The 72089-nt window shown below is 43.9% G+C and overlaps 2 protein-coding genes and 1 pseudogene across 3 annotated transcripts; 2 read left to right on the top strand and 1 right to left on the bottom strand.

The window, feature by feature from the left end:
* Positions 1-14770: 14770 nt before the first annotated feature.
* Positions 14771-19827, top strand: LOC139378688 (transmembrane protein 229A-like). Its single transcript, XM_071121101.1, has one exon. The coding sequence runs from the start codon at positions 14897-14899 to the stop codon at positions 15917-15919; it is 1023 nt and encodes a 340-aa protein (XP_070977202.1). The 5' UTR covers positions 14771-14896; the 3' UTR covers positions 15920-19827.
* Positions 19828-21292: 1465 nt separating this feature from the next.
* Positions 21293-36614, bottom strand: LOC139379159 (hyaluronidase PH-20-like; annotated as a pseudogene).
* Positions 36615-44215: 7601 nt separating this feature from the next.
* On the top strand, positions 44216-69546 carry LOC139378687 (actin nucleation-promoting factor WASL-like). Of its 2 annotated transcripts, XM_071121099.1 has the most exons (11): positions 44216-44610; positions 53730-53864; positions 53993-54079; positions 54244-54340; positions 59623-59818; positions 62056-62098; positions 64419-64572; positions 64748-64771; positions 65606-66108; positions 68219-68324; positions 68418-69546. In XM_071121099.1, the coding sequence occupies exons 1-11, from the start codon at positions 44506-44508 to the stop codon at positions 68477-68479; spliced, it is 1512 nt and encodes a 503-aa protein (XP_070977200.1). In that variant the 5' UTR covers positions 44216-44505; the 3' UTR covers positions 68480-69546. The 2 variants fall into 2 exon arrangements, with proteins under 2 accessions (XP_070977200.1, XP_070977201.1); XM_071121100.1 differs by lacking the exon at positions 64748-64771 and having other exon boundaries at positions 44232-44610.
* The last annotated feature ends 2543 nt before the right edge of the window (positions 69547-72089 follow it).

Raw genomic sequence — 72089 nt, 5'->3', positions numbered from 1 at the left:
TACTCATCTCATACATATACACTGTACTCTATACCATCTACTGCATCTTACCTATGCCGTTCGGCCATCACTCATCCATATATTTTTATGTGCATATTCTTATTCATTCATTTACATTTGTGTGTACAAGGTATTTGTTGTGAAATTGTTAGATTACTTGTTAGATATTACTGCATGGTCGGAACTAGACGCACAAGCATTTCGCTACACTCGCATTAACATCTGCTAACCATGTGTATGTGACAAATACAATTTGATTTGATTTGCGGGTAAGCGGTTATGCATCATAGGGGGTCGAAATTGTTTTAGGTTGAGGCACTCCAGGTAGTGTGAATCATTACGCACATAGGGACCAGTAAAGGTAGGTATCAAACATGTCTACACTGACACCCTGTCTAGGGAATAGGGTACCAATAGGGTACCATTTGGAATGCAGCCCTATCATTGAAAGAAGATAAACTATTGTTCCTCCTGTGCAGGGTGTTGGCCTACACTGAAGACAGGTGAGGAGAAGGGTCGTGTGAGAGGTCTGGTTGTCAAACAGACTAAGATCCTGGGGAAGGCATCCTACAAGCAGATGGGTTAGTATGTCCAAACACAATATTAAAAGTATACTCCATATGGATGTTGAATAGAATACCCTTATGAAACCAGATTGACCACTGTGCTAACACTGGTTCCACTTCACTTCACCGTAAACGGGTCAGAGTCAGGTAGGTACAGAACGGCAGGCAGGCTCAGGTTCAGGGCATGCAAAATGGTCAGAATCGGGGAAACTAGGAAACAATACTTGAGCAAGCAGGGAGATGGGAAAACACGCTGGTAAGACCTGACAAGACAAGAACTGGCAACAGACAAACAGAGAACACAGGTATAAATACACTGGGGATAATGAGTAAGATCGGCGACACCTGGAGGGGGGTTGAGACAAGCACAAAGGGTGTGACTCCTACCAACACCTGACCCAAACCCAAGCCTACCAACACCTGACCCAAACCGCCTCCATACTCGTCTTCTTTCTCCCATCCTCATCTCCTTCTGGTCCCCCAGCTTACTCCCCCACCACTGGCCCTGCCTCCTACTCCTGTCGGCCAACCAGCCACCGGCTGCACACCCACATCCAGGTCCACCGCAGCTACTCCGAGTTAGCCGACTCTGCCCACCAGAGGCTCCCACCTCAGGTCCTCCAGGACCCTATCCTGCATGTTCCTCATCCTTGTATGTTTTCATTTCCTTATTCCATACATTTAGCATGCCAGCCTGCCTGCATTTTTGATTGACTCCCATGTCCTTGGAGATGTAACGAACTTGTAAAGACTATAAAATAATGATGGGCTTTGAAAATTGGTCCTGTTATGACTCTGCACGTGATAAGCTATAGATCTAGTGTAATTGATGTACAGATACAATTTGAGTTATGAAAGCCAATTATTGTTATTATATGCCTTATTCTTATGTTATGTAATTCCGGATACATTTTGATGACATTATCCCTCAGATTAATATTGTATATAATGTTATGGCTCTATGATGGTGATAACTTGCACTTTTTTTACAGGTTTGAATGACACAATGTATTCCACTAACCTCATTCTTTCAATAAAGTTATTGTTTTATTAATATTATATGATTTGTTTTTCACAAAAATGCTGGTTTAAAACCATCCTAATTTGGGCAAATATTGGATAGAACACACGTTGGGTTATTTTTACTCAGCCAGTTGGGTCCCAAACAACCCATTGTTTCCTTTAAGGTGGGTTGTTGATGCTGGATTTTAAACCCGTTTCAAATAGCTGAAAATACAATATTTTGGGTCATGGAAAACATATTCCACATTGGTTTAGATGCTACAATGATTCTCTACACTATACATTGCTTTTTTTTTGTCACATAAAGTGAAATCAGGTGAACTATTACAATTTTAGCAACCAGGAAATGGTGGAGCTATTTCTGCAAATTGCACCGTAGTGGACAGAACAGGTTTGTTTATTTTCACCCAGCCAGTTGGGTTGCGTGATTACCCAAATATGGGTTAATTTAACCATCAGTTTGGATATTTCTTACTCTGATGCTGGGTTGAGCTAGCATCTGGGTCTTTTTTAAAGTAATTCTTAGGTTACACTCAGGAGGCGTGGCTTATTACAGGCGTGGCTTTTCGCTAAATGTTATTGGCCATCCGTAAGAGTAAATGTCATTCCTGTTCATCATTTTAAGTTTATGTACTGATAATTCAAATTTCAATAATAATTGCTTTACCACATTCTTTGAAAGTAAGATGATTTATGACTTAATATACCACCTTACTGTATCCCAACAATGGGATTTACATAGGCATTTAGGAAACTCAGACACTTCTGTAAGTGTCATTGAAGCTAAACATTTTGTTCATGTTCCAGCTTAATTTGCAATAACTATGCAAAAGAACAGATGACCAAGAATGACATTTACTCTCATGGGTGGCTAAAAATAATTACCTCAAAGCCACGCCCCTACTAAACTACGCCTCCAGTCTTCTGATCTGATCCATTGCGTCATAGCTCAATAGCAAAGCATCAATAACCCAGCACCTAGCATCAATAACACAGCAGTTTTTAAAGAAAACAACACAACTAAGTGACCCTACGCCAGCAACCCAGCAGTTGGGTCAACCAAACAACCCAGCATTTTTCAGAGAGTGTGTGTACTAAGACTGAATTGTTCACAAATGAGCTCTGGCAGAGTGGGTAAACATTAAACCGGCTGAGAGATATCCTCACACACACACACACACACACACACACAGTCACACATACACACACGGTTATGTATGATTCCCTGTTTGTAGTGTGTTTGGGGAGACTGCAGCTCTGGTTTAGTCCTCCTCTGGGTCTCAGAGACAGATGGAGGGAGAAGTGTGTCACTGGGTCAAACCTCGGCAGCCATTTTAGAGAGACACCACTGTCACCTTCTCTAACCCAGACTGCACAGGGAAATGGATGACTTGGATGACTTAATTTATTCAGATGTGTTTGTGTTCCTTCCCAAAGTGCTGCTACTCGGGAGGTTTTAGCCATAAAATATGAATATTGTTTCTTCTTTTCATCCTGTTTCTGTCATGGTGGCTGCGTTTTGTTAGTTCTGCTCTGTTTCATTTCGTTGTAGTGTAGATGTACTGTCTTTAACATGGAGGAATATTCTCCAAACTCTATTCACCTGTGGAGACCAAGCACCCTGTGGAAATCAAAGACGGGATTATGCAAATCAAAATAGAACCCTGTGTGGACGCCTCGGCCCAGTGACCCCACCCACACACCCATACACACAATCCAGTACACGCACCCACGCACACACATATTCACAAACACCCACACATGCATACACACAATCCAGCACACGCACCCACACACACACATATTCACAAACACCCACCCACACACACACAAACACACAGGTGAAATTACCCAGCACCCCCTGCTCACCATATCGACCTCAATGCTGTCATGGTATCTGCTCTCTGGGCGTGTGTGTGTGTGTTGCATATCTGTGTGTCCCTCCCAGTCTGCTCTGTGTACTCGGGTGTGAGCTGCATGGCAATCCAGTCATTAGAACGGCACCGCTGATTATCATAGACACACACACACACACTCCCAGACAGACTGCAGGCTGGGACTGGGGCTGCAGGGCTGGGGCAAGGTCAGTAGATTCCACAGCTGTGCTAAAAATACATTTTACTCTCTTTGTTAGAATCATTCTGAATAATTGAGTGGTTGTGGTTGAAAAAGGGGTGTGAGGGTTTTGTGTCTTTGTGTCTTAGAGGCTGGGGCTGTGTTTGAACCAGGCCTGATCGATGGTTATGGATGAGACAGAGGAGGAAGAGTAGTCCAGAGGCTGCAGCGCCGGATTACAGAAACATCTCTCACACTCTCTGCTGACACACACACACACACACACACACACACACACACACACACACACACACACACACACACACACACACACACACACACACACATGAATGAAGGCACACACACACACAACACATGCATTCCTGCATGCTCACACATGTGCTCACACATCCATCTCATTTATTGTTTATTAATGGATTTCATCCAATTTTCATCCAATTTTTCATCCAGTTTTTATGTTGAACATCGTTGTGGTCATTTACTGCATTCAGAGAGAGGAGAGCAAGCAGGGCAGTGTCAGAGGAGAGACATCCTGTTTTATCTTCTGTTTTGTCATTTCATCCCTGTATACCAGCTGATGTCCTTCACTGGTCCTTTTCTCCTCTTTGACAGACAGACATCTGATGCTTGTCTGATGTTGGATGGGATCTAAGTGTGTGTGTGTGTGTGTGTGTGTGTGTGTGTGTGTGTGTGTGTGTGTGTGTGTGTGTGTGTGTGTGTGTGTGTGTGTGTGTGTGTGTGTGTGTGTGTGTGTGTGTGTGCGTGTGTGCGCGTGTGTGTCTGTGTGTGCGGGCGTGATAGGTCCATGAGTTTGTGTGTGTGATGCGGGGTCTCAAGGAGAAAGCCTTCAAAAGCAAGAGTTCAGTTTTCATAAACAAACATGTGGGGGTTTATAGAATAGATGGTTACACACAGAGGCTGCAACTCTCTGCAGCTCTACCTACTTCGCCCAGTAGCAGGCTGGCACACTACGACCTTCAATATCAGATGAGGAAAACCTCAGCCTCTAATGGTGGGCTACTCTATTACTCGTGTTGTTAATGTGTTATTATTGCCTGCTGTATTCGTTAAGGCACACATAGCAAACATATCAAATACAAGCATTTCTTATGGGACAATTTCTGGTAGTGCCTCACATTTTCAGTCTGTTTGATGCCTAATGAATACAACCCCGGTTACTGTATCATCTCTTCCACCTGACCGGGGAACAGTGACGTGAAGGAGCACCACTGGGCTATCAGCCCCACTGTTGCATATTCACAGATGTAATGAAACTCTCCCTGCTCTTCTCTCTCTCTCTCTCTCTCTCTCTCTCTCTGCTCCAGTCTCTAGTGTCTCTAGTGTGCTGAGATGTCAGTATTATGATGTGTTCTCCATAGTAATGAGCTCCATCCAACTACTCCTGTGTGCTTGAGAGCTCTTGATGCAATCCCACAGTATATTCATTCAATAACATACCCCTTGGTCCTATATTTTCAGACAGTAAGCTGTGATTCAAAGTGGACCGTATGTAGTTCACTTTCAAAGGTGCAATTAATGAACCCTTGATGCCATATCATCGTATCATGAATCAAAGTAAGTAACACGTTGACTGAATATGGAAATTGGCTGTAGCTCCATCTGGTGAAGTATGAGTTCTACATATAATCTCTCCAGCTGCTCAGCTTGTCTGTCTTTCCTTTTCTCTCTCTAAGTGTATGTACAGCCGATGGATCGTTCGATGACTAATGGGGGTATCACATCCCAGTCCCAGTGGGGGTGTGACTCAATACCAGTTACTAATAGTCCTCCTACCCACCCACAAACATCAGTTAGCCTGTTAGTCAACCCCAAAAATTGTATTTTGGTATTCATTTCATTAGTCCATAGTTCACATAGTCCCAAAATGTTTTGCTTGTCAGCAATCAAGTTTTCAAGGTATACAACTCCACCGCGAGATATGCATTTTGCATCATATGACGCTAAATGCATCGTACGGGGATGATTTCTGTATTTTGAAAGTTACATATGTTGATGACTTGATTGCTGACAAGCAAAACACTTTGGGGCTATGTGAACGATGGACTAATGAAACAAATACCAAGATAGTGGGTGGAGTTATCCTTTAACACAGTGACTGACCTCCCTGTTATCCTCTATAACGTCTGACAGGAAGACTATACCTGATGATAGAGAATAATAGAGATATCCTCTGGCTTAGTTGGAATACAAAGGCAATACATATGAAATATACACTGATTGAACAAAACATTAGGAACACCTTCCTAATATTGAGTTGCAACCCCTTTTGCCTTCTGAACAGCCTCAGTTCGTAGGGACATGGGACATGGATTCTACAAGGAAAGAATTCCACAGGGATGCTGGCCCATGTTGACTCCAATGCCTCCTACAGTTGTGTCAAGTCGGCTGGATGGTGGACAATTCTTGATACACACGGGAAACTGTTGAGCGTGAAAAACCCAGCAGCGTTCCAGTTCTTGACACACTCAAACCAGTGTGCCTGGCACCTACTGTCATACCCTGTTCAAGGGCACTTAAATCTTGTCTTGCCCATTCACCCTCTGAATGGCACACATATACAATCCATGTCTCAATTGTCTCAAGGCTTAAAAATAATTATTTAACCCGTCTCCTCCCCTCCATCTAAACTGACTGAAGTGGATTTAACAAGTGACGCCAATAAGGGATCATAGCTTTCACCTGAATTCACCTGGTCAATCTATGTAATGGAAAGAGCCAGTGCTCCTAATGTTTTGTACACTCAGTGTACTACATGCTTTCAACATGAACAGAGACATGTAAACATAAACAGAGACATTTAAACATGAACAGAGACATGTAAACATGAACAGAGACATTTAAACATGAACAGAGACATTTAAACATGAACAGAGACATTTAAACATGAACAGAGACATGTAAACATGAACAGAGACATTTAAACATGAACAGAGACATGTAAACATGAACAGAGACATTTAAACATGAACAGAGACATGTAAACATGAACAGAGACATTTAAACATGAACAGAGACATGTAAACATGAACAGAGACATTTAAACATAAACAGAGACATTTAAACATGAACAGAGACATGTAAACATGAACAGAGACATTTAAACATGAACAGAGACATTTAAACATGAACAGAGACATGTAAACATGAACAGATACATTTAAACATGAACAGACACATTTAAACATGAACAGAGATATTTAAACATGAACAGAGACATGTAAACATGAACAGAGATATTTAAACATGAACAGAGATATTTAAACATGAACAGAGACATGTAAACATGAACAGAGACATTTAAACATGAACAGAGACATTTAAACATGAACAGAGACATGTAAACATGAACAGAGACATGTAAACATGAACAGATACATTTAAACATGAACAGAGACATTTAAACATGAACAGAGACATGTAAACATGAACAGAGACATTTAAACATGAACAGAGACATGTAAACATGAACAGAGACATTTAAACATGAACAGAGACATGTAAACATGAACAGAGACATTTAAACATGAACAGAGACATGCACAGTGGCCCTGCTAGGGAAATGTACTGTAGCTCCACTAACAACATATACTGTACCGTAGCTCCATAAGAGCGTTGTATACATTAGCTAGTGTATTCTACTTTTCACAGAGTGGAAGTTCATCTTCAGATTGGAAACTAACAACCGGCTGAATTTGAGTGTAGCCTTTCCGGAACTTCTTAGCTACCCACACCACACAGAAGATGAAATACACACACACGCACGCATACACACACTCACACGAGCAGTCACTCTGCTTTTGTAGTCTGAACACCCAGGGAGCTCATTAGAAGGAGTGTGTATTCTCTTTTCTTATCTGTTGACAGCAGAGACACATCTCTATCTACATCTATATTATAAGAAAGAGCATCTTCGCTAGACATCTCTATTCTCTATCGTCAGACCGCTGCATCTCTACACTGACTGAATACTGGGTGGTCGTTTGTTTCACATCACAGTAACTCAACACAAAGACAATAAGTAAAGCAACAGCAAAGTAGCACAAGTGTTAGTTTGCTAGCAGCCATGGAGTGAGCCGTAAAGCCTCAGCGCCAAGAGGAGAGCAGCGCTCACTAATAAGGGTTAAAGATTAAAGGTCATTTTGAGGGTAAACATCACCACCAGCATCATCTGCTCTCCCTGTTCCTAGCGTCACACATATTAGCATGGAGCCACTTCCTTCACTACACCCCCCATCAGCTGCCAGACCGGACATGATCTCCTTTGTGGTGTGTGTGTGTGTATGTGTGTGTGTGTGTGTGTGTGTGTGTGTGTGTGTGTGTGTGTGTGTGTGTGTGTGTGTGTGTGTGTGTGTGTGTGCGTGCGTGTGTGCGTGCGTGCGTAAATGCTTGCTAATGCTTGGTTGATGATCCAGAACCATATCACTACAGGACTAATAGTACTCCCCTGCCCACGGCCAGAGCCAATCAGAGGATGACACACACTCGTAAAGAAACTGTATCCCATAGTAATGCACCTGACCAGCATCACCTGTCAATGATGCCCAGAATGCACTATGAATAAACAAAAATAAAGGATGTTCCATTAATCTACCTCGCCTCCCTTTCTTCCTTACTGACACGCCTTCAACGATCTGAGAGGACTGGATAAGTGTCAACAAGATGGTGGACACACCCTCTGACCTATCAAGAGGCTAGGCTAGTAGCATACCTCCTACTCTTCAGGGGGAGTGACACAGTGCAGTGCACAGGAATATAGGGGATGTTAGGGTGGTAGGGAATCAGAATGCAGAGACAGACTCAGCCCACAATAAGTCTGTCTCAGTGTCTTTGACCTCTGGGGTGACCTCTGGGGTAAGCATCTAACAGTCCTGTCCTCCAGTCATGCTCTGCCTGACTAGACAAAGGGAAAAAGAGAGAGACTGCGAACAGAGAAAGGAGAGAGGGCAGAGGGCTAGCTAACTGGAGGGAGATAGGGGGAGATGGAGAGGGCACAAGGCTAATTAGTGGTAGACAGATAGAGAGCAGAGGCATAGTGCTAATTGCCTGACAAGGACCATTCTGGCATGATCAAGTATTCAGTGGGAGAGAGAGAGGGTGAGGAGGGGGGAGGAGAAGAAGGGAGGAAGGTAAAGTGAGAAGGGGGTGAAGCAGTGTGTTGTTTTTCTGAGAGGAGGGGGAGGATGGAGAAGTTGAAGGATGAGGCAGTGTAAGAGTTGTGTTTCAGTGAGGAGGGGGTAAAGTGAGGAGTGGGTGAGGAGAGGTGAGGCAGTGTAAGAGCTGTGTTTCAGTTAGGAAGGGGTAAAGTAAGGAGTGGGTGAAGAGGGGTGAGGCAGTGTAAGAGCTGTGTTTCAGTTAGGAGGGGGTAAAGTGAGGAGTGGGTGAAGAGGGGTGAGGCAGTGTAAGAGTTGTGTTTCAGTTAGGAGGGGGTGAGGTGAGGAGGGGTGAGGCAGTGTAAGAGCTGTGTTTCAGTTAGGAGTGGGTAAAGTGAGAAGTGGGTGAGGAGAGGTGAGGCAGTGTAAGAGCTGTGTTTCAGTTAGGAGGGGGTAAAGTGAGGAGTGGGTGAGGAGGGGTGAGGCAGTGTAAGAGTTGTGTTTCAGTTAAGAGGGGGTAAAGTGAGGAGTGGGTGAGGAGGGGTGAGGCAGTGTAAGAGTTGTGTTTCAGTTAGGAGTGGGTAAAGTGAGGAGTGGGTGAAGAGGGGTGGTGGGAAAAGTACCCAATTTTCATACTTCAGTAAAAGTAAAGATACCTTAATAGAAAATGACTCAAGTAAAAGTGAAAGTCACCCAGTAATATCTACTTTGAGTAAAAGTCTAAAAGCATTTGGTTTAAAATATACTTAAGTATCAAAAGTAAAAGTATAAATAATTTAGAATTCCTTATATTAAGCAAACCAGATAGCACCATTTTCTTTGTCTTTTTTTTATCTACAGTATGGGTTAGCCAGGGGCACACTCCAACATTCAGACATGATTTACAAACGAAGCCTGTGTGTTTAGTGAGTCCGCCAGATCAGAGGCAGTAGGGATGACCAGGGATGTTCTGTTGATAAGTGCGTAGATTGGACCCTTTTCCTGTCCTGCTCGGCATTCAAAATGTAACTAGTACTTTCATGTGTCAAGGTAAATGTAAAAAGTACTATATTTTCTTAAAGAAGGTATTGAAGCAAAAGTAAAAGTAGTCCAAAATATAAATAGTAAAGTAAATACCCCCAAAAATTACTTAAGTAGTACGTTAAAGTATTTTCACTGGTTAGGAGGGGTGAGGCAGGGTTACTGCAGAGTGTTGTGTTACTGTGACCTGGCCCTCTAAGCCCCCAGAAGGTGAGCAGAATTCCTAACGAGGGCCTCCCGGGTGGCGCAGTGGTCTAAGGCACTGCATCGCAGTGCTAGCTGTGCCACCAGAGACTCTGGGTTCGAGCCCAGGCGCTGTCGCAGCCGGCCGCGACCGGGAGGTCCATGGGGCGACGCACAATTGGCCTAGCGTCGTCCGGTTTAGGGAGGGTTTGGCCGGTAGGGATATCCTTGTCTCATCACGCACTAGCGACTCCTGTGGCGGGCCGGGCGCAGTGCATGCTGACCAGGTCGCTAGGTGCACGGTGTTTCCTCCGACACATTGGTGCAACTGGCTTCCGGGTTGGATGCGCGCTGTGTTAAGAAGCAGTGAGGCTTGGTTGGGTTGTGTTTCGGAGGACGCATGGCTCTCGACCTTCGTCTCTCCCGAGCCCGTACGGGAGTTGTAGCAACAGTAACTACTAACAATTGGATACCACAAAATTGGGGAGAAAAACGGGGTAAAAAAAGAAAAAAAGAAAGAAAGAATTCCTAATGAGCTCTGAACTGTAAACAAGACTTGAGATCCACACCCTGGGATTCTGTTGCTTCCTATCAGGAGTTATATTCTCTAATAGGAAGCGCCCACCCCCCTTGCTCACTACACACACATACCTCCCTCAACCTTTCCCCTCTGTGCCTGAGGGACAAATCTAGGCGCTCGGCTAGACCAACGAATAACAGCTCAAATTGGAGGAAATGGGATCTAAAATTACATTTCAGAGAGTCTCATTGACAGTGCATGCCTGAGACCTGATTAGATTCATATTAAGACTCAATAGCCTGTAGGGACATCAGAAATATTAGTCAAGCATCACGTAGCAATATAACATCTGCCCTTTTATCCGGTTATAGAGACAGAGAGGCAGAGAAAATGTAATGGGAATGTGGTTACAATATTAAGCACCTAATATGTATATACATCCTAATATGTCTGCAGTCAAAAAGATTCACTGTCGTGAAAAAATGGAAGAAGGCAGGTGGAATTAGCCTTTTTTCCCCAGCACACACTGACTCATTTTTTATGACAGAGCTGTAGAGAAGACAGGGCCCTGCCCAGGCCACAATATGTTACACTGACGCCACCTACTGGTCACAGTAGATAAGGCAGATTCCCCATTGATACAATAATAGTGACAGTGTGTGTGTGTGTGTGTGTGTGTGTGTGTGTGTGTGTGTGTGTGTGTGTGTGTGTGTGTGTGTGTGTGTGTGTGTAATCTCTGAGTGTCCACACTGTTTAATCCCAGCTACCTCTTTCATAAACCAACCATTTTGTGTCTGTCTGTTTCCTATCAGGCAGTGCCAACTAAACCCACAGAGGCCAACTAGCCCCCTCGTCTGCACTCCAGCCACTGAACCACTCACTCTCAACTACATGATGACACTCCAGCAAGTCAACCCAACCAGAACATCCTCACCTTATTAGGGGGCAGAAGGTATTTAACACTAACTCGTCAGCACCATATGGTGGTCAAACAGACACATTGCAGTTAACTGGACTTATTTGCCCACTTTCGACAAGCCAGACTTCAGCCCTATTCCGATTCCACCCCCTTCTCCCTGAAGTGTGCACTCATTCACCCCAGTGATGGGCAGTACTTTTGTTATGCGTATTTGAAATATGCATTTCAATTACTTCTGAGTATTTAGTCATGTGTATTACACTGGGCTGAACTACACTCCAATGTATTTTGTAACAAGACATCTTCCAGAGCTGTAATTTCTATTTTCAAACTACAAAATACTTTTCAATACCATTTTATAATTGTGGTTCACATTTTGTGCCCCCCTTTCACCCTGCATTGGTATCAGAAGTCTGATGGCACGATGGTGGGATAAGAGTGTCTGCTAAATGAACTAAATATACACTGAACATAAATTCATATTACTGAGTTACAGTTCATAATAAGGAAATCTGTCACTTGAAATACATTTATTAGGCCCTAATTTATGGATTTCACATGACTGGGAATACAGATACATTTTTTAAAAAGGCAGGGGCGAGGGTCAGAAAACCAGTCAGTATCTGGTGTGACCACCATTTGCCTCATATAGTGCGACACATCTCTTTCGCATAGAGTTGATCATGCTGTTGATTGTGGCCTGTGGAATGTTGTCCCACTCCTCTTCAATGGCTGTGTGAAGTTGCTGGATATTGGCGGGAACTGGAACACGCTGTCATTTAAGTCGATCCAGAGCATACCAAACATGCTCAATGGGTGACATGTCTGGTGAGTTTGCAGGCCATGGAAGAACTGAGGCCTTTTCAACTTCCAGGAATTGTGTACATATCCTTGCAACATGGGGCAGTGTATTATCATGCTGAAACATGAGGTGATGGCGGGGGATGAATGGCACGACAATGGGCCTCAGGATCTCAGGATCTCTGGATGGATTATCTTGGCAAAGGAGAAATGCAAAAAGAGGGATGTAAACAATTGTGTGCACAAAATTTGAGAGAAATAAGCTTTTTGTGCATATGGAACATTTCTGGGATCTTTTTTGGGGGAGGGATTTTCGTGTTTATATTTTTGTTCAGTGTAAATGTATTGTATATGTAAAACTTTACATTTGCAAAGCATTTGGAGTATTATTCTAATGAGTTCCGGGCCAAAACAAGGCCAATAATAATACACAGTGTGCTTTTGCAGGTCATTTTAGTTCATTTTCACATATACGTTTACATTTTGGCAATTTAGCAGACGCTCTTATACAGAGTGACTTACAGTCAGTGCATTCAACTAAGGGAAATAAACAAGTCATAGCATGTAAAACATTTCTGTAGTCATTACTGAGAAGGTTGTTGCTGTTCAGACTGGCTACTTACAAATATATTTCTGCATTTTAAAATACAAAACACGTATATAACTAAATACATTTAAAAATACAAGTATTTTGTGGTTCCATTTGATATGTTGATCTTTATGGTATTTTGTCATTGTATTTTGTCATTTTTGCCCATTCCCGATTCACCCCAGGCATAAGCCTAAATACCCAATTGCTCTCCCGGAAGAGGGTTGGCCAATGTGCAGTCGCAAAGTCTGCCATATGTCTTACAACAATCTGATACTTTTAAATCCCTGAGGGGGAGTGAGTGAGTACAGGTTTCCGGGCGAAAGGGGAGAATGTGAATTGGGCTACAAGTCTGGACTGTTGAGATGTAAACTAGGTAGACAGGCTGTGCAGTTGAAGGACATGTTTGTCACGCTAGTCTATACAAAAGGATACGTTTGACAAATAACATTGCCGCTGCAGATGAGAGTCTGCATTTTATACTGTTCAAAGCATCCTTAACATCTGATCCAAGACACCTGTGTGTCCTTTGTGCCAGTGGGTGTTTATATCACAGTAATATCACATTATAAGCAGTACCCAGTATGCTGTTTATACCTCAGTAATAGCAGGCTATAGGTCCCAGAGAGAGACATTGGAACACACTGAGTGAGTTAACATAACTCATGGAGCAGAGGATTGTGGGAAACATAGTTACCTAGGAAACTGAGAGATCCTACACATGCCACTGTCCCAAAATACTGTCTGGGACCAAACTGCAGTAGCCTAGGTTATTCTATCTTTCTAGGTCAGGATTTGTATAGTGGTATATTAGGCTACAGACAGATTTACAGTAGGGTATATTAATTAGGGCATTATGCAGGGCCTACAGACATACAGGCTTAGGGCTTGACCACATTGCTCAATTATGTTTATCAAAAGTATTCAAATGATCAATTCATAATAAGGCCTATGGGCTAGCAGGCCATTATAAATCGATGACAGATGTTTGTTCGACATTTCAGATGGCCACATGACCGTTAAACGAGTGGGATGTTACGTCACTACTCACTACTGTATAGTTTAGTAGCGTCATATGTGGACCTTACGTTTTTCTGTGCTATCACGCCCCCTCCGACGCGCTCAATTATTCTCTTCTGGTTGCCCACAGAGAGGAAGAGGCGAAGCGAGAGGGTTTACTCCGCCCAAAATCAGTCCATGAAAGTAAGTGAGAAATGTTTGAATAGCTGTCAATGAGTGTGAAATTTGGTCAACAGAAAATTGAATTGGTAATTTGCTACATGAGGCTTATTTGGTCTAATATACGTTTTTCTAATGGTTAGGTTGTTGTTACAAATGCACTGATATAAGTGGACACGTGGCATTTCGGCAACTTTTAAAATAAAAAACACTTTATCACAGAGGTTCAAAACCCAGACGCGGAATGCGTGCGAAACAGATCAAGAAGACCAGGCTGGGGTTTGAGAAGTCAATGACAGAAGTGAAAATGTTTCTTTAGTTGTTCATTTTCTAAAGAAATCTAAAGGTGCAACCTAGAATCAAGCCAATGTCTTAAGTAACTGAACATGTTATTACTCCAACCTTGTGAAAGTGGCAAACTGACACATTTGAATTTTCATCAAAAACTCTATATCGAAGGAGTGCCTTTGATTTGCACATGCCCAGTTCAGCGCGAAACGATCAATTGACCAGATTACATATTTCTGAGTTTAGCTAGCCAACGTCTCCACGACATTACCTGCAAGCATGATCTGAAATTTCTATTGGAGATCAGTTTCTTCCGATCTTCATACTTGCAGGCTTACTGTCTTTTACTTTTGTCTAAACCCCCTCTCGTTGGCTAGAATGGTCCCACCTGATCTTGCCTCCTCCCACCTGCCTTCCATCTTTGAGGACATGTATTTCCATTGTTAAAGCGGTCACTCGACTATCTTATCAATATAATAGAAAATCTTTGCTGTGGATCAGGCGCTGTCAGGTGCAAAGCTGCTAATGACACTGCCGCAGCTCCGTTAAAAGTACAGAATGTGCCACGAACGAAGAACAAGAGCTGCTTTCTGATTCTCTCCGAGGAGAGAGAGATCAACCATGGCCAGCTGGCGGAGAGAGAGCCCGCGGATCCGGGCAGGACAGGGTGGTAGCAGCCTGAGAGCAGCGAGGAAGCCCCGGCAGAAAGATCCATCCAGCGAGGTAGGGGACGCGGGCGAATCAATGACAGAGCTGCCACAATTGTTACGGCTTTATTTCTATGGAATGCACGGTGTCACTTTGGATATCCTCCTGTCGTCCGCACAGGGGCTTTTGGCTGACAGCGACCCCAAACTGTTCGGCTTTTCCTCCCCGTACCTCTGCATCATGCACTCGCTGACCCATTTCTTGCTGGAAAAAATATATTCGCAAAAGAAGTGCTTTCAAGGACGCCCAGTAGTTTTTCACCTTGTTTTCTATCCCTCTGTGTACATCGGGTTGCAGATCCTGATTGGGAATATTAACACGCTGACCGAGCACGTTAGAATAGTCTCTGCCACTCATCTCGTAGTTCACTACCTACTGGCCCTGTACTTCACCCAAGTTTTCCACAAGGGGCTTGCGCGGCTGCGCTACCACTGCCCCGGGAAACGGACCATGTCTACCCCGGCAGAGCGCACCCTGGAGTCGCTGCCTAATAACGGTCTACCCGATTTTGTGCGATTCCTCTTCTTTGGAATGCATGGCTTTCTGGACGAGATAATTTTTACCTCGATATTCAACCTTGTGGAGAATTTGGACCGGACCATGAGCGGCCACACGTCCCTGTGGTCCTTCCTGATGTACGGGAGCTGCAGCTTCGTGGTAGAGAAACTCTACCTTCATTTACGCTTCAGACGGGGTTGGAGCACCTGGAGGCGGCTCCCCATCTATATCTGCTTCATCTACACCTGGGAGTTCTGTTGGGGGCTGGCGCTGCGGCAGTACGGCGCATGCTCATGGGATTATTCCCACTATCCATTCAACTTCATGGGCCTGATCACGCTCCTCTACCTGCCCGGATGGGTCTGCATCAGTCTCTACCAGGATATTCTGTCCAACGTTCTGCTGCGCGTGGTGGTGTGTGCCAAAGACGAGGAGTGAGGGCACTTAGGGCAGGGCGCTGGCATCAACGTCTGTCCTGTGTCCAGGAAAGACAACTGTATTATAGGCCTAGGCCACAATTGATTTAGGGACTATTGATACTAATACAAATAAAGAAGATGACATTTAAGCTGATCAATTGTGTACCCGCACTTTGTAAAAAAGAATGTGTATTTCCCCATTGGAAATGTGGTATTGATGTAGCTGTTTAGACAGCCTCTTTTTATCAGTGATTCTAACGAATAGCCTATCAATTTGTTACAGGTAGCCTAAACACACAGGCATGCCTTGCCTGCCATGTGATGACACATAGACATGCCTTCTGCTGTGTTGACAACTACTATTTCTTACTTTGATGCAGATGAAACAATAATATTTTACATTTTACACTTCATTTGCTTGCTCATGATTTAAGAGCTGTGAATTATTTCAACTATATTGACGAAATCAGCCATATGTATGGCAGGCACCATTTGACTTGTTTGGTCTCTTCAATCCCAGAGCATGCTTTGAGCTAATTTCTGCATGGCTGCATATGGACATTCATGATCACTTAATTGCGTAACTCTTATTTTCTTTAAAAAATGCATGACATTTGGAAATAAAATGGGTTCTAAAAAAGTTCAAAATGTATGTAGCAGGAGATAGAACGAACGGGTCGTGGACCGAATTAATTTCACTGTGAATAGTTTTCTGAACCAAACCTTAACCTTACTGTGTTGGAGTGCCTTTCTGAGCAAACCTACAGACAGCTGGACTAAAGACAAACTGAACTACACTGTGGGCCAGTTTCCCCCTAGTCATGGCTGACCTAAAAAAGGAAGCTCAATGCGGAATTGAAAGTGCTTTTTAGTCTACAACTATAGGCTTAATCTGGGTCATGTAAACAGACAATGTGTGCCAGTCAGACAGACCCTGAGGATCAGATTTAACCTTCTCCCTTCTTTACATAGGGACATCTCCCAAACATGAACTACACTGTGGGCCAGTTTCCCCCTAATCCTGGCTGAACTAAAAAAACAAAGCTCAACGGGGAATCTCCAGCCCCAGGCTTGTTTACCTAACGTTTAGAAAGCAGCGGCGAACGCGTCAGCGTTTTATGGTTTACACTCGACAGGTTGATCTGGATCGGGCAATATCAGGAGTCAGCAGACCTGGGTTCAAATACTACTTGAAATCTTTCAAGCACTTTCACTGTTTGTTTTCACCCGCCTGGAGTGCCAGATGGATGGGTTTTGGGGTTTGAATGTTTGTGACTATTGAATTGGTTCCACACCAGGAAAGCTCAAGCAAGCCTAGCAAAAAAAGGTATTTGAAATTATTTCAAAATAGTATTTGAATCCAGGTCTGGGAGCCAGGTGTGGAGCATGTATAGTATAAGTACTTGGGATCAACCTCCATCTATCCTTTGTCCTTTGGCATTGATCTTTCTGCCTGTTTTATTTCCTTGTTTGCACTTGTACCACACGGTAAAGTCTCATGTTCTCTCTGAGGGACCAAACACATACAGTATGTGTGAATACCTGGCACTGTGACTTCACTAGCATTCTGTTCCAACATTATACTCTTTCCGTTTTATACTCTCTCCGTTTGGAAACGTATAGTTTTAGCTCTACTGATTTTATGATTCTCTAGCATGTTTTTAATGCATTTTACTGGCTGCTGTCGTCAGTCCTGGGGATTCCGTGAAACTAAGGTTGGAGGTAACTGAAAGCTGGTACTGATGAGTAATACTAGTGCAGGGAAAAATATCTTATAACATGATGTTATTGAAATATTTCAACTTTTACACATGTTGATTTTTGTCAGATGATTATGAATATGTCATGCCGTGAGAGTTTCCCTTGCCTCCGCAAACAAACAATACCATCCACTCTTCTGGAGACTGACACTGGACTGATTGAAATAACAAGATTATTTTCCTTGTGGTTTGTCATTTCAAAATGGTGGGCTTTTGTTGTGGACAATGCAAAATAAGGATACACATGGGCCAACAGTTACTGCCTCAGTGATGATGAATAGGACCAGGATTTTCTTTCCTGGTTACAGTGCCTTGCAAAAGTATTCACCCCCTTGGCATTTTTCCTATTTTGTTGCATTACAACCTGTTATTTAAATTTTTATTTGGATTCCATGTAATGGACATACACAAAATAGTCCAAATTGGTGAAGTGAAATGAAAAAAATTACTTGTTTCAAAAAAACAGAAAGGTGGTGTGTGCATATGTATTCACCCCCTTTGCTATGAAGCCCCTAAATAAGATCTGGTGCAACCAATTACCTTCAGAAGTCACATAATTAGTTAAATAAAGTCCACCTGTGTGCAATCTGTCACATGATCTGTTACATGATCTGTTATATGATTTCAGTATATATACACCTGTTCTGAAAGGCCCCAGAGTCTGAAACACCACCAAGCAAGCGGCACCATGAAGACCAAGGAGCTGTCCAAACAGGTCAGGGAAAATGTGGAGAAGTACAGATCAGTGTTGGGTTTTAAATAAATATCTGAAACTTTGAACATCCCAGGGAGCACTATTAAATATATTATTAATAAAATGGAAAGAATATGGCACCACAACAAACCTGCCAAGAGAGGGCTGCCCACCAAAGCTCACAGATCAGACAAGAAGGGCATTAATCAGAGAGGCAACAAAGAGATCAAAGATAACCCTGAAGGAGCAGCAAAGCTCCACAGTGGAGATTGAAGTATCTGTCCATAGGATCACTTTAAGCCGTACACTTCACAGAGCTGGGCTTTACGGAAGAGTGGCCAGAAAAAAAGCCATTGCTTGAAGACAAAAATAAGCAAATAAGCAAACACAAGCCCAACACCTCTCATCACCCCGAGAACACTATCCCCACAGTGAAGCATGGTGGTGGCAGCATTATGCTGTGGGGGTGTTTTTCATCGGCAGGGACTGGGAAACTGGTCAGAATTGAAGGAATGATGGATGGCGCTAAATACAGGGAAATTCTTGAGGGGAACCTGTTTCAGTCTTCCAGAGATTTGAGACTGGGACAGAGGTTCACCTTCCAGCAGGACAACGACCCTAAGCATAATGCTAAAGCAATACTCAAGTGGTTTAAGGGGAAACGACCCTAAGCATAATGCTAAAGCAACACTCAAATTGTTTTAAGGGGAAACATTTAAATGTATTGGAATGGCCTAGTCAAAGCCCAGACCTCAATCCAATTGAGAAATGTGTGGTATGACTTAAAGATTGCTGTACACCAGCGGAACCCATCCAACTTGAAGGAGCTGGAGCAGTTTTGCCTTGAAGAACGGGCAGAAATCCCAGTGGCTAAATGTGCCACGCTTATAGAGACATACCCCAAGAGACTTGCAGCTGTAATTGCTGCAAATGGTGCCTCTACCAAATATTGACTCTGTGGGGGTGAATAGTTATGCACGCTCAAGTTTTCAGTTTTTTTGTCTTATTTCTTGTCTGTTTCACAATAAAAAATATTTTGCATCTTCAAAGTAGTAGGCATGTTGTATAAATCAAATGATACAACCTCTCCAAAAATCGATTCCAGGTTGTAAGGCAACAGAAAAGGAAAAATGCCTAGGGGGTGAATACTTTCACAAGCCACTGTATGTGGTTGGGGAGAACCTTCTGTCCCTGGTAAAGTTGTGATCTTAATCATCATTTTTCTTTTAAAAATTGATGTTTGGAAATCATTGACCAACTGTATTTAATAATACAGAACAATCATGTACTATATAGCTCACAATGAGTAAGTAAAATCATGTTTATTTTAGGTTATAAATGAGGAAAGACTCAAATATTCTTGCTACAGTATGTCCATGGTGGAATTTAATTGAATCAATCACTGTATGGATATTGTGTAGCCTGCATACTGTACATTACTTATAACTACATTAAATCTCCATGTTGAACCACTAAGGTTGTCCCAGTTCATGTTGTCTTGATTGACATCGTGCTCTCACTAAATTGCTTGTATTTACAGGTTGTCTGTGCTTCTCTCAGATCAGCTTCCTAGGAAAGTTGAACAATGTCGTAAACCAACTGAAAATATCTGACCTTTACAGGAAACTGCACCTCAAATACATAAAGTCAACACTGCTCTGCGATTGGATCAAGAGATACTAAATGACTCTTATCTGTGCCTGGTGTCAGATTGATTCGGTATGAGAGGCAGAGATGATTCTGCACTGTTTGTTTGTGTGTGTGTGTGTGTGTTTAGGCTAGGTTACCCGTGGAAAGTTGTCAAGGAGACCATTCAGCGAGGTTGGAGGGGGTTAGAGGGGTAAGAAGAGCTGGATTGTTACTGTAGGGACCTGTTATTTATGTTCCCATATATCTGATACCCAGGGACACAGCACCACCAGCCAATCTGATTGGCCATAAACATCTAGGGACAACACTGGCTTATCTAATTGGCCAGATGACTCCCATCATTCACTTCTCCTTCTGGACTCATTATCTCCCCACTGACTTCCTCTATTTGTTACAACAGTAGAACACTGATACTAACACAGCATTTAGTGTTGATGTTAACTGCTTCACTCCTGGCTCTCTGAGGTATCACTTCTCTATTTCCAGTTATAACACCCGCACACGCTCAAACTCTTAATAGGGTTGTGGGCCTAACTTCAGAAGTCTGGCTAAAATTCAAGGTAATTCTCTACAGAGTAAAGCAGGCTAGCGCTTAAATGCCAAATGTCTACAGTAATCTACTTGAATGCTTAATAAGGCTTTGGGCTCTACCGTGGTCCTCCCCCCCTTCCCCTCGAGTTTCAAGAAGGGGTGAAGACGGTCTCCGAAAGCAAGACAGGAGTCATCCACACACACAAGGTTTATTATTGTTAGGGCAGGGTAAGGAAAACTTCATATTACACTTTTGCCCATTTACTTTCATTACAGTCATTCACAATGAGTGGAGAATAAACTATTAGCACTTCTGGTCAATGTCAATTAATAAAATATTTATAATAACAGGTCTAATAGGTGCCTGTCTTCACAACATCAACACCGTGAGGATCAGTAGTGCAATAGACAACCATATACACTCCAATGATATACAAATAACTACAGGAAAACTTGTCACAGGTAAACCATCTCTACTTGCAATCAACTCTTCTTTGTTCCTGTCACAGCATGTCAATGTCTTTAGGCTATTTCCTGCTGAATGGAATCAGTAGACGTATGGAGCTTCATCATTACTGCCGTGTGAACCTTATTAAGGCACAGAGAAAACAGTGACCTGAAACACCCAGGCTGTACAGTACTGCATGGCATACACTGTAGTTTGTCCTTATGTGCCATCAACATATCACCCGAAACCATCATCTGCATGAGCCGTTCAAGTACTTACCTGATTATTATTACAGTATTATTATGAAGGTCAAACCAGAGACTTGTGCCACCTTGTGTATGTCACACAGGACAGTCCAGTTGATCCATCCATCAGTGTTTGTGTTTTTTGTTTTTCAAGTTCTCTTTTAATGGTCGATTGTTCCATATCAGCGATCACTTTATTCAGTGTCTTAGTTTTGTCAGACAGACCCTGATGCTTCAGTCTAAACGCCAGTGCTTTAGACAGGTGTATGGGCAGCTTGGGGGAACATGTCCGTCCTGCATAGCATTGACAGGTGAACCTCCTGGAGAAGAGAGTCAGGTCAGCCAGACTGGGAGTCCCAGGGACCATGTACGTGCCCCTGGCCCGCAGGATACGGACGTTCCCTGAGGACAGGTGGAGGTAGTGGTCCGACTCGTAGTGCTTCCGTACGCAGCGCCCGTTCCCCTGGCACAGGAAGTTGCCGGTCGGCGGCCGTCTCGTTGTTGACGTAGGGGTTGAGCGTGGTGGTGAGGTACAAGGAAAGAGCTTCACAAGACGCCCGTGGAGAGGGAGAGGGAGAGAGAGAGAGAGAAAGTAGGAGGAAATGATAACACTTCATGTTTGTGTGTAGGGCTGAGATACGCCTGGTGAGCCTCACAGGATGCCTGGGGGAAGGGAGGGTGGAGGGAGGGAACAATACATCAAAGAAAGTTTGAGTGGATTCATATGTGCTGGAGTAGTATTCTATTTATGGTAATATTCTATTTATGGTAATATTCTATTCATGGTGAGAATACTTTTTTTTCTGCTTTTGAATAGTTTTGTTTCTTAAAACAATAATATGTGTCTCAAATGGCACCCTAAAAATGTCAGTGGTATTTTGCGTTCAGTGTGATTGGGGAGTATCACCTTGAGTGTGTATGTGTGTCAGAAGCCTTGTTTATACCTGGCTCTAGCATGCGGCCTTTGTTCTGATCTTGTCTACATTCTGATTTTGCCCACATTTTCAGAACTATGTGAGGCTTTGGTATTAACATGTATTAACATGTGACTCATATCCGTCCATTGTGTCCGCACTGTGAACAGATTTCCTGGTCCCTCCTGGTTTCCTGGTCCCTCCCTGTATGCATATTTATTTATTTTATTTTATTGATGCCATAAGTTAATGGTGCCACCTGTCAATGATTTTAGAAGGTAGGGTAAGGATGATTTAAACGGCTTCACTGTCCAGATCCATGTGCACTTGTAAGGAGGAGGTGAGAGCATTCGGAGTGTGGTGTCAGGAAAACAACCTCTCACACAACGTCAACAAAACACAAGAGATGATCGTGGACTTCAGGAAACAGCAGAGGGAGCACTCCCCCCTATCCACATCGATGGAACAGCAGTGGAGAAGCTGGACAGTTTTGAGTTCCTCGGCATACACATCACAGACAAACTGAAATGGTCCACCCACACAGACAGTGTGGTAAAGAAGGTGCAACTGCGCCTCTTCAACCTCAGGAGGATGAAGAAATTTGGCTTGTCCCCTAAAACCCTCACAAACTTTTAGAGATGCACAATTGAGAGCATCTTGTCAGGCTGTATCACTGCCTGGTACGGCAACTGAACCGTCCACAACCGCAAGGCTCTCCAGAGGGTGGTGCGGTCTGCACAACGCATCACAGGGGCAAACTACCTGCCCTCCAGGACACCTACAGCACCCGATGTCACCGGAAGGCCAATAAGATCATCAAGGACAACAACCACACGAGCCACTGCGTGTTCACCCCGCTACAATCAAGAAGGCGAGGTCAGTACATCAAAGCTGGGATCGAGAGACTGAAAAACAGCTTCTATCTCAAGGCCATCAGACTGTTAAACAGCCATCACTAACACAGAGGCTGCTGCCTACATACAGACTCAAAATCATTGGCCACTGTAATAAATGGATCACTAATCACATTAATAATGCCACTTTAAAAATGTTTACATATCTTGCATTACTCCTCATATGTATATACTGTATTCTATACCATCTATTGCATTTTGTCTATGCCGCTCGGTCATCACTCATCCATATGTACATATTCTCATTCCATCCCTTTACTTAGATTTGGGTGTATTAGGTAGTTGTTGTGGAATTGTTAGATATTACTGCACTGTTGGAACTAGAAGCCCAAGCATTTTGCTACACTCGCATTAACATCTGCTAACCATGTGTATGTGAATGGCTCCTGAGGCCTCCACAGCAGCACTCTCCCCGATGGTCCCAGATCGCCCTGGAGACCATCACACAGTTAACGCAGAGAAGGGTTATTATTATAGTGGTAGGGAGTGTGACAAAGGTAACTGAACCTCAGGACAACATTTCTCTAATCTCGGATCCCCACCATCACCCTGCTTCGTGTGTCTAGCGGGTAGGGGCTAGCTAGAGACTCATTTAGGATTGGTCAAAGGCCTTTGTAAGAAGCATATTTCTCACCTGGCTGAGGAAGCGTCTGTTCTGGTCGATGAAGACAGGTCGTGTTTCCACGTAGGGTGCGGTGAGGGGCATGGCGGGCAGGGCAGACACCCTCAGTGCCTCCTGGACTCAGTTCCTTACCATCAGGGTTGCGCTATGCCTGTCCCCTAGAGACACCTAAAAGAAGCACAACAACCCCATGGGAGTTAGTCTCTCTCACCTTACCTACAAACTAGGAAGCACTAGACTTTTAGTATAGCCTGCCAGGCTACACAGGAGATGGCAAAACCAAAACACATCTGGCTACCAGACTAGGGGTAGATGTTAGATTATGAATTAGTCATATCCTGCCCCACCCCACCCCCCAAAAAAACATCCTTTACCTGCAGGTATATAGATGGGTATAGTGCAGAACTAGCCTCCCACAGCCAGAGCAGCTCATCATTCTGCCCCATCACCTCCTTGGTACATCTCCCTGTGTATCCTGGCTCCATCCATCCATGGTTATAACAGTTGGGGAACAGGTAGAATCCACACTGGTAGTTGGGCCTGAGCCGGCTACCCAAGGACAGAGTCTCTGCCATGTAACTGCGGGTTTCTGCCTGGAACTGCTTCTTGGCTGTAGCCATGGCCCGCCATGCTGTGAGGGAGCGGTCCCTCTGGCGGGCATGGGTCACTAAAAGGGTTCTGTAGATCCACTTGGAGCCCCAGTTCCTGGCCCACAGGGGGCGCCAGTCCTCCCAATCGATCACAGCCAGGACACCGGCTGTCCTGGAGGGAGGTGGAGCAGTAAAGTTATACCCTTATTATGCACTGATCTAAGGTCAGTTATGTGTCCCCAAGTCTCCCTTAATGGTTAAGGTTAATGTTTGAACATGGTGGACTAAACATTGATTTGCAGTAGAGTAGCAGTTGTAGTTGCCCCATAGAGTTGACCTGATGGTTAATCATTAAGGTTAGGATTTTGGTGCTGATTTTAGATCAGTACTTGGAGGGGATATAGTAGTCAATGTCAGCGCGGGCTTTGGCCAAGCTGGCCCTAAGGTTTCCTCTCTGGGGGATGCCTCCGTAGAACTGCTGCCTGGAAGGCAGGTCCACGTGGGGGTAGAGGCCCAGTCGGTCAGTATAGAACAGAGACAGGAACTGACCTGGCACTTAAAAGCAGGGAGGAAGGAAACATAGTAACGTTCTCGCAATAAATCCCTGTTAGAACATTGAAGTATATGATTATTTTAGGGTCATTCATTTTCTAACATGTTACCATTTATCCAAGAGGAATATAGGTATTGTTTCTTACCTTGGCAGGTGTGGCCACACCTCTGTAGGGGGAGGTGTACAGGGAGATATTGTACCTGTTACACACTAGGTCTGGGATGTTCTGGGTCACTATGAAGGGCTCACAGTCAAACAGAGGGGAGCAGTGTGGTGGAGAGGATGGGGAGAGGTTTGGGGTGGACGAGGAGTGGAGGTTTTGGGTAAGGGAGGGTTGGTAGTTTTGGGGAGATGAGGGAGGGCGGTTTTGGGGAGACGAGGGTTGGAGTGTTTTGGAAGGGGACTGGTTGTGTCGTGGAGAAGGGAAGGGGATGTTTTGGGGAGACGAGCGCGGTAGGTTTTGGGTAGGGGAGGCGAGGTATTGGGGACAGGAGGAGGGAAGGTTTTGGGGAATGGAGGGGCAGTTGTGGAGAGGGGAAGGGTGGAGGTGATGTAAGAGAGAGGAGCAGGCGAGGAATGAGAGACAGGAGGGACAATGGTTTTGGGGAGACGCGGACGGGAAATTTGGGTGAAGGGACTGGTCATATAGAGAGGAGGAGGAAGGGAAGTTTTGGGGAGATGAGGGCGGGAGGGGTTTTGGGGGAGGCGTGTGGCATGGGGAAGTTGAAGGCGCAAAGTTTTGTATATGGTACAGTAGCATGGGAGGTTTTTGGAAGAGGAGGAACAGTGGTTTTGGAGAGGAGTGGGATGTTGATGTAGGGGAGAGGAGTGGAAAGGACTGAGAGAGAGGAAGGGTTAAGGTGGTAAAGGAAATTTGATTTTGGGGCTGGGAGAATGTGGATGTTTTGGGGAAGAGGGTGGGAGAGGAAGTGTGGCTTAGAGGAGAGGTGTTGATAAGTGTAAGAGAAGGGCTGGAGGTTGTTGGAGGTAGGAGGGTAGTGGAGCTGATGACACCCAGGAGAGAGAGGGTGAGGGCGGACAGCAACAGTACAATGCCCCTGCTTTTCTGGATGTACCAACCCATCCTTTCTCCTGGGGAGGAAAAACATTCAGCAAAGAGACAGACAACAAACTGTCAGTATGAAGTGTACTGCGTATAGAACATACAGTTTAAGTCGGAAGTTTACATACAACTTAGCCAAAGTTTTTCACAATTCCTGACATTCAATCCTAGTAAAAATTCCCCGTCTTAGGTCAGTTAGGATCACCACTTTATTTTCAGAATATGAAATGTCAGAATAATAGTAGAGAGAATGATTTATTTCAGCTTTTATTTATTTCATCACATTTTCAGTGGGTCAGAGGTTTACATACACTCAATAAGTATTTGGTAGCATTGCCTTTAAATTGTTTAACTTGGGTCAAACATTTCAGGTAGCCTTCCACAACTTTCCCACAATAAGTTGGGTGAATTTTGGCCCATTTCTCCTGACAGAGCTGGTGTAACTGAGTCAGGTTTGTAGGCCTCCTTGCTCACATACGCTTTTTCAGGTCAGCCCACTAATGTTCTATAGGATTCAGGTCAGGGCTTTGTGATGGCCGCTCCAATACCTTGACTTTGTTGTCCTTAAGCCATTTTGCCACAACTTTGGAAGTATTCTTTGGGGTCATTGTTCATTTGGAAGACCCGTTTGCGACCAAGCTTTAACTTCCTGACTGATGTCTTGAGATGTTGCTTCAATATATCCACGTAATTCTCTTTCCTCATGATGCCATCTATTTTGTGAAGTGCACCAGTCCCTCCTGCAGCAAAACACCCCCACAGCATGATGCTGCCACCCCCGTGCTTCATGGTTGGGATGGTGTTCTTCAGCTTGCAATCCTCCCCCTTTTTCCTCCAAACATAACAATGGTCATTATGGCCAAACAGTTCTATTTTTGTTTCAGCAGACCAGAGGACATTTCTCCAAAAAGTATGATCTTTGTCCCCATGTGCAGTTACAAACCATACAGTGCCTTGCGAAAGTATTCGGCCCCCTTGAACTTTGCGACCTTTTGCCACATTTCAGGCTTCAAACATAAAGATATAAAACTGTATTTTTTGTGAAGAATCAACAACAAGTGGGACACAATCATGAAGTGGAACGACATTTATTGGATATTTCAAACTTTTTTAACAAATCAAAAACTGAAAAATTGGGCGTGCAAAATTATTCAGCCCCCTTAAGTTAATACTTTGTAGCGCCACCTTTTGCTGCGATTACAGCTGTAAGTCGCTTGGGGTATGTCTCTATCAGTTTTGCACATCGAGAGACTGACATTTTTTTCCATTCCTCCTTGCAAAACAGCTCGAGCTCAGTGAGGTTGGATGGAGAGCATTTGTGAACAGCAGTTTTCAGTTCTTTCCACAGATTCTCGATTGGATTCAGGTCTGGACTTTGACTTGGCCATTCTAACACCTGGATATGTTTATTTTTTAACCATTCCATTGTAGATTTTGCTTTATGTTTTGGATCATTGTCTTGTTGGAAGACAAATCTCCGTCCCAGTCTCAGGTCTTTTGCAGACTCCATCAGGTTTTCTTCCAGAATGGTCCTGTATTTGGCTCCATCCATCTTCCCATCAATTTTAACCATCTTCCCTGTCCCTGCTGAAGAAAATCAGGCCCAAACCATGATGCTGCCACCACCATGTTTGACAGTGGGCATGGTGTGTTCAGGGTGATGAGCTGTGTTGCTTTTACGCCAAACATAACGTTTTGCATTGTTGCCAAAAAGTTCAATTTTGGTTTCATCTGACCAGAGCACCTTCTTCCACATGTTTGGTGTGTCTCCCAGGTGGCTTGTGGCAAACTTTAAACGACACTTTTTATGGATATCTTTAAGAAATGGCTTTCTTCTTGCCACTCTTCCATAAAGGTCAGATTTGTGCAATATACAACTGATTGTTGTCCTATGGACAGAGTCTCCCACCTCAGCTGTAGATCTCTGCAGTTCATCCAGAGTGATCATGGGCCTCTTGGCTGCATCTCTGATCAGTCTTCTCCTTGTATGAGCTGAAAGTTTAGAGGGACGGCCAGGTCTTGGTAGATTTGCAGTGGTCTGATACTCATCCCATTTCAATATTATCGCTTGCACAGTGCTCCTTGGGATGTTTAAAGCTTGGGAAATCTTTTTGTTTCCAAATCCGGCTTTAAACTTCTTCACAACAGTATCTCGGACCTGCCTGGTGTGTTCCTTGTTCTTCATGATGCTCTCTGCGCTTTTAACGGACCTCTGAGACTATCACAGTGCAGGTGCATTTATACGGAGACTTGATTACACACAGGTGGATTGTATTTATCATCATTAGTCATTTAGGTCAACATTGGATCATTCAGAGATCCTCACTGAACTTCTGGAGAGAGTTTGCTGCACTGAAAGTAAAGGGGCTGAATAATTTTGCACGCCCAATTTTTCAGTTTTTGATTTGTTAAAAAAGTTTGAAATATCCAATAAATGTCATTCCACTTCATGATTGTGTCCCACTTGTTGTTGATTCTTCACAAAAAAATACAGTTTTATATCTTTATGTTTGAAGCCTGAAATGTGGCAAAAGGTCGCAAAGTTCAAGGGGGCCGAATACTTTCGCAAGGCACTGTATTTCCTACACAGACCAACCAGAGAGAGGAGAAAGCTGGGCCGAGCTGTGCATAAGGAAGCACCCACCACTGCATGTTTGTCTATCGAGAATAACTTGTTATGGTCTGCACCAGCCAAGTTGGTCTTGGAGCAAGAGAGGATGAGACACCTGGGTGTGAGGTTGTGGAGCGTGTACTGTTTTTTCCTCTGTAATGTAGCAAGCAGACTGGGACCGGGGGCAGGCTCTTGGCCCGGAGTAAGTACGGATCAGTTAAAGGATGGGCTGGGGCAGCATATGGGGCTAGGGCTAGGTTAGGCTGGGGTATGGGGGTTCGGCAGGGGATGGGGATTGTGATCGATGAAGAGATTGGTAAGGGGAATCTGATTTGATTGCCTTTACACTGCGCTGAATCAAAGCCACCGTAACATAGAGGTGTCACATGTCACAGTCAACCACACAGGGGTTCCGGTTATGAAACTGGGCTGGTTATCCAAGCAGTGTAGCTGTGTAGGACTCTAAATCAATGAGACTTCCTGAACCTGACAGTCTGAGGAAGAGCTTAAAACAATTGTAATATTCTATTATCTGGTTCAGAGCACATTGTTTCGGTCATCTCCAGTATGCAGCTCGATGGGAACACTGGTTGTCTGTGCAGCGCTCCGCTCTGGCCAGACTAGTTGTCTATGCAGACCATCTCTCACCTCCGTGACAGGAGAGAGGACTATTACGTAATAGATCCTACACTGAATGTTGCTTAGAGACTCACAAGCAGCAACACCACTGTAGTCCGGGGTGTCAAACGTGTTTGTGGAAACAGACATGTTTTTCCTCCTAGGCCTCCAACACAACAATGGGATTCAGACACTGATGAATACATACTTCTTTCAGGCATGGAAAGGGCAAGCTAGGAGAGGGTGGGAGGAATTGTAAGGTCTCTCTGCAGTTTACGGTACATTATTGTGAGGTTAAATATAAGGCAGACATACAGGCTGGAGAGTTCACATAGAGCTGAGAAACCATAATAAACCATAAATCATCAGACCAAATAGCCAGGGCTTGAATGCAGAGTCTTGAATGTAGTGTAAGTATTTAATTTAGTTAGTACAATATGAAATTATAGTAAAACAACATTTTGAAGGGCTGTTATTTATGAATCGTGATAGACTAAATTCCTATGAATCCATTGAGGACATAGCACTGGCAGCACACCTCATGTTCTCTCTTTTCACAAGATGAACTATGTGACCTCTGACCTGGTAATACTGGCTTAAATGGGATTACAGTCATGGTGCTGGGGTGTGGACGGTGGTGATGGTGATGGGGGAGGACACAGGCCAGGACCACAGGCACAGGGTGCTGATGGGGTAGGGGAGGTGGGGAGGTCAGAAATACAATTACATTGTATGATGTTAAAGAGCACATGTGCCGAACCCATTCCACGGAGGGCTGAGTATCTGCAGGTTTTCACTCCTCCCTTGTGCTTGATTGATGAATTAAGGTCAGTAATTAGTAAAGAACTCACCTCACCTGGTTGTCTGGGTCTTAATTGACAAGACAAAATCAAAAACCCACAGACACTAGGACTTCCATGGAATGATTGTTGCACATGTAGTACATTGTTGAGATTGTCTTTTGAGAAGACAAAGTCTGAGAGAATTTGCACAAGTGACATTCCAGTACATTTTCAAATCCAACCACAAGATGGTGCTACTGATATTAAATATGAATAGGGTTTTTTAATAACTAGGCAAGTCAGTTGAGAACAAATTCTTCTTATTTACAATGACAGCATAGAAACAGTGGGTAAACTGCCTTGTTCAGGGGCAGAACAACAGATTTTTGCCTTGTCAGTTAAGGGATTCAATCTAGCAACCTTTCGGTTACTGGCCCAACTCTCTAACCACTAGGTTATCTGCCGCCTATTGGCTAAATTGTCCAATATCGTTGTCCCAAGACAATTTCCATCTTAATCCTTCCGCCGTAATGGAGAGAGGTGAAATGTTAGTCTTGATTCAAACAAATCCAGAGTCCAGAGTTTGATTCAAGTTGAAAAATAAGAATCCATTTATTTGTCGTTTTTCTTGTTACGAAAATGTTATGAAAAATCGAACAAAACTAATTTGTTAAATTCAAACCAAACAAACAAACAAGCAACATGCATGGTTTGGTATGGTCAAAAGACTGTGTGCTGCCAATCCAGTCACTCCGAAGACGTGGATGTCGATTTAAGGCAGCCCTCCGCACCTCTCTGATTCAGAGGGGCTGGGCTAAATGTGGAAGACACGTTTCAGTTGAATGCATTCAGTTGTACAACTGACTCCTAGGCCTTGGAGCCTGTAGACATTTTAACGGTGTTCCCCTTCAGTAGAGGGGGGGGGGGGGTGTGCACACACTTGAAGATTAGTGCCAATCACACATAAAAATATACAATATAAACCAAGGATGAGAACCTGTCAGCTCGCCCCTTTGGTAGGCCCTCAGATCCATTTCCAAAACGTACTGTTTCGAGTTAGAATAGTAGAATACACAAGGTGCCATTTTGAAATGTGTTTGTGCATCGGCAGTTTTTCTCTTGTTATGTCAGTCACTGTCAGTCATTCAATTAGCCCATGTCAGCTAACATTTTTTAGACTGGTAGTCTAGCCAGCTATATAAACTTGTAGTAATCATGGTCTAATTAAAGACTGGGGGACTCCATTGATTTTGTTAGTCACTCTCACTCAGATATCATATTAAAAACGGCAAACATTTCTCTCCACCCAATGGCAGAATGTGTAGAATTGCAGGAAAATAGTTATAAAATTGTAAAATGGAACCAAATCATTCTTGTGCCCCCAATAAGGCTCGTGCTGGCTCTGACTGCATGTAGAACCGTGAGCCACTGCAGCCCCTCAGGGTGAGTTCAGATTTTTTTTGTGTGGACCCCACCTCCATCAGAGTTGCCCAAGCTCTAACAAGCCCTGGCAAGCTCTGACAAGCTCTGACAAGGGTGGAATCTTGTTCTTGTTTTATTCTTTCCATTGCAATGATATTTTCACAGGTTCATCTTTCAGCCTTTTCCTGTAGATGTCCCTTTTATACCTGTTAGTATTACTTTTTTTTTGGGGGGGGGGAGTTTTATGACCCCTTTTTCCAATTGGTAGTTAGCCTTCTCCTATTGCTGCGACTCCCGTACCCACTCAGGAGGGACAAAGGTCGAGAGCCATGCGTCTTCCCGAAACACGACCCTGCCACACTGGTGCCAGCCGCACCAATGTATCCTGAGGACAAAACCATACAACTGGCAAGCGTGTCAGCGTGTGTGTGCCCGGCCCGCCACAGGAGTCGCTAGAGAGAGATGGGACAAGGACATCCCAGGCCTGCCAAACCCTCCCTTAACCCAGACGACGCTGGGCCAATTGTGCGTCGCCTCATGGAATCGAACCCAGATCTGTAGTGACGCCTGAAGCTCTGCAGTGCCTTAGACCACTACGCCACTCTGGAGTCCTTTTAGTGTTACCTTGTGCTGTTGAATGAGTGAATGAGTGGAAAAGGGAAAAAATAAGGGATATATTGCATGATCTTTACTTCTGTCTAGTATATACTGCCCTCTTGTGGTACAGTTATATTTCCTATCTCTGATCGCTCTGCATCTCTCTATCTCCCCGTCCCTCTGATCTCCCCCCCCCCCTCCCCGCCTCTTTATTCATTAAGTTACATAATCTATTATTTATGTTCTGTGAGCATTTGAGGAACTGACCGGGTTACTGCATTTACTTCCCATCTCTCTTTTTGTGAGGAGAGCACTGGTACGGCAAGGGGAGTGTGTGTTTCAAGTTTTTTCACTAGTCCTATATATGGGATACACATGGAAAACACCGCCCAACACAATGCTTACTTGCAGGTTCCTTATTGACAATGCAACGACAATAACAAATAATAAAATAAAGATTACGAACTAAGTAAATGATGCCGTAGAATATAATAAACATTTTATCATACATATAATACAGGAAGGCACAATTTATAGTACAATATGTGTTTTGCGGATGGGGACATTGGCGGGCAAGTGTTTAAATTGTACAGCGTTTAGCAAATATTATGAAAGAGTCTGGTAGCAGCAGTTATGGTGTGTGTGTGTGTGTGTGTGTGTGTGTGTGTGTGTGTGCGTGCGTGTAAGGGTTGAGTAGTGGGAACCGGGTTACAGAGATTTCCCAAACCCTTTTCCCAGGTCATTCCTCCCGTGCTGCAGACAGCTGTATAGGTCCCCTAATACAGGAGTAGTAAAGACCCAGTGCACTACTCTTATTAAAATATATTTGTTTTATTTTTTGGGGGGGGGGGGGGTGCTGCAGCAGCACCCTCATTACCCCTCCTGTCCACAAATCCTCCCCTCCTCCTGTCCCCAAAAGCTTCTAACTTATAGCTTCTGTCTTTTGCACAATTTTCACCTGCACTCCCCTGAACTCTCTTCCTAAAAAAACGCTCTTTAGCTCTTGGAGTCACTTTTTTAGCTCTTGGAGTCAATTTTGCATGACAAACCAGGTGTTATATGTTTTCCTGTTCTTAAACTGAGTCTCCATCCAAATTGCACCTGCTTCGAGCACTTCGTCGTGGATGCACTGCCCCCCCCCCCCCCGTCTCCCCGTCTCCCCGTCCCCCTCTCCCGCCGAGTCTGACTCGCTAGTAGGCCTACTAGCTAGTGGAGGTGCCAATGAACTGGCGATTTGAATTATATTTTGTTGTATTAATACTATTTAATCTCTCCTCGTCGGACTAATATTATTCTGTTGGTGCCGTGGGTACCTTTGCCACTGTTCCACCCCTTGTGTGTTGCGCTGTCATGGTGTTTTACTGCTAGCTAAGGCATCACCATCAGGAGCAATTTGCCCCTCACTCCTCTCTTCCGGCACTGTCTGTCCTTTGGATCATTTTGGGTTCGATTCACCATCTTTCTCTGAATTTTTGGACTTGAAATTACCTCATCAAACTTTCTCGCTTTTTCTTACATACTGAACAACAATATAGAGGTAAAATGCAACAATTTCAAAGATTTTACTGAGTTACTGTTTATATAAGGAAATCAGTCAATTGAAATAAATTCATTAGGCCCTAATCTATGGATTTCACACATGCATCTGTTAGTCACAGATACCTTAAAAGAAAAGGTAGGAGCGTGGATGAGAAAACCAGTCAGTATCTGGTGTTACCAACACTTGCCTCATGCAGCGAGACACATCTCATTCGCATAGAGTTGATCAGGCTGTTGATTGTGGCCTGTGGAATGTTGTCCCGCTCCTTTTCAATGGCTGTGCGAAGCCCACAGGACGCTATACATATTGTAAATTGTAAAGTATTTTGTCGGTAATGTATTTTTCGTTACGTGTCGGACCCCAGTAAGACTAGCTGTTGCCTTTGGCGTCGGCTAATGGGGATCCTAATTAATGAAATCAAAAATCTGCCTAGTACTTTTGAAACCGGTATTCACCCATGAAGAGCACACTTCTCCAGCGTGCCAGTGGCAATTGAAGGTGAGTATTTTCCCACTGAAGTTGCAACACCGAACTGCAGTCAGGGCTTAGACCCTGGTGAGGACGACGAGCACGCAGATGAGCTTCCCTGAGACGGTTTCTGACAGTTTGTGCCAAAATTCTTTGGTTGTACAAAACCACAGCTTCCGGGTCGCTGGTCTCAGACCATCCCGCAGGTGAAGAAGTTGGATGTGGAGGACCTAAGCTGGCCGTGGTTACACGTGGTCGGTCTGCAGTTGTTAGGCAGGTTGGATGTACTGCCAAATTCTCTAAGCCAACGTTGGAGGCGGTTTATGGTAGAGAAATAGCATTCTCTGGCACCAGCTCCAGTGGACATTCCTGCAGTCAGCATGCCAATTGCACGCTCCCTCAAAATTTGAGACATCTGTGGCATTGTGTTGTATGACAACAATGCACATTTTAGAGTGGCCTTTTAGTGTCCCCGGCACAAGGTGCACCTGTGTAATAATCATGCTGTTGAATCAGCTTCTTGAAATGCCACACCTGTCAGGTGGATGGATTATCTTGGCAAAGGAGAAATGCTAACTAAAAGGGATGTAAACTAATTTGTGCACAAATTTGAGGGAAATAAGCTTTTTGTGCATATGGAACATTTTTGGGATCTTTTATTTCAGCTCATGAAACATGGGACCAACCCTTTACATGTTGCATTTATATTTTTGATCAGTATACATTTTTTATTTGGCTGTCCCAGGTTTCAAATTCAGTTGTGAGCTTTGGTGTCGCGCTTGGAGGGAACAATAGTGTTGAATGTTGAACTGTAGTCAATGAATAGCATTCTCACATACAGTGGGGAGAACAAGTATTTGATACACTGCCGATTTTGCAGGTATTCCTACTTACAAAGCATGTAGAGGTCTGTAATTTTTATCATAGGTATTTTAAAGTAATTAATTAGCATTTTATTGCATGACTTAAGTATTTGATCACCTACCAACCAGTAAGAATTCCGGCTCTCATAGACCTGTCAGTTTTTCTATAAGAAGCCCTCCTGTTCTCCACTCATTACCTGTATTAACTGCACCTGTTTGAACTCGTTACCTGTATAAAAGACACCTGTCCACACACTCAATCAAACAAACTCCAACCTCTCCACAATGGCCAAGACCAGAGAGCTGTGGAAGGACATCAGGGATAAAATTGCAGACCTGCACAAGGCTGGGATGGGCTACAGGACAATAGGCAAACAGGTGGTGAGAAGGCAACAACTGTTGGGGCAATTATTAGAAAATGGAAGAAGTTCAAGATGACGGTGAATCACCCTCGGTCTGGGGCTCCATGCAAGATCTCACCTCGTGGGGCATCAATGATCATGAGGAAGGTGAGGGATTAGGCCAGAACTACACGGCAGGACCTGGTCAATGACCTGAAGAGAGCTGGGACCACAGTCTCAAAGAAAACCATTAGTAACACACTACGCCGTCATGGATTAAAATCCTGCAGCGCGCACAACGTCCCCCTGCTCAAGCCAGCGCCTGTCCAGGCCCGTCTGAAGTTTGCCAATGACCATCTGGATGATCCAGAGGAGAAATGGGAGAAGGTCGTGTGGTCTGATGAGACAAAAATAGAGCTTTTTGGTCTAAACTCCACTCGCCGTGTTTGGAGGAAAAAGAAGGATGAGTACAACCCCAAGAGCACCATCCCAACCGTGAAGCATGGAGGTGGAAACATCATTCTTTGGGGATGCTTTTCTGCAAAGGGGACAGGACGACTGCACCGTATTGAGGGGAGGATGGATGGCTCCATGTATCGCGAGATCTTGGCCAACAACCTCCTTCCCTCAGTAAGAGCATTGAAGATGGGTCGTGGCTGGTTCTTCCAGCATGACAACGACCCAAAACACACAGCCAGGGCAACTAAGGAGTGGCTCCGTAAGAAGCATCTCAAGGTGCTGGAGTGGCATAGCCTGTCTCCAGACCTGAACCTAATAGAAAATCTTTGGAGGGAGCTGAAAGTCCTTATTGCCCAGCAACAGACCCGACACCTGGAGTGGGCCAAAATCCCTGCTGCAGTGTGTGCAAACCTGGTCAAGAACTACAGGAAACGTATGATCTCTGTAATTGCAAGCAAAGGTTTCTGTACCAAATATTAAGTTATGCTTTTCTGATGTATCAAATACTTATGTCATGCAATAAAATGCTAATTAATTACTTAAAAATCATACAATGTGATTTTCTGGATTTTTGTTTTAGATTCCGTCTCTCACAGTTGGAGTGTACCTATGATAAAAAATTACAGACCTCTGCATGCTTTGCAAGTAGGAAACACTGCAGATTTTGCAGGTTATCAAATACTTGTTCTCCCCACTGTAGGTGTTTGTCTTGTCCAGATGTGTGAGTGTTGTGTGAATAGTGATGGAAATGCAATCTTCCGTGGATCTGTTGGAGCGGTAGGCAAATTGGAGTGGGTCCAGTGTGCCTGGCATGCTGGCCTTGATGTGGCCCATGACCAGCCTCTCCAAGTGCTTCCTGATGACCGGTGTGAGTGCGTCGGAGCGATAGTCATTTGGGCATGTCACCTTGTTTTTCTTGGGCACTGGGACGATGTGTGTGTTTGTGTGAGACCAGGGTTTGTATTGTAGCTGGGTCTGCTGGGGCTGCTTTCTCTCTGTGGGAGTTTTCTGTAACTCTTCTTGGGACATTAATCGGGAATGAACCTTGGGAAAAAAATGCCAGTACAGGGACAAATTGGAGTCGGAATTAAACGGCTCAGACATGAGACGTATGTGGAAGGGACTCCAGACAATCCCGGATAATAAAGGGAAAGCCAGCTACATCGCGGACAACATTTCCTCGTTCCAGGACAAGCTAAACACCTTCTTCGACCTGCTTCGAGGAAAACAACATCGAGCCACCAACGCGGGCCCCTTGCGCTCACAAGGACTGTGTGCTCTCGTTCTCCGTGTCCGATCTAAGTAAGTCATTGATGCGTGTTAACCCTTACGAGGCTGATGGCCCAGACATCATCCCAAGCCGCGTCCTCAGAGCATGTGCAAACCAGCTGGCTGGAGTGTTTACGGAAATATCAAATCTGTCAGTCTGTCTCCCAGTCTGTTGTCCCCACTTGCTTCAAGATGTCCACAATTGCTCCAGTACCCAAGAAAGCGAAGGTAACTGAACGAACTAAATTGCCCCGTAGCACTCACCTCTGTCATCAAGAAGTGCTTAGAGAGGGTAGTTCACCTCCACCTTACCCGACAACCTGGACCCACTACAATTCGCACACCACCCCAACAGATCCACATATGATGCAATCACCATTGCACTGCACACTGCCCTATCCCACCTGGACAAGAGAAATACCTATGTAAGAATGCTGTTAATCGACTACCGCTCAGCCTTCAACACCATAGTGCCCTCCAAGCTCATCACTAAGCTCAGGGCCCTGTGTCTGAACCCCTCCCTATGCAACGGGGTCCTGGGCTTCCTGACAGGCCAATCCCAATTAGTGAAGGTAGGCAACAACACCCCAGCCACGCTGATCAAAACCTCAGCCACACTGATCCCCACAGAAGGGCGTGCTCAGCCCCCTCCTGTATTCCCTGTTCACCCATGACTGCATGGCCAAGCACATCTCCAACTCAATCATCAGGTTTGCTGATGACACAACAGCAGTAAGCCTGATTACCAACAATGACAAGCCCTGGCAGAGTGGTATTAGGAAATGAACCTCTCCTTTAATGTCAGCAAAACAATGGAGCTGATCGTGGACTGTCGGAGACAGCAGAGGGAACACACCCCCAATCCATATCGATGGAGCTGCAGTGGAGAGGGTCAACGGCTGTTCTTCTGTGATCACATCACTGACAACCTGAAATTGGGGCACACTGCCTGCCCTCCAAGACATCTAACAGCACGTGGTGTCACAGGAAGGCTAAGAATATAATCAAGAACCCCAACCACCCGAGTCACGGCCTGTTCACCCCGCCACCATCGATATAGAACAGAGGTTTCAAAGTCATTCCATGGAGGGCATAGTGTCTGCGGGTTGTTGGTTTTTACTTTCAGTTAAGAACTAGACAACTAGGTGAGGGGAGTTCTTTACTAACTGGTGACCTTAATTCATCAATCAAGTACAAGGGAGGAACGAAAACCCGCAGACACTCGACCATCCATGGAACGAGTTTGACACATACAGTATTATGATCTAGAAGGAGCAGACATTACAGCTGGATCAAAGCTGAGACTGAGAGACTGATAAACAGCTTCTATCTCCAGGCCATCAGACTGTTAAACAGTCACCACTAGCCGGTCTCCACCCCGATACTCTACCTTAAAGCGAGACTGCTTTTCCCTATCTACATAGTCGGTCACTTTAATAATGTTTACAGATCATTTTACCGATTTTATATGTATATACCTCATTCTATTCATGGCTCATCCTATATAACTACTGCAGTAAAGAACTTTTCTATTCATATACTGTCTATACTGTCTGTACACACCATTATACAGTGCATTCGGAAAGTATTCAGACCTCTTCACTTTTTACACATTTTGTTACGTTACAGCCTTATTCTAAAGTGGATTAAATTAACAATTTTCCTCATCAATCTACACACAACACCCCATAATGACAAAGTGAAAACAGCATTTTAGAAATGTTTGCAAATATATATTTAAAAAACTGATACCTCATTTAGATAAGTATTCAGACCCACCATTCAGACCCCATAGTCCACCTATGACTCAGCTCAGGTGCATCCTGTTTCCATTGATCATCTTGAGATGTTACCAAAAAACGTCTTTAGCACTGAAGGTCCCCAAGAACACAGTTGCCTCCATCATTCTTAAATGGAAGAAGTTTAGAACCACCAAGATACTTCAAAGTAGCCACCCTTTGCCATGATGACAGCTTTGCACTCTCTTGGCATTCTCTCAACCAACTTCTTGAGGTTGTCACCTGGAATGTATTTTAATTAACAGGTGTGCCTTCTTAAAAGTTAATTTATCGAATTTCTGTCCTTCTTAATGCGTTTGAGCCAATCATTAAGCGCTATGATGATACTAGCTTTCATGAGGACCGCCACAGGAAAGGAAGACCCAGAGTTACCTCTGCTGTAGAGGATAAGTTCATTAGCGTTAACTGCACATCAGATTGCAGCCCAAGTAAATGCTTCACAGAGCTCAAGTAACAAACACATCTCAACATCAACTGTTCAGAAGAGACTGCGTGAATCAAGCCTTCATGGTCGAATTGGTGCAAAGAAACCACTACTAAAGGGTACGAATAATAAGAAGAGACTTGCTTGGCCCAAGAAACACGAGCAATGGACATTAGAATCTGTCCTTTGGTCTGACGAGTTCAAATTTGAGATTTCTGATTCTAACCGCCGTGTTTTTATGAGACGCAGAGTAGGTGAACGAATGATCTCTGCATGTGTGGTTCCCACCGTGAAGCATGGAGCAGGAGGGGGTGTGATGTTATGGGGGTGCTTTGCTGGGGACACGGTCTGTGATTTATTTAGAAGTCAAGGCACACTTAACTAGCATGGCTACCACATTATTCTGCAGTGAGACACCATCCCATCTACTTTGAGCTTAGTGGGACTCTCATTTGTTTTTCAATAGGACAATGACCCAACACACGTCCAGGCTGTGTAAGGGCTATTTGACCAAGAAGGAGAGTGATGGTGTGCTTCCTCAGATGATCTGGCCTCCACATTCACCCAACCTCAACCCAATTGAGATGGTTTGGGATGAGTTGGACCGCAGACTGAAGGAAATGCAGCCAACAAGTGCTCAGCATATGTGGGAACTCTTTCAAGACTGTTTGAAAAGCATTCCTCATGATGCTGGTTGAGAGAATGCCAGGAATGTGCAAAGCTGTCATCAAGGCAAATGGTGGCTACTTTGAAGAACATTGTAACGGTCGTCGCAGGTGGAAGAAGGAGAGGACCAAGGTGTAGCATGGTAAGTGTTCATGTTGTAAATTTAATCAAAACTGAACACTAAACAAAATAACAATGAGGACTAACGAGAACGAAACAGTTCTGTCAGGTGATAAACAGAAAACAACTAACCACAACTCAAGGGCGAAACCAGGCTGCCTAAGTACCAGGCTGCCTAAGTATGAGACAACGATTGACAGCTGCCTCTGATTGGGATCCATACCAGGCCAAACACATAGAAATACAAACATAGAATAAAACATCACACCCTGACCAAACTAAAAATAGAAACATACAAAGCAATCTACGGTCAGGGCGTGACAAAAATATACATTTTGATTTGTTTAACACTTTTTTGGTTACTACATGATTCCATATGTGTTATGTCATAGTTTTTGATGACTTCACTATTATTTTACAATGTAGAAAATAGTCAAAGTAAAGAAAACCCCTTGAATTAGTAGGGGTGTCCAAACTTTTGACTAGTACTGTATGTAAATGTGATATTTCAGTTTGTTTAATACATTAGCAAAATGTTCTAAAAACCTGTTTTTGCTTTGTCATTATGGGATATTGTGTGCAGATTGATGAGGGAAAAAAATGATTCAATCAATTTTAGAATAAGGCTGTAACATCACAAAGTGGAAAAAGTCAAGTGGTCTGAATACTTTCCAAATCCACTGTATACTCTGAGTATACAAAACATGAATAACACCTGCTCTTTCCTTGACATAGATTGGCCAGGTGAAAGTTATGATCCGTTATTGATTTTACTTGTTAAATCCACTTCGGTGTAAATGAAGGGAAGAAGACAGGCTAGAAGGATTCGTAAGCAATCAATTGAGACATTGATTGTGTATGTGTGCCAGTCAGAGGGTGAATGGGCAAGCAAAAAAAAAAAGTTAAGTGCCTTTGAACAAGGTATGGTAGTAGGGGCCAGGTGCACCGGTTTGTGTCAAGATCTGCAACGCTGCTGGGTTTTTTACACTCAACAGTTTCCCATGTGTATCAAGAATGGTTCACCATCTAAAGGACATCCAGCCAACTTGACTGCAACGGCTCTCGTTGGTAGAAGGAGACCAAGGCGCAGCGTGGTAGGCGTACATCGTATCCTTATTGATGACACCAAACAAAATACACCAGTCAAAAACCGAAAGCGCACAGTTCTGTCAGGCTACAGAAACTCAACAGAAAACAAGATCCCACAACCTAATGGTGGGAAAAAGGGTTGCCTAAGTATGAGCCCCAATCAGAGACAACGATAGACAGTTGCCTCTGATTGGGAACCACACTCGGCCAAAAACAAAGAAACAGAAAACATAGAATTTTCCACCCGAGTCACACCCTGACCTAACCAAACATAGAGGATAATAAGGATCTCTAAGGTCAAGGCGTGACATTGACAAAACTACGGGAAGCATTGGAGTCAACATTGGCCAGCATCCCTGTGGAATTCTTTCGACACCTTGTGGAGTCCATGCCCCGATGATTGATGCTGTTCTGAGGGCAAAAGGGGTGGGTGCAGCTCAATGTTAGAAAGGTGTTCCCCTAATGTTTGGTATAGTCAGTATTCAGACCACTTGACTTTTTCCACATTTTGTTACATTACAACCTTAATTGTAAAACTGATTTAAATAGTTTTTTTTCTTCTCGTAATCGATCTAGACACAATACCTCATAATGACAAAGCAAAAACAGGTTTAGATTTTTGTTAATAATTTACACAAGTATTCAGACCCTTTACTCAGTACTTTGTTGACACACCTTCGGCAGCGATTACAGCATCAATTCTTCTTGGGTATGACGCTACAAGCCTGGCACACCTGTATTTGGGAGGTTTCTCCCATTCTTCTCTGCAGATCCTCTCAATCTCTGTCAGGTTGGATGGGGAACGTTGCTGCACAGCTATTATCAGGTCTCTCCAGAGATGCTTGATCGTGTTTAAGTCCAGACTCACTTGAGAACATCCAGAGACTTGTACCAAAGCCACCCCTGCATTGCCTTGGCTGTGTGCTTAGGGTCATTGTCCTGTTGGAAGGTGAACCTTCATTCCAGTCTGAGGTCCTGAGTGCTCTGGAGCATGTTTTTCATCAAGGATCTTTCTGTACTTTGCTAAGTTCATCTTTGCCCCGATCCTGACTAGTCTCCCAGTCCCTGCCACTGAAAAGTATCGACACAGCATTATGCTGCCACCACCATGCTTCACCGTAGGGATGGTGCCAGGTTTCCTCCAGATGTGACACTTGGCATTCAGGCCAAAGAGTTCAATCTTGGTTTCATCAGACCAGAGAATCTTGTTTCTCATGGTCTGAGAGTTATTTAGGTGCCTTTTGGCAAACTCCAAGAGAGCTGTCATGTGCCTTTTACTGAGGAGTGGCTTCCTCTGGCCATTACCATAAAGGCCTGATTGGTGGAGTGCTGCAGAGTTGGTTGTCCTTCTGGAAAGTTCTCCCATCTCCACAGAGGAACTTTAGAGCTCTGTCAGAGTGATCATCAGGTTCTTGGTCACCTCCCTGACCAAGGCCCTTCTCCCCTGATTGCTCAGTTTTGGTAGGTGGCCAGCTCTAGGAAGAGTCTTGGTGGTTCCAAACATCTTCCATTTAATAATGATGGAGGCCACTGTGTTCTTGGGGACCTTCAATGCTGCAGAATGTTTTTGGTACCCTTCCACAGATCTGTGCCTCGACACAGTCCTGTCTCGGCGCTCTACACACAATTCCTTCATCCTCATGGCTTGGTTTTTGCTCTGACATGCACTGTCAACTGTGGGACCTTATATAGAACAGTGTGTGCCTTTCCAAATCATGTCCAATCAATTTAATTTACCAGGTGGACTTGTAGAAACATTTCAAGGATGATCAATGGAAACAGGATGCACCTGAGCTCAATTTCGAGTCTCATAGCAAAGGGTCTGAATACTTATGTAAATTAGTTATTTGTGTTTTGTATTTTTTTTTAAATAAATTAGCAAAAATGTATTAACACCTGTTTTCGCTTCGGCATTATGGGGTATTGTGTGTAGATTGCTGAGTAAAATTGTTTATTTAATCAATTTTAGAATAAGGTTGTAATGTAATATAATGTGGAAAAAGTGAAGAGGTCGGGAATACTTTCCGAAGGCATATAGCCTATATATTTATATTCTGGAATCTGACATAGCTCATTCTGATATTTCTTAATGTCTTTGTTTTTACTTTTGGATTATGTGCAAATTGTTGTCTATGTATTATTACTGCACTGTTAACCTAGAAACACACACATTTCACTGTACCTGTGATAACATCATCTACAAATTTGTGTTAATAAACTTTGATTTGTCCAGTCATATACAGTCATTGGGCCTAGGCCTACTCCACCATAGCCTAATTTCATATTTATCCTCATGGTAATGCTGTGTTCACTTTCTAGTCTGAACTAGGAAACTCTGACATTTTCGATTTAATAACTGGTTGAACGCAGCATGTGTACAATCTGTTAGCAAGTTGGAAATGTCCGGGTTTCCTAGTTCAGACTAGTAGGAGAATGCGGCATAAATACCATAGCATCAATTTGACAATCCGCGCTTTCTGTCTCTGCTCCGTTTTGCACGTGTCCACTTCGCTGAATTCCAGTAAAGCGAGATAGTATAAACCAGATATTTCACCAGATGTATAAATGTGAAGCCTCTGGTTGGCATTTCCACTCACTACCAAATATGGTGATGAGAGGAAGCCCAGTGACCGGAATTGGGAGAAGGAGTGAGACGAATTTTGGTAAAATTCTGCAAATGTTGTCATCAATTTAACATTTGACCTCCCTTACAGATTTCTGTTTTCAGAACCAGAATCTGTAACAAACAGAGTGGACTGCGTTTTGCAGACTTTACCCTTTGCCAAGGTTTAAAAAAATGGTTGTTTCGAAGGAATGCAAGGGTCGAATAGCGTTAAGGCACATGCGCACTTCACATAGTAGGCGTTCCCCAAAGGAAATATGTAAATAAATGCTAGAACGCGCCAATAGGATTTCACTAGTTCGTGCCTGCCTCGCCCCACCTCTTTGCTCGTTTTGGCCAATATGATTATTTTGTTCCCATTTCATACGACACGCTCTGGTCTAATTTGGGTTAGTTATAAGAATCTTTGGTATAAACATTGGCTGGATTGTACCATTCTCTCAAAACATATTTTAATTGTGCTTCTTTTGACATATTTTCATGTATTTTAATTTTATTATAAAGATAATACATTTTATGTCATAAATGTTGTGTAACATAACCGTTTAATGCTCTCAAAATGATCTAGTCGTGCATTTCAAAAGTGCGCACTCCCCCTGTTACGTTTTTGGTTTATTCCCAAAGACTGCCATGTTGGATTGAGTCACAAATCTGCCGCTACTTGCGCTGGAGTTCTGATTAAAGTTTAGTATCTACCATATGCAAGACGTTGCAGGAATGTTCTCATAATTTGGATTGAAGGAGGACCTTACGTTGTGTTTGGGACTAACGAACATAATATCATACTAAAGCTGTTTCTATCGGGAAGTGAACAAACGTGCATCGATGTGAGGGTCCGGTTGCAGGCCACGGGAGATCAATGACTGTTTATTTGGGTTTCTTACAACGTCGAATCGGAATCATAACACACCTTTTGGTTGATTGTCAATAATGAGTGGCCATCTGCCGCAACGGCGGCCCGCTAACAGTGCATCCAAACTGCTAACCCCACAAGAGAACGACTGTCTCTTCAATTACCTCGGCAGAAAATGCACCGTAAGTTTATCAGTTGTTATACTTTCTTTACTAATTGCTCGTGAATGATGTTTACCCGTTTCAGGATTAATTGAAGCCTCTGTAATTGATGCCTCAATATGTTTGATATAACAATCGAAGGAAAACAACTCTCGCCACTGGCACTGGCTAGATTGGTGGAACAGGGGTAGGGAAAAATAAGTCTTGATATCCCGGGACATAGTGACATTTGGGCGGTAGAAAGTTTCAGTCAAGCCCCGAGGCCTCGGGTGTTCCCTGACACACCTGCATAGAACCCAGAAGAGCCAAACCACTGTTAACAAGAATGTGCTGCTCGGTTTTGTTGGCCTAGACCTGGGCCAGTGTTAGGATCTGCTAAACTCATCAACCTGACTACGAATATTTTTCGTACTGAAGTTGCATAATGTCTTGGCTGATTTCGGAAGCAGCCTGTGTGTTCAGAACAGCCTGTGTGTTCTGAACAATCTGTCTGGCATGCATTGTTCTGTTGTCCACACAATACTTTGTCATAGGCAATCACACAATTCAGTTCAGTTGATTGCTCTCCTCGGTTTTTGAGATGCGGCAATCAGTGAAGAATGTGTCCAATGTAGCGTTACAGTGTATCACTGTAGCAAATTAGCTCTGATGGGCAGGGACTCTATTTAATGTGACCGCTTGAGAAATTATATTATATAACGCGTTTTGTTATAATTTGACCCGGCCAGGAAATTATATTTCAATAGAAACAATGTGTCCTCTTGAAACGTGATGTGCATTGATTGCGCCCTTTAACCTCGGGTATTTAAGTTGGTGTAATGTACAATAGCATTGTAAAGGTCTAGACTTATGTCAACAAAATAGATATACAGTATCTATTTGCTGTTTTTACACCCCAGTGTGTCATCTTGATCTACCTTGGATGGTAGGCTAATGTCATCCGAGGTCAGTTCAGAGAGAGAATGCACCCCCCCCCCCCCCCTTATTTTACAATACGTGCAGGTATGAGCTACCTGTAAACACCAGGTTGGTTGATACAATTGGATGCCATTTAAGGCTGTTAATCAGTTAATCAGTTCATCAGGAATGTGGTTTAATCAGATTTCCTCATGGATATGGGTCAAGGCTGTGTTGTGTAATGTTTGAAACTAAGTTGGTAGGTTTCTACCCAGTGTGAAGTCCGATACTGCTCGCACACTTTCCCTACAGGGGTTGAGCCTACAGTTTCTCCAGAGTAGGTGCGTTGATAGTTTTGTCTCGGTAGTAACTTATCCCATGCCACGTTACCACACCCTTTGCTACCTCCCCATATCATCTGGCTTTGAGTCATGTCACCTTTTGTCATGTTCACAAAGTAGGAAGTCGTCTTCGCTTACTTCCTCTTTCTCACGTGGTGGGCCAGAAGAGTCTCGCCTCCTACCTGTCCGTCACAGTCATACCTGTCCCAGGTGTGTCTCTGCACCTGTTGTACACCTGCATACACAGCCAATGACATCATTCCACAGACATCCAGGCCATGTCACTCACCATGTGAGACAGCCCAGGCAATTGCGTGAGTGACATTCCTGCCTCGCTCTCCTCATGAAAACGCTCTTGTTAAAATCTGTGAGAAGTGAGCGATTGCTTTTTATGTAATGGTCTCGTGTAGCTAGAGAAGAAAATGTAGGAAGCTGCTGTCTTTTCTCTTCCTCCACAGAGAACTGAACACTGAACAGCCCCTGCTTCTGTGTTTAACCTTTGGCTTATTCCAGTTGTTGAAGGCAAGTTATGCTAGCTGAGCCAGAAGCTAATGTCTAATACCTGTTGCCTGTTGAGCCATGGATGTTAGTTGGGCTAGTTGGAACCAGAGCTGTGTCAGTGGATTTCAGCTCAGGGCCTCTCTCTGTGTCTCTATCTCGGTCTCTCTCACTCTGTCACTCCACTCTCTTTCAGTGATTCATACATACAAACAGTGAGCAGCACACTCTGAAACGCAGGCCCTGCCAGATGATGAATCACATATGTGAGAGGTCCAGCCTGTGTTGATGTGGCTTCACTGACATTCAACTCATTGGTATTCCTACTGCTTCACTTTTTACTATCAGCACCGGGCTAGAGGTGGAAGCTATCCAATTTGCATTCTTTGTGAGTGAGACAGAGACACAGAGACTGCCTGATCAGCAGTCCTCTCCAGCAGGAAGTGCAGTGGTCAACCTCCTTCAGTGTTTTGTGCTGGAGTGGCGAAAATGTGCCTTTGATCTTTACCTCATACTCTCCTTCCCAACCTCTTCCCTGTTCCCACTTTCCCCACTTCGGCCTCCCCTTACCACCCCTACTCTGGGCCTCTGCCTCCCAACACCAGTCTCTGTATTTCCTACTACTCTCCAGTCTCTACTCCTTCCCAACTACACTCTGACTTTCCCCCCTCTCTTTCTGTCCTTCCCAACCCTAGCCATTCCTACCCAATCCCACTTTTTAGGCTCATGGGAAATACTGTCAGGACATGGCTGAATGATGCACACTTACCGTACATTCAACATCCTGTTTGTTAGTTTTCCCTGTGAGCCCTCTACAGTCCTACTGGCTGTAGTGTGTAGTAGCACCAGCAGCCTGGTGAGTGGTGCCATGGCGAGCTTTGATGATGTCACTGGGACTGGGTGCTTCCTGTGGCCAGTGGGGCTCGTTGAGGCTGCCACTTGTGATCAGAGCTCGAGAGTCTGATAGATGAAATCGCTCAGCTCTCTGTGACCTCACTGTCTTTGTCCCGTTGTGGGCACAGCCAGCTAGATGAGCACGGACATGTATTGCTTTCTTTGAAATGTAGTCTAGGCTAGAAAGCTTCATGTTCCCCAGACACTGCACAGCTCTTACCCATCTGTGTGTAGTTAGCTACTAGGCGTTCTCGTGAACTTGCTTTACCACTTTCTGCTCTGGCCTGCCTTTCATCTGCAGGGTAATTGGCCTGAACCCCTCTGCGAGGAGGCTAATGAACTTGGGGACGAACCTGGTTCCCGTTTTCCAATAACATTTTAAGGCTAAGTTCATCTTTAGAACCTTCATAGGAGCATCGGTAAATCTCTGTGCTGTTTCCCAAAACCATTGTTACTAAAGTTTCACTTGAAAGCGCTTGTTATTTACCAACTGCTTTGTGTTTTGTGAGCTTTTTTTTTTTTTTACCCTTCTGCTTACTTTATTCACCGAAGATGTTTCTTTCTGACTGTGACCAACAACTTTCGAACAAAGTTGTCTACACACAGGCCTACAAAGTTGCCAAAATATTTGCAATTGTTACAAACAAGGGAAGCGTAAAAAGCTTAAAATGTAACCCGAGATGACTGCATTAAAATATACTTTTGGTAATGTATGTGGACACTTGCTCATCAAACATCTCATTCCAAAATCATGAGCATTTATATGGTGGTTGTCATCCTGCTTTTTGCTGCTATAACAGCCTCCAGTCTTCTAGGAAGGCTTTCCGCTAGATGTTGGAACAGTGCTGCTGGAACTTGCTTCCATTCAGCCACAAGTGCATTAGTGAGGTCGGGCACGGATGTTGGGGGATTTGGGCCTGGCTCGCAGTCTGCGTTCTAATTCATCCCAAAGGTTCGATGGAGTTGAGGTCAGGGCTCTGTGCAGGCCAGTCAAATTCTTCCACACCAATCTCAACAAACCATTTTTGAGTGGACCTCACTTTGTGCATGAGGGCATTGTCATGCTGAAACAGTAACAGGGCCTTCTCCAAACTTTTGCCGCAAAGCACAGAATATCTGGAATGTAATTGTAGGCCTAGTCCAAACCTTTTATTTATTTTTTATTTATATATTTTTAAACCTTTTTTCAACTAGACAAGTCGGTTAAGAACAAATTCTTATTTTCAATGACGGCCTAGGAACAGTGGGTTAACTGCCTGTTCAGGGGCAGAACGACAGATTTGTACCTTGTCAGCTGGGGGATTTGAACTTGCAACTTTTTGGTTACTAGTCCAACGCTCTAACCACTAGGCTACCCTGCAGCCCCAGACCATTATTCCTACTCCACTTAACTTTACAGTTGGCATTGGGCAGGTAGTGTTCTCCTGGCATCCGCCAAACCCAGATTAGTTTCCACTGCTCCAGAATCCAATGGCGGCGAGCTTTCCATCACTCTGGCCAACGCTTGACATTGCGCATGGTGATCTTAAGCTTTTGTTCGGCTGCTCGGCCATGGAAACCCATTTCAACTCCAGACGAAAAGTTATTGTGCGGCCGTTGCTTCCAGAGGTAGTTTGGATCTCTGTAGTGAGTGTTGCAACCAATGACAGCCGATTTTTGCGTGCTTCAGCACTCGATGGTCCCGTTCTATAAACTTGTGTGGCCTACCACTTTGCCGCTGAGCCGTTGTAGAAACGTTTAGGAGCAACTTCACAATAACAGCATGTACAGTTGACCGGCGTGGCTCTAGCAGGGCAGAAATTTGATCAACTGACTTGTAGGAAAGGTGGCATCCTATGATGGTGCCACGTTGAATGTCACTGAGTTCTTCAGTAAGGCCATTCTACTGTCATTGTTTGTCTATGGAGATTGCATGACGGTGTGCTTGATTTTTATACACCTATCAGCAATTGGTGTGCCTAAAATTGCCAAATCCACTAATTTGAAGGGATGTCCACATACTCTGGATGTATAGTGTAAATAGGCAACGTGTACATATATATATTTGAGTCATATTGAAATACATTTTCAGGCAAATTGTATTTGTCACATGCTTCGTAAACAACAGGTGTAGACTAATAGTGAAATGCTTATTTACGGGTCCTTTTCCAACAATGCAGAGTTAAAGATCAAATAAAAATGTTGACATGAGGAATAAATACACAGTGAGTAAAATTAACATGGCAATGAGACAGGGACTACCAGTACCGAGTTGAATGCAGGGGTACGAGGTAACTGAGGATGCTATGTACATTCTGTGCCTTCAGAAAGTATTCCCACCCTTTGACTTTTTCCACATTTTGTTACAGGCTGAATTTAAAATGGACTAAATGTATTTTTTTTTTTTTTACACTGGCCTACACACAATACCCCATAATGTCAGTGGAATTATGTTTTAAAATGTCAGTAAGTATTCAACTTGTTGTTATGGCAAGCCAAAATAAGTACAGGAGTAAACATTTGCTTAACAAGTGTCGTAATAAGTTGAATGGACTCACTCTGTGTGAAGTAATAGTGTTTAACGTGATTTTTGAATGACTACCTCATCTCTATACCCCAAACATACACTTATCTGTAAGGTCCCTTAGTCAAGCAGGGAATTGCATACACAGATTTAACCACAAAGACTAGGGAGGGTTTCCAGTGCCTTGCAAAGAAGGTAGATAGATAAAAAGCAGATCTTGAATATCCCCTTGAGCATGGTGAAGTTATTAATTACACTGTGGATGGTGTATCAATACAACCAGTCACTACAAAGATACCGGCGTCCTTCCTAACTCAGTTGCCTGAGAGGAAAGAAACCGCTTAGGGATTTCACCATGAGGCCATTGGTGACTTTAAAACCGTTAGAGTTTAATGGCTGTGATGGGAGAACTGAGAATGGATGAACAACATTGTAGTTACTCCACAATACCAACCTAATTGACAGAGTGAAAAGATGGAAGCCTGTACAGAATAAACATTTTCTAAAACATGCATCCTGTTTGCAACATGGCAATAAAGTAAAACTGCAAAAAATACGACAAAGCAATTAACTTTGTTCAGAATACAAAGTGTTATGTTTTGGGCAAATCCAATACATTACTGAGTACCACTTTCAAGCATTGTGATGGCTGCATCATGTTATGGGTATGCTTTTAATCATTTAAGGACTAGGAAACTGAATAGAGCTAAGCACCGGTAAAATCCTAGAGGAAAACCTGTTTGTCTGCTTTCCACCAGACGCTGGGAGATTAATTCACTTTTCAGCAGAACAATAACTAAAACACAAGGCCAAATCTACACTAGTTGCTTACCAAGAAGACGATGAATGTTCCTGAGGGGCCGAGTTAGTTTATGACTTAAATATACTTGAAAATCTATGGCAAGACCTGAAAATGGTTGTCTAATTTGACAGAGCTTGAAGAATTTAGAAAATAATAATGGGCAAATGGTGCACAATCCAGGTGTGGAAAGCTCTTAGAGACTTACCCAGAAAGACTCACAGCTGTAAACGCTGCCAAAGGGGCTTCTACAAAGTATCCACTCAGGTGTGTGAATACTTGATATTTCTGTATAAAAAATGTAATACATTTGCAAAAATGTCTACCCAAAATTATTAATTTTGTCATTATGGGGTATTGTGTGTAGATGGGTGAGAAAAATAATATATTTAGTCAACTTTGAATTCAGTCTGAAACACTTGACGATCTCCAAGGCATTTCTAGTCAATCGCCAAATATTTTTGTGAAAAAAAAAAAAACACCTGTGTTCCTTTTTTCAAATGTTTTATTAGTCCCGGGCTGTTGGTGGTAGGTGCAGCCAATTCAGCTGTCCTGCGTGCCAGGTAGGCAAACTGTTGCCATTTCATGTGTCTGAAGGTACAAACTCTGCCTTCCCGGTGGGCCTGGAGAGGAAATCAAGTGCTCTATGCCATTGCTGGCCAATCCGATTGCTCAGATGACCGAGTCTGCAGTAATTTAGCAGGCATAAAAGAAAGCTACGGCAAAATTGATACGGTGAGATTTCAAAACGTTTAAAGCTGTGACTAGAGAGAGACTGTCAACGAATACAGCAAAGAGCTGCTGTTTTTATGAGTGAGTTCATGTTTAAGTTCTTACTCAGAACTGTCAACACTTTGTAGTCAACACTTTTATAGCCCATAATGCGCGTTCTTCCTATTTCCACTCAGCGCTACAACAAGCAGTGCAGCAGCAATGAATTAGTAGGAAAGTGTGTATATATAGGCTTGCGTTGTTATTAGCGGCTTGGGTCTTTTTTAAATATCAAGGAATATTTCACCTTTCTCTGTTAATAGGAGTAACAACATGAATTTGTGGTTAAGGCAGAAATAATGCGGTGCGACTTGAGTTTCGTCATCGGCTGGAAGACGGTGTCCCTTTTTGGTTTCTGTCAGTGGAGGAAAGGGAGAGCGGAGGGATGTTGAGAGACGGACCCTCAGTCTGCTGCTCTCTCTCTCCGATGAGACTGACCACCAGGTGCAGGCACCACCAGCCCAGTAAAGTTTAAAAGCAAATTATTCAAATGTGCCTCACAAGTAATACAACAATGGATGTATTACCAGTGTGATCATATAGCCTACCTCAAATTTTGAAATATATATTTTTTTTAAATGTCCCGAACAACAATGCACTGGCAGGTAAATTCAAGCAAAGCCAATATGCAGTGATAATGTATTGGTCCTATAGCCTACTGCACAAACCTCATTGCTACAGAACTGTTTTTAATTGGTTAATGTTGCATAGGCTTACATTTTTAAGTCATGTTAGTAAAAAATCAGAGCGGTAGATCTCGGCATGCATGTTGACTCAGAAGGTTGGTGACCACTGGGCTTTGTAATTTGTCTAACGATGTACTTATCGAACATTCTTGCCGTGTGGTGTTTTTGGCTTTCGGCTGTTGTAGGTTTACGATGCGTCGTTCTCTCGGTATCGGGAAGCCGGGCCCTGATCTTGAGTCTGTGTAGTGGAGCCTGACATCCAGCCCTGCTGAGTCAGAGGGTTCTGCTGCAGGCCTGTCTGACCCAGCAGGATCACACATAATGAATGGGCATGGAAGGAAGGCCTGGCCACATCCGTCTAAGACCATGAGATACTTGGCAATAACTCTCCAGTTAGCTCTGTTTGAGCTAGCCCTTTATCTTTATGACAAGTTATCTTCAAAGAGCTGCGGACATTGTTTGCATTGCTGCAGCAGCTTCACTTGGTAACCACTCTGTTCCCTGAGACGGCCGCCTCCTCCTAGTACAGGGCTGCCCAACCCTCTTCCTGGAGATCTACCGTCCTGTGGGTTTTCAGTCCAACCCTAATTTAACACACCTGATTCTACTCAGATATGCTAAATTAGGGTTGGACAGTAGATCTCCAGGAAGAGGGTTGGGCTGCCCTGGTCTAGAGCTTCTAGGTCTAGATGCATTACTGACATGTCTGCTGTCGGAGTCAGTCAGCGGTGTGACAGCTCGGTCCTATAGAGAAGGGCGTAGAGGCTGTTACGGTGAGACACACACTGCTGCCAACAATAAAGACACGTTATGACAGGCCATCCTTCCTGTCGTCCTCACATTACTATAAGTAAATGACAAGAGTATATTCACCACTTTTTTGGCAGCCTGACAGGCTACTTTACCGTCCTGCGTGAGGAGACTGCTGAGATGTCAGTAAGCAATACAGAGGACAGTACTGGCACACAAGAGGACAGGGTGACTTTAGTCCTGCGGAGAAATTAACTGCGCTGCGGTAGTCTAAACTCTGCCAGTGCTGTCACACCTCTGTAGTAGTGTTTCTGCACATACATTATTTTCTAACCTTTTTATTTAAAGTTCGACTTGGCGAGATGAGGTTGCCCTGAGCAGATATTGAGATGAGCGCGATGCAAAATGTTGCGCGGTCAGAGTATCTGCGCACATGCACGGGTGCCCTTCACACTGTTACAGCGTGATCTCTACAGGACCAAAACAGCAGAGAAGTTTAGCCTCGCGCTTCAACCCTCTTAGTTGTTGAGGAAGTTGCCCTGTTATTGTGTATACTTGCATCCTTGAGTCTACCTTTTTAAAGCAGGAAGTTGATTCCATTGAGGTCAAATACATATTTTTAAAGGGAGACCTGGCCAACACTGCTTCACTGTAAAATATAGACTGAGAGTCTGTGAGTCTCAGTTAAATCCCTATTACATCCATTTGACATTTTAGTAATTTAGGCGACTCTTATCCAGAGCGACTTACTGTTTGTGGGGGTTGGGCCAGTAACTGAAAGGTTGCTGGATCGATTCCCCGAGCTGACAAGGGAAAAATATATTCTTCCCCTGAGCAAGGCATTTAACCCACTGTTCCCTGGGCTCCGAAGACGTGGATGTCGGTTATGGCAGCCCCCCCGCACCTCTCTGATTCATAAGGGTTGGGTTAAATACTGAAGACACATTTCAGTTGAATGCATTTGGTTATATTAACACCTTGTGCCTTTTTCTCTCCTGCAGTCGCTATGTTCAGCGGTGGTGCAGGTATACTCAGCAGACAGGAACTCAGCCTGGACCAAGAAGTGCTGTGGTGTAGCCTGTCTGGTCAAAGACAACCCAGCACGATCCTACTTTATCAGGGTGTTCGACATGAAGGTGGGTTTAGTTCACACTGTAAAACAACACATTTCACCACACCTATCTGATGTATGTGACCAAACATAGATTAAAACCAATGTATATAATAATAATTACATCCACACACTCTGTCTCTCTCGCCACAGGAGGGTAGAAGCATGTTAGAGCAGGAGCTCTACAACAACTTCTCGATCACTTTTCCCAAATCTTACTTCTTCACATTCGCAGGAGACGTGAGTTATCCCTTTCTCTATGTACTTGATGTGCTTTGCTCCAGCCAAGTCCTTTCACATGTCATGTGGTCATTTTTTTTAATGGCAAAAACCTGTGTGTGCTATCTTTTGAAGCCTGCAGTGTTGTTCGTTCTTATGACATTCCACTTCCTGTGTGTGTGTAGTCGTGCCAGATGGGACTGAACTTCGCCAACGAGGAGGAGGCCAAGCTTTTCCGGGGAGCCGTCGAGGACCTGCTTGGGAGACGACAGAGAAAATCTGGTGACTACTACCTACCGATGCCATCTTTGATTCTACTGACCTCGGATCTCTGATATTGAAACCATCTCCTCTCCTCTCTTGACCGTAGCTTGGTCTGCTAGTGTTTGGACAGATCCTCTCAATTTTGAGATATGGATCTCTCCTTCTTTCTATGCCATCTCCTTCCTGATTGTTCAATTGGCAGCTCTCGCTCTCTCTGGCCCACAGTTAAGGGCTTTAGGTCCAGTAGAAGGGGAGCAGATCTAGAATCAGCTTCACCCTCTACTAAATCCTAACATAAACATGTGCCTGATCAGCTAAGATCATTGTCCAGGGGCAACAGTGCTCTTCCGTGCCTCTTTTTGAAGTGCTCATGGAGACCAGCTTGCTATAATGACAAGTTCAGGACTGTTTGTCCTCTGTCCCAAACCAGCAAGAGTCGATGCAGTTTCTGTATGGATGATCCTCTTTTTAGATTTAAGCTCTGTCTTGTCAGTCAGTCTGTGATCGTTCTGGTAAATCACTAACTCGCACACGTACGCTTGACAATCAATCCCCACACACACACGCGCATCCATGCTGCTTATAAACTAACCCCCCCCCCCCCCCCCCCACTGCTTACAGAAGAGTTCCTCTTTGATCCGTACTCACCTGTAACTCCATACAATCCCTTACCTTTCACTAACACTCAGCACTATACAGGAGTTTAATTCTATACATTTTGTTTTTACAGAAAAAAAGACGTCAAAATGGTAGGTCAAAATGGTAGGTCGAAATGGTAGGTCCTTCATGAGTCTTTTTTTTTTTTTTGGAAAATCATTTTGATGTTAACCAGAAATCGAATCACTAAGTTTTTAATCAAATAACCCTGAAATGATTTGACTTAAAATATACATGCACGTAAACAAACGCACTCGTCCCCACGTGGCTTTGATTGAATGGTTCCCGTGTAAAGCCATTGGATAATCCACTGAAAGCAGGTTGTCTCAGAGAGAACACCTCTCCCAAGCCCCTAACTAACAGATTACCTACCCTACCCCCCAGTCTTAATCTTAACCATAAGGGGTATGGAAGTACTGTACATCTGACTGTGGCATCAGTGGTGAGAAGCAATTTCTATGTACATAAATCCTCTTTACAGGACATGCTTAGGTATCCTGCATACACATTCCAGAAAGCCAGTTCTACAGTGACGTTGAGCAGATCCCTCCCTCAATCTTAAAATACCATTCCTGTGACACCACTCACACTCCATCACACACTCCAAACCAGGCCATATGAATAATCAGCCAACCTCCACATTCTATAGATAAGAGGCTACAGTTGGAAGTCGGAAGTTTACATACACTTAGGTTGGAGTCATTAAAACTCGTTTGTCAACCACTCCACAAGTATCTTGTTAACAAACTATAGTTTTGGCAAGTCGGTAAGGACATTTGCTTGGTGCATGATGTAAGTAATTTTTCTAACAGTTGTTTACAGACAGATTATTTCACTTATAATTCACTGTATCACAATTCCAGTGGGTCAGAAGTTTACATACACTAAGTTGACTGTGCCTTTAAACAACTTGAAAATTCAAAAAAATGTCATGGCTTTAGAAGCTTCTGATTGGCTAATTGACATCATTTGAGTCAATTGGAGGTGTACCGGTGGATGTGTTTCAAGGCCTACCTTCAAACTCAGTGCCTCTTTACTTGACATCATGGGAAAATCAAAAGAAATGGACCTCCACAAGTCTGGTTCATCCTTGGGAGCATACCTCCAAATGCCTGAAGGTACCACATTCATCTGTACAAACAATAGTACGCAAGTATAAACACCATGGTACCACGCAGCCGTCATATCGCTCAGGAAGGAGACACCTTCTGTCTCCTAGAGATGAACGTACTTTTTGCGAAATGTGCAAATCAATCCCAGAACAACAGTGAAGGACCTTGTGAAGATGCTGGAGGAAACCGGTACAAAAGTATTTATATCCACAATAAAACAAGTCCTATATCGACATAACCTGAAAGGCCGCTCAGCAAGGAAGAAGCCACTGCTCCAAAACCGCCATAAAAGCCAGACTACGGTTTGCAACTGCACATGGGGACAAATATCAGACTTTTTGGAGAAATATCCTCTGGTCTGATGAAATAGAACTGTTTGGCCAAAATGACCATCGTTATGTTTGGAGGAAAACGTGGGAGGCTTGCAAGCCAAAGAACACCATCCCAACCTTGAAGCACGGGGGTGGCAGCATCATGTTGTGGGGGTGCTTTCCTGCAGGAGGGACTGGTGCACTTCACAAAATAGATGGCATCATGAGGAAAGAGAATTATGTCTTGATGTTGCTTCAATATATCCACATCAGTCAGGAAGTTAAAGCTTGGACGCAAATGGGTCTTCCAAATGGATAATGACCCCAAGCATACTTCTAAAGTTGTGGCAAAAAGGCTTAAGGACAACAAAGTCAAGGTAGTGGAGTGGCCATCACAAAGCCCTGACCTCAATCCTATAGAACATTTGTGGGCAGACCTGGAAAAGGCGTGTGCGAACAAGGAGGCCTACAAACCTGACTCAGTTACATCAGCTCTGTCTGGAGGAATGGGCCAAAATTCACCCAACTTATTGTGGGAAGCTTGTGGAAGGCTATCCAAAACATTTGACCCAAGTTAAACAATTTAAAGGCAATGCTACCAAATACTAATCAAGTGTATGTCAACTTTTGACCCACTGGGAATGTGATGAAAGAAATAAAAGCTGAAATAAATCTTTTTCTCTACTATTATTCTGGCATTTCACATTCTTAAAATAAAGTGGTGATTCTAACTGACCTAAAACAGGGACTTTTTACTAGGATTAAATGTCAGGAATTGTGAAACTGAGTTTAAATGTATTTGGCTAAGGTGTATGTAAACTTCCCACTTCAACTGTATATATATATATATAACCTTGTAGAGTATAAGAGGTGCGTCATTCTCCTCATCAGTACCCAGACACGCTGGGGGTGATACAGTTCATTGGCATTTTTCTTGAATTTGTCATTTAGTACCAGAGCTTTCCTTACTCTACAGATACTATAACAGTCAAAAGCTCTTTCAGAGATGCTCTCGAGAACTGGTCAAGTTGATTTGCTGTGGTGAGACATTAGTGTCACACTTTTCATAGCACTCCTTGGAATCGCTTATCAACGGGTGCATTCTATTGGACTTCAAAGCTAGTTTGCTCTGTGCCTGGCTCCCCATAGTGTTGTACTGGTCTTACTGGGGGGGGCAGAACGTGCCACCCCAATCAACTCCTGGTCTGCTTAATCAGGCTAAGAGGATTTAATTCAGCTGCTAATGTTAGTTACTTCACAACTCTCACACTACCCCAGTCCACTCACAGCACTGGCCACGGAATGGAAGGAGTTGTTGTGAGGGGGGGGGGGGCCTGAATTGGTGACATTTTTGCCATTTGGATAAACAGATTTCTGAGAGTGATGTTTTTACATGGCATGGCCCAGACCTGTCCTATGAAGTTTGATCAGACTGGCATGGCTTGGGCTGTGCCCATACAGACAACATTCTGGCCGAGCAGGCATGGTGTGTTCTGCCTGTGGCCATACAACGGTTTGTGTGTGGTGTCTCAGTGTCTGCAATAATGACAGGTGAGAATGACCCTGCAGATAGGAATTAACCGCGTTCACCCAGAATGTTAGTTTCTGTTGCCTTATCGCTCTCTTTTTCTCACTATCTCTCCTTCTTTCTCCATGCTGTCTCTGAGTCCCGTCTCCCAGCCAGCCAGCCTCTCTCTCTCTCTCTCTCTCTGATGTAGATTCATCATGTTTAAGAGAATCTCAGGGATTATGGTGGATTAGCAGTGGGCATTAATGGTTATGTAAAATCCAGCAGCACTGTGATTTGCTGGGATTAGAGGTGGGCTGGAGTTGGGGGTGTGGTTTGGCACGCTGGTGGAGAGGGGAGGAAGGCAGAAGGGAGGGGGTGAGAGAGTATGGGAAAGAGTCTGGCTCGTAGAGCTGGGACCTGGCAGTGCTCCCTGTTGCGAGGGTGAGGAGAGGGCACTCTGTTTGGAGGCGGGGCCAGCTGTAGCTGTGGCATTTGCCCAACCCCTATCCACCTCACTCAGCCGGAGGGTCTGACAACTTAGTCTGCCTTGGTCTTAGTCTGCCTGGCTCTGCCTGTTCTCTCTGGTTGCTCCTCCACCTGGTTCTCTGGATCTGTTTTTGGAAACGCCTGGAGTTGGTTCTCTAGTTCTATAGCTCGGGATGTCTCTGATTCTGTAGATCTTTGGATCAGTGGCTCTCTGAGCTATAGCCCAGGACTAAGCACCACGTAGTCTTGCCACCCCCCCCCCCCCCCCCCCCCCCCCATGCTTCTGCCATTGCTCTGAGATGATGTTCTGTACCACCTTCTTGTCCTCTCCCTCTGAGGACCTATCTGAGGGGGGAGGAGGAGGGGCGATGCTTCCGGGAGGGTGTCTCTCCACCCTCCACTGCCTGATCCTTCCCCAGGAGGAACTATATGCGCCCCCCTCGGACCTCGCTACCCGCCTCTCGCTACGCCACAGGGACCACGCTTGTGGCGTTGTGGGTAAGATGCTGCTGGACGTCAACATGGCAGCGGCCAGAGAGTGTAAGGGGGACAGAGGGTGGAGGAAGGGGGACGGAACTCCATGTGACTGTAGTCCCTCAGTCTCACCCTCAATCAGAAAGAGCCCCCGTGGGGACTCCAGCCACAGAGGTAGGTGGCTAGGGAGTCAGGACAGTCATGTCCATATAATTCAGTTTGGATTGACCACTATGTGGGTGTCACAGGACGTGTGAGCCACAGGTAGTGGCAAATAGTATTCAGTGTGAGGATTCCACACGAATCTCATCCAGGCAGTGTTGTAGTGGTGGCTTTGTTTTTCTTGTTTGCTGTGCGTTGGTCTATCCCTGTGGTCCCACCAGCAGACAGCTCTCTGACTGCCCTAAGCCTACTGGGAGGCTTTAGAGAGGAGATGGTTTTGCACGAGGAGTGCTTACTGAGATTGTAATTTGATCACAGTAGCAGGTAGTGTGTTGTGATGTTGGCTAAACTCTCCAGGTGTTTAAAGGCACCTGTCTCACCCTGTGTGCCCTCTCATTGAACTAATTGTTGGAGGACGTGTCAATGATGGAAGTAGGCCTCATTAATGAAATGTACATCAAAAGTCTTTTGTAATCGGTATGTTAAACTACCTAGTTCTGACACTCGGGTCTCTCTCCCCCAGACCTAGACTCTCCCGGACTGTAGCATTGTGGGTACTGTAGTTCTGACTCTTCTGTTCCTCCTTAGGCCCTGCCCTGCCCATGGCCACGGTGGACATCAAGAATCCAGAGATCAGCAGTATGTCACGGTTCCACAGCCACAACTCTCAGCTCAACATGGTGAGCAGCAGCGTCAACAACAACAACAAGAAGGAGAAGAAGGTGAAGGGAAAGAAGGGCAAGAAGCTGACCAAGGCGGACATCGGAACGCCCAGCAACTTCCAGTAAGTATTCTTTCCAATTTATTCCTTTCCGTTCTGTTCTATTCTGTTTTAGTTGTGTGTTTTTAATTCCGCTCTTATTTGTGACATCTGAGAAGTAAGGGTCTTTCACAAGCCCGCAGTGTGGGTTGAGTCCATCATGAGATTAAATATTTGGCACTTCTAGTTACTCACTGTGATGTCAAGTTAGGATGTGGCCCATTTGGGTCAACTGGGGGGTATTGCACAGCTAATGTATAGAGGAGTACCTCTAGCCATACTGCAATGTGTTAATGTGCAGGCTAAGAGTTGATGGGACTTTTTAATCCTGGACATATTTCTAATCACATCTAATATGTATCTGGCATGATTGATGGATGTGAGGATAATCTGTCCTGTGTTTTTAGGAATTGGACACTGGTAGTCAATACTATGGTACTGGGTTACTGAAGTAGTGTAAAGCAGGGGTATTTAACCAGGGGTCCGCACCCAGGTATTGCAGGGGATCCGCAAAAATAAATGCATTTATACAGTAGCAGTCAAATGTTTGGACACCTACTCATTATAACCTGCCCAGGGACTGCGGGTGAAAATTAGCCGGCTGGCTAAAACCGGCACTTTTAATGAAACGTTGATTAATGTGCACTGTCCTTGTAAAAATAAAATAAATAAACTCATCTCAAGGGTTTTTCTTTTTACTGTTTTCTACATTGTAGAATAATAGTAAAGACATCAAAACTATGAAATAACATACATGGAGTCATGTAGTAACCAAAAAAGTGTTAAACAAATCAAAATATATATGAGATTCTTCAAAGTAGCCACCCTTTGCCTTGATGACAGCTTTGCACACTCTTGGCAATCTCCCAACCAGCTTCATGAGGAATGCTTTTCCAACAGTCTTGAAGGAGTTCCCACAAATGCTGAGCACTTGTTGGCTGCTTTTCCTTCTCTCTGTGGTCTAACCCATTACCAAACCATCTCAATTGGGTTGAGTTTGGGTGTCCGTTGCTCGTGTTTCTTGGCCCACGCAAGTCTCTTATTGGTGTCCTTTAGTAGTGGTTTCTTTGCAGCAATTCAACCATGAAGGCCTGATTTGCGCAGTCTCCTCTGAACAGTTGATGTTGAGATGTCTGTTACTTGAACTCTGAAGCATTTATTTGGGCTGCAATCTGAGATCTAATGAACTTATCCTCTGCAGCAGAGGTAACTCTGGGTTTTCCTTTTCTTTGGCGGTCCTCATGAGACAGTTAAGTCATAGTGCTTAATGTTTTTTGTGACTGCACTTGAAGAAACATTAAGTTCTTGAAATATTCCGTATTGACTGACCTTCATGTCTTAAAGGAATGGACTGTTTCTCTTTGCTTATTTCACCTCTTCTTGCCGTATTATGGACTTGGTCTTTTACCAAATAGGGCCATCTTCTGTATACCACCCCCACCTTGTCACAACACAACTGATTGGCTCAAACACATTAAGAAGGAAAGACATTCCAAAAATGTACTTTTTTTGAAGGCACACCTGTTAATTGAAATGCATTCCAAGTGATTATCCTTATGAAGCTGGTTGAGAGAATGCCAAGAGTGTGCAAAGTTGTCATCAAGGCAAACTTTGAAGAATCTCAAATATAAAATATTTAGATGTTTTTTTTGTTTTTTTTTACACTTGTTTTTTACATGATTCCATATGTGTTGTTTCATAGTTTTGACGTCTTCACTGTTATTCTACAATGTAGAAAATAGAACAAATTAAAGAAAAACCCTTGAGCGAGTAGGTATCCAAACTTTTGACTGGTACTGTATATATCATAGTTTTTTTGTGTGGATATTTATTTTATGAATATCGCTAGCAAGAACAGAATAAACACATTTTGAATTAGAAGTATCTTTTTTCTATAGATTTTTCTCAACTCCTAATATTGAGTAAATGACACGCTGGTGTATCTGTCATAGGCTTTGAAAAAGCACCTGCGAATAGGCTACCAGTGTGGCATGTGCCGTGTCTTGACTTGGACATACATTTCTGCCAACACATGGCTCACCTTTGTTTAACCAGGTAAACGGCTGCTCTTAGCGAACGTTTGCTTGGAGTTACCTTTTCTAGTTAGTTTACACTTCCTCTGTGTGTCCTCTCATCCCCTGAGTGTAGGGTTAGGCTACCTACTATATACTGATTGGATCATTCCCTCAGGCTCTACTCCTCTCTCTCTCTCTCTCTCTCTCTCTCTCTCTCTCTCTCTCTGATCATGTGTTTCCTTCTAGGCACGTTGGCCATGTCGGCTGGGACCCCAACACAGGCTTCGATGTGAGTATGACTGACTGACTGACTGACTGGGTTCTGACTGAGGAAGAGATATTGTTGTCTATACTGTAGCCTCTGGCTAGTAGACTCATCCCCTACTTCTAATGGTATGGGAAGATCCTATCTGACCTGTGATCTGCCTCTTCTCACGCGGTGGTCTACCTAGCCTCTGTCTTATAACGTATGGGATGTTTTAATGTCACATGAACAAGGACGGTGAAATGCCTTTCTTTCTAACTCAAACCAATAGGCCTGGACATGGACAGTGGGATGGTTTCTCTCTGAGGATGTGTATTACTGGGAGAAAGAGGGGAGGGAAGGAAAGAGAGTGGGGGGGGTTGTTGCGTTTTCATCCCCCTTACCTTATTTCTGAGGTAGTGTTCATCAGACATGATTCTCCTCAGAACTAAATATGAAATATTATGACGCATCTCCATCTCTGCCCACTGCAGATGTCACTGCCAGCCCAGTGTTACACAAGGAGATTTCACATTATAAACCTGTTTCTGCATAATCCATCCATTCATTTCCAAAAAAAGGATAAGTAATTATTGCGTGGTGTTCTACATGCACATCGAACAGAGCAGACGGGAACCGGAGGATTTGTTGAAATTTCTAAAAATAAGATTTCAATGATTTTACGTTTCTGAGCTTTAATACTTTCAAGGACTTAAGTGGAGAGCGAGAGATGAGAGAGGATGTTTTAACATGTTTCGACAGAAACAGGAAAGAACCCTGCAAGATTTTATTTATTTACAGCTGCAATTCATTACATAAAGAAGACAACCTGAATTACATAGAGGTAAACAAACTTACTAAGCTGTTTGTGTCTCTGCCCAGAGAGCTAGAGTAGTGGTTTAAAGTAGATATGATATAAACCTGTGTAATCTAGTTCTGTGGGAATATAATCTCACAGCCTTCAATCCACTCCACCGGTTGGCCAACGGGCAGTGCCAACCTGGCACAGTTCCCCTCAGCCACCAGGTGGTGATGCAGGTGCTGTTTTACAACAGGGGTGCCAACATCAGAACAGTTTATCTCAGAACATGAGACCGCCAGCTCTGACATAATGTGGTTCTAACGGAGTAATGTTTTATCCCAGTGAGGTTTTACCTAGGGATGCACAGATGCCATTTTTGACCGATATCCAATACTTCCCTTGCCAAGAAACCCGATCCCGATAACGGATAGTTTAAAGTTTTATCAGCCTTTTAAGCATTCCAGTACACTAAAATAGTTGAAATGCACACACTGACCAAAATGTTATTTTGTTGACATTTACGCATTTGTTCACATTACCAGTGAAACATAATCAAAACCCATTTCTTTCACTTACTTGCTGTGCTCTTTTGTTGTTCAGTCGTTTCATTCTCAACCAGGATTTCATTGTACATGTCGAGCAGTGAAGTTTCAGCTCTGTCTGTCCTTTCCTCAGTACGAAATCCTCGTCGACCCACTGTGCTGTCAGACTCCACATGCTCATGGGGCTGACGTCGCTGGTCCAAATGTCAGTTGTGAAGTTAATATCAGTGACGCCCATAGCAAGTAGGTTGTGGATGTGCGTTTTCAACGTTTCTGTGTAACTCCGGTAGGGCTACATCTGAAAAATAGCGCCTACTTGTAGTGTGTACCGGTGCTCGAGGTGCTCGACCAGTCGGCGAAAGCCAACATTGTCCACAACAGAGAACGGTTGATTGCCAAGGGCAATGAATTCTATCCTTATTGAATTTCGCCTTTTGAGTCTCTCGCTGAGATTTTCTTGAACTTGTTTAGTTGTGCACTTAGTAGTCACTGAACGTCTGGTGGTGATGGACTTTCAAATGAGTAATTAGGTTTGTGGTATTGAAAGATTTCACTTTTCCCCTCTGGAAATAATATAATAAATAATAGCAGCACAAATGTTGCCTATGGCCTTTTTGTTATCTTCCTTTGAAACTTAAATAGATCCACACAGCAGACATTGTGGGCCAGGTTAGTAATGCTGCGTTGCACGTGTAGCGCTGTATTTTTCGTGGTGTCATTACGTCATCTACCTACGTTATACAGGTATGCACGTCATCTACCTACGTTATACAGGTATGCACGTCGGCGTTAAACTATACATCGAGCCGATGTTGGCATTTTTAGCGAATATCTGCCAATTCCGATATGCTTAACAATTTGATTTTTTTTATTAAATGATTGTATTTTTGTCAAATCTGTTTCTCGTGCATCCCTAGTTCTAACTCATTGAGGTTCAAACTGAGTGAAGTCCTAACTGATAGGAGTTCTAACTCGGCATGGTTCTATTTCCTGTAATCCAGTGTTCTCTTCTCTCCTCCAGGTGAACAACCTGGACCCGGAGCTAAAGAACCTGTTTGACATGTGCGGCATCTCTGAGGCCCAGCTGAAGGACAAGGAGACTTCCAAGGTCATCTATGACTTCATCGAGAAGAAGGGAGGAGTGGAGGCAATCAAGATAGAGCTCCGCAGACAAGGTGTGTGTGTGTGTGTGTGTGTGTGGGAACTAAGGGCTTTGGGTTGTTTGTTTGTCAGAAGAGTATTGATAGTTGGTCACGGTGACTTACAAAAACAAGTTTTCTTGTAGCCTATGTAGTGTCCATATAGATTGTTTAGTGCTCTAGAGTCTAATGTTCAGTGTGTGTTCCTCAGGTCCTCCACCTCCAAGGTGGTGTGGTAGGTTGGTTTATCTCTGCATGGTGCTGCTGTGGCATTAGTCTGATTGGGAGCTGTCTGATAGACTAACTCTGACCTCTGTAGGACAAAATAGTCTAACACAGAGTTTCCCCAAACTCATTCCTTGGTGCACCTATTTTTTTTGTTTGTTGCCCTAGCACTACACAGCTGATTCAAATCACCAACTCATCAAGCTGTGTAGTGCTAGGGCAAGAACCGAAAAGGTGCACACGGGGGGGCCCCAGGACCGAGTTTGGGAATCCCTGGTCTATCACAGGGGTGCACAACTCCTCAGGCCCTCAAGTTCCTCAGGACTGAGGCCTTTGAAGACCAAGGTCTGTATCCACAAAGCATCTGAGTGAGAATGCTGATCAAGGCTCTGTTTTGTCTTAAAGATCATAATGAATCAATTTTATGGAAAGATCCTTGATCAGCACTTTTACTCGCAGATGCTTTGTGGATATGAGCCCAGAGCTGTGTGCCCCTGGGCATGATCTAACATGTATGGACCTTGACAGGCCAGACCAGGAGTCCGATTGCAGTGTGCTGAAGAGACATTTTCCTTTTCTTGACTGTAGAATCACATGTTAGTCAATGCTATACTCTTTTATCCCACCACAAAGCTTTTGTCTGAGTTTCTGGGTTAGTTGAGAATAATTACTTGAAGCATAGCTGTCCCTAGTGGCTACAGTCATTACTGCATGGTGTCATAGCAGCAATTGAGCTGTATTTATTTGCTGCCTTTCCTCTGAGGTTCTTCTAGAATCTAAAGCATGTTGTGAAGTGTGTACAATAGTAGATGCCATGCTAAAATGATTTCTCTTTCTGGTCCAGCCCCTCCACCCCCTCCTTCCAGAGGCGGACCCCCACCCCCTCCCCCACACCAGACCTCCAGCCCCCCACCCCCGCCCCCACCGGTCAGGGGCAGGGGCGCACCTCCCCCTCCACCCCCCTCCAGAGCGCCCACCTCAGCACCACCACCTCCTCCCCCCTCTAGAACAGGCATGGGAGCTCCACCCCCACCCCCAACTAGAGGCCTTCTGCCCCCTCCTCCCCTGGCTCCCCATGCCCCACCTCCTCCCCCACCTCCCTCCTTCACCTCAGCAGGTATTGGTTCCGGAGCACCTCCTCCTCCTCCTCCCCCGCCGCCTCCCGGCCCTCCTCCCCCACCCATGCTTCCGGAAGCTGATGGAGGGGGTGTAGGTGCTGGTAAGCCCTCAGCCCTGTTGAGCCAGATCAGGGAGGGGGCTCCGCTGAAGAAGGTGGAGCCCGTTTCCACCAACACCAGCCGAGACGGTCTCCTCGAACAGATACGACAGGGCAAACAGCTAAAGGCTGTGAGTGGACATTACCTCCTTATACATTACTCCCTAACCCATTTTTCCCCAACTGCCAGTCCGCGGGCCAAATCTGTCCCGTCAGCAAAATTATTTGTCACCCCAAAGCCCCCCAATTTAATTAGGAATATTTGTTTCATTTAAAAATAAAAATGTCAGACCCGAGATGCAAAAACTCCCAAATGCAATGTCCCAAGAAGGCAGTTAACTAAATAATGCAAAAGTTACATTTTAACTTCATTCATGGGGAGAGAGAATGCAGGAGACATTCAAATAATAATAAAGCATGCAGTGGACTATTTTGTGGTGCTGAAATGTTAAACTGCAACCGCAGTGCAATCAATAGGAGATGAACAGCGCCTGGTGCTGGAAATATAGCTAACTTGTTATGCAAGTGTTGCACAGCAACAGATGGAGAAAAACTACACCAGTCGAGCAATTCATTTCAACAATGATCTTCATTTTAATTTGACTTTACAAACAACAAGCGGGTTTAATTGGAGTCTATTTCTTATTAAGAGCCGAGGCCTACATAAAATAACTTGACTGGCTGTGGTAGGCTGAGACTCAACAGCCTTTTCACAAGAAAAATAGAAGTGGGATTTTTAAAATTAGGCCTACTTACAATTGCAACTGTCCAAAAATGAAGCGTCCCACATAAGACAATAATTTCTAGAAAAAAAGGCGACGTGTCTGAATGTCGGTATAGGGGTAGCCTGCTCCTGTAATGACAGAACAATTAGAAAATACTGTCAGCTTTACCTAAATATCCCTGAATAAGCACTCACAATGTTAGTATTTATTAAATCCAGTCATATAGGCCACTAAGTTGTTTAATCAGTAGGAAAAGTTGCATTTGCCCTGGGACACGATCTTGTGGATGTCGGGTGAGATGGATGCGATTGTGATGCGCAGGCGGTCCTCAATCGACTTATGTGAAAGCCGGTTCCTGGCGTGAGTCTATACCGCGTTCATAGAGGAAAATGAGGACTCGCAGGTGTATGTCCAGCCACACATTGTTGGCACATAAAATGTGAGTTTCTTTATTGTGCTGTGTTCCTCTGAGAATGCTACCCAGTTAACGCTTTAGTGTTTCTGCGTCGGGCCTCTGTCTGGGGCGGGAAGGCCACTTTGAAAGTGCTATGCTTAGATTCATAATGTCTGAGATTACATTTTTTGCAAACAGTGACATTTTCATTGCAGATAAGACCCACTGGCTTGACATTGGGGAAAAGCTAGAAAGATGACCCTATATCTCTGTACATTCTAGCCTGAAACGTATATTTTCATTATCCAGCTTTGATAGTTTTTGCGATCATGCTAATTGTTCTGAACAAATGTTGATGTTAAAAAAAATACTGTAGACTACGTAGATGTGTTTTTTTCCTCACCAATCAATGCACAGAGAAATAGACGACAAAAATCATTAATAGAGACATGGTGATTTTTATGAGTGTAATCCGATCTAAATGATTATTTTGTCACTGAATGTATTATGTACTAATCAGATGTGTTAATGTTGCTCAAATTGTAGTGTAGGCCAATTAACTGGTGTTAGTATTATGTACTAGTTATGTTCTGGCCTGCCGACTACTGGCTCAGAAAAAACTTGTCCATAGGCCAAACCTGGTTGAAGAACCCTGCCCTAACCTCTATGCCCCTGGTCCTTATACCCTGGCTCCTACCTCAACCCCTAAAACCCAATTTTATGATTGCTCTGGCATTGCTATCCGGAGGCTCCGTACTGAGGGTGCGACGCAATTGTGGAGCCTCGAGTCTTGTAGAGGCCAAATCGAGCTCCAAACCGCATCGCCGTGCACCTCCCAAATTTTGTAACAATGCAGAGGGCTCCGTATTGTTCCGCATTGACCTGATTGACAACTTCCTTCACAACAGCTTTGCTCCGCGAAGCACAAGCAGTGTGAATGCACTGGCTTCTACAGAGGCCGTATCGCAGCAACTGCTGTACGGCCAATGCAGACGTTGGCTTGACCATGCAGCGCCTTTAAGGCTAGCCCTTCACACTTCCCCCTATCCTCTAGAGATACTAGACGCACAGTCCCCTATACTGGAGAGTGTTCACTGGTGTGTATTCCTGTGTGTGTTCCAGGTGACTGACGAACCAGGGTCAGGAGGACCCGCCACCCCTTCAGCCGGCATCGTAGGCGCTCTGATGGAGGTGATGCAGAAGAGGAGCAAAGCCATCCACTCCTCAGGTACACACACACACACACACACACGAGATAAGAGGTTGCTTTTATATTCATACCAATGTGTTTTGTATGTGTTTGTGTCTTTCTCATCCCTAGATGATGATGATGATGATGACGAGGAAGAGGATTTTGAGGATGATGATGAGTGGGATGACTAGTGATCCTCCCCCTCGCGGATGATTATGACAACACTACATTGTTCCTAAATTGTCTTTCTAAATCTTATTCAAATTATAATGTAAATGTTTTATCAATTTGCTGTATATTTTTGTTGCCTTTTTTTTTTTTTTATAGATTATTCTGTGCAATACCTCATTTAATCTGTAAAGGTTTGTCATGTTATCTTTCTGTAAAGTTTTCTTCTCTCTCTCTCCTGGATTTAAACTTTTTACGTCAAGTTTCTCTTGATCTAAGAGGTCAGTCAGTGACTGGAGAGAACAAATGAACAAACTGTCAGAGCCGTTAATAATTTAGTTGTTAAAAATCGAGAACACTATTTTCATACCCTTCTCTTACTTTATTTTTACTTATTAAAAAAATCCTAGTTTAGCACTCTTATTTTCTTATGAAATCAGCTATGTTGGAATATTTAGCCCCATTTTGCTGTCGACGGTAAATCTACTCAGTTTGTATGTTTGCACGAATTGAAAGAGGCTCAGTAGGTGAATACGGAGCAGTATCATGGCTGTCTCTGCAACGTTATGCTTGAAAGGCTATCACTTCAATTATCCTACACTCTCAACCCGTACACTGCAGTAGTACACACACACAGCTGTCTTCTCTGTTTTTTGGTTTTTCATCATAGTTACAATACATTATTGATTACAAACGGTTATCACAAACAATGTTTTTTTTTTTTTTTTATAGTAGCAATCAGTCTCTTACAGTTTATTTGTTTGAATCAGGTCGGTGCAGATGCAAAGCTTGAGGATGAATTAGTTTGTCAACCTAATATGACATCTGATTTTGCAGCTGAGTGTCCCATGATGATCTGTTTCACTAACAAACTGTCCCTCAGAACCAGTGAACTACACTAACACATCTACTGCTTTCTCCTTGGAAGGGAACCAATGCTGTTCTTTACAGTATCGCTCTGTCTGTTTTCACGATGAGTGAAACTGCGTTCAGGAACCAAGATATATGGACATCAAACCTTCAGAAATTAGGTTGGAAGAATAATGGACTATTAAATTGTACACTCAAATAAATGTTAATAATTTACAGAGATGCTCTCCTGTTTTCTGTGGGATGGATGTGAGTGTTTAAATATGAACAGCCGTTGTACAGTAGGATATGCACCTTTTTTACAATAAGTGCTTGTTTGGGCCTAAGGTTGTTTGAGGGAGAGCAACTTCTGTGTGAGCACGTTCAAGGCCTGAACATGGACATTTGTGTGCGTGCGCACTGAGCCCACTGGCATCCCTTCCATCAGTAGTGAGTGATGACCATAGCTCTCATCACCAGCAGCTTAGTATGACTGATTCGATGAGCTGGCCATCTTCACATGGTCTTTGAACAGTACATATCGAGATGAATGAATATGGAAGACCTGAATCTATATGCTACTGATATAGAGTCTGATCTACACTTAATATTTCTGACTGTCCGGTGATGTTCCACGGCATGTCTGAATACCCGAATATCCCCCTGGTATGTCTGCTCACACAGACTGAAATAAGATTGCCTGCGTTAAAATTTAGATTTAATTGTAGTTGGTTGTTATTCCAATCTGTTCCAGGTGAGTGTAGCTATGCAATCTGTTCCAGTGTAGCTATGCCAAAGATGGAGGGGGTGCAGCAGGGTAGAATATGTTCTGTGTCCACGCTCCTTTGTGCACTTGGTAAGCCTGTCCCCTATGAAGGGTTTACGAAAGCGATTATAGCAGGCATGTCACATTTCCAGCTGGCTCCTCCGTCGCGGCGTTACCTGAACGCCCATCTGCGGCCCGCTAATCGTTAGCTGTCTTATCGGCTGCTATCTGAATAGATCTATCGGACATTCTTTTTTCTTGGGCCTCTATAACCATATATTTTTTTGCGAATTGGATTGATCCCCTCTACCACACGGAACCCCACTAATCCTACCGACGGAAATGCACGAGGTGGCTAAAAACAGACCTCCATCCTATGCTAGCTTGCTACCGATGGCCCGGCTAGCTGTCTGAATCGCTGTGACCCCAACCAACCTCACTACTCACTGGACCCTTATGATCACTCGACTAAGCATGCCTCTCAATGTCAATATGCCTTGTCCATTGCTGATCTGATTAGTGTTTATTGGCTAATTTCACTGTAGAGCCTCTAGTCTTGCTCACTATACCTTATCCAACCTATTAGTTCCACCACCCACACATGCGATGGTGGTTTCAATGATGTTTCTAGAGACAATATCTCTCTCATCACTCAATACCTAGGTTAACCTTCACTGTATTCACATCCTATCATACCTTTGTACATTATACCTTGAAGCTATTTAATCACCCCCAGAAACCTCCTTATACTCTCTGTTCCAGACGTTCTAGACGACCAATTCTCATTGCTTTTAGCCGTACCCTTATCCTACTCCTCTTTTCCTCTGGTGATGTAGAGGTGAATCCAGGCCCTGCAGTGCCTAGCTCCAATACTATTCCCCAGGTGCTCTCTTTTGATGACTTCTATAACCGTAATAGCCTTGGTTTCATGCATGTTAACATTAGAAGCCTCCTCCCTAAGTTTGTTTTATTCACTGCTTTAGCACACTCTGCCCATCCGGATGTTCTAGCTGTGTCTGAATCCTGTCTTAGGAAGACCAAAAAAATTCTGAAATGTTCATCCCACATTTTCAGACAAGATAGAACTGCCAAAGGGGGCGGTGTTGCAATCTATTGCAAAGATAGCCTGCAGAGTTCTTTCCTACTATCCAGGTCTGTACCCAAACAATTTGAACTTCTACTTTTAAAAATCCACCTCTCTAAAAACAAGTCTCTCACCGTTGCCGCCTGCTATAGACCACCCTCTGCCCCCAGCTGTGCTCTGGACACCATATGTGAACTGATTGCCCCCCATCTATCTTCAGAGCTAGTGCTGCTAGGCGACCTAAACTTGAACATGCTTAACACCCCAGCCATCCTACAATCTAAGCTTGATGCCCTCAATCTCACACAAATTATCAATGAACCTACCAGGTACCTCCCCAAAGCCGTAAACACAGGCACCCTAATAGATATCATCCTAACCAACTTGCGCTCTAAATACACCTCTGCTGTCTTCAACCAAGATCACTGCCTCATTGCCTGCATCCGTAATGGGTCAGCGGTCAAACGACCTCCACTTATCACTGACAAACGCTCCCTGAAACACTTCAGTGAGCAGGCCTTTCTAATCGACCTGGCCGGGGTATCCTGGAAGGATATTGATCTCATCCCGTCAGTAGAGGATGCCTGGTTATTTTAAAAAATGGCTTCCTAACCATCTTAAATAAGCATGCCCCATTCAAGAAATTTAGAACCAGGAACAGAACCATAGCCCTTGGTTCTCGCCAGACCTGACTTCCCTTAACCAACACAAAAACATCCTATGGCGTTCTGCATTAGCATCGAACAGCCCCCGTGATATGCAGCTTTTCAGGGAAGCTAGAAACCAATATACACATGCAGTTAGAAAAGCCAAGGCTAGCTTTTTCAAGCAGAAATTTGCTTCCTGCAACACAAACTCAAAGTTCTGGGACACTGTAAAGTCCATGGAGAATAAGAACACCTCCCAGCTGCCCACTGCACTGAGGATAGGAAAC

Source organism: Oncorhynchus clarkii, chromosome 21 (assembly GCF_045791955.1).
Source record: "Oncorhynchus clarkii lewisi isolate Uvic-CL-2024 chromosome 21, UVic_Ocla_1.0, whole genome shotgun sequence".
Classification (NCBI taxonomy): Eukaryota; Metazoa; Chordata; class Actinopteri; order Salmoniformes; family Salmonidae; genus Oncorhynchus; species Oncorhynchus clarkii.
This window is presented reverse-complemented; position numbering and strand designations above follow the sequence as displayed.

What these genes read in the sequence shown, in the direction of transcription:
- LOC139378688 (XM_071121101.1), top strand. Translation starts at nt 14,897, where the DNA reads ATGGCCAGCTGGCGGAGAGAGAGCCCGCGGATCCGGGCAGGACAGGGT.
- LOC139378687 (XM_071121099.1), top strand. Translation starts at nt 44,506, where the DNA reads ATGAGTGGCCATCTGCCGCAACGGCGGCCCGCTAACAGTGCATCCAAA. An exon ending in GAGACGACAGAGAAAATCTG is followed by an intron (nt 54,341 to 59,622) that starts GTGACTACTACC and finishes GTTCCTCCTTAG; the next exon opens with GCCCTGCCCTGCCCATGGCC. An exon ending in TCCACCTCCAAGGTGGTGTG is followed by an intron (nt 64,772 to 65,605) that starts GTAGGTTGGTTT and finishes TTTCTGGTCCAG; the next exon opens with CCCCTCCACCCCCTCCTTCC.